This window comes from Crocodylus porosus, unplaced genomic scaffold (genome assembly GCF_001723895.1).
Source record: "Crocodylus porosus isolate Cpor-Errol unplaced genomic scaffold, CroPor_comp1, whole genome shotgun sequence".
Classification (NCBI taxonomy): Eukaryota; Metazoa; Chordata; order Crocodylia; family Crocodylidae; genus Crocodylus; species Crocodylus porosus.
In genome coordinates this window covers 2,058,547-2,130,635 of record NW_017728951.1, presented here as the reverse complement: position 1 = coordinate 2,130,635, position 72,089 = coordinate 2,058,547, and positions in this window count along the sequence as shown.

Genomic DNA, 72,089 nt, shown 5'->3' with positions numbered 1-72,089 from the left:
ATTGTTTCCATTTTTGTGCAGGAAAAAGCATTTTGTTTGTTTGTTAATTGGTTTGTTTACTGCTCCAGGGACTTAAATAATGATAAATGGCAAATTGCCTAAAACCCTACAATAAAAAAGCAGCAAATATACTTGCCTTTTATGTCATAAATTCTTATCAGATTGCTCCACTTCGCTAGAACCTGAGATATTATATATTTCTTCTTCTGACATCTTTTTCTGTACCTTTTTGCTCCTGTTATATTCTTTTCTTAGAAGATCTAAGAGTATTTCCTCATTATACTATGAATGCTTACAACATGTTGATCTTAAAATAAAGGGAAAAACAGAACTTTCTTGAGTGAGATATGTGTTCTGCTGGGACAAAAGCGGAGAGAAAAAAAGGAGTACCTACTAAATTAGAAATAAAAATGAAGTCCTTTGTTGAAATTTCATACTTGTTGAGCAGGCACCCCAGGTTTTGTTCCCTCCTCATTATAAATAACACCTAAATATGTTGAGAGAAAATGTAGGTGGTAAAAGATGAACTCTATGAACACTTGAGCATGTGCCATGGTACACTTTCAGCAGAAAACTACATCAGTTTAAACAAAGGATATTATGCATACTTAATACATTGTGTAGTAAAGCGCCTAATTCAGCTGAACAGCTCTAAATACACAAGAGCTTCTACAGAGGCTGAGACAAATTAATACAATGTTAGATGTTCAGAACTTAAGTCCTATTCCAAGTCAGACTTCTGCCATTTAATAGTACTCTACTTTCATCTTGGATCTTTGTGATGTCAAATAGCTAGACCAAACCTCGCCCCGTTTAACTAGGTGAGATCATATAAAGATCATTAACCCAATTTTGTAAAGAAGGTAGTTAGCTGTGTTAATCTGAAGTCAAGTACAAGGCAGGGCAGAGTTGCCTTACAGACTAATTCAGAGATGCATTAGCTTATGTAAACAAGTTTGCTTCAGCATATGCTATGAAAGAATTTACAGGGAATTTGTAAAAGGTAGTTGAGTAAAGTTCAGAGATGTCAAAGTTCAAATTTTCAGAAGTGTCCATTTACTTCTGGGAAATCACTGAACATCCACATGTAGTTACTTCAACTGAAGTGAACTGAAAGTTCAGAAGTCCGTATTTCTTGATAATCTAACAGTCCCTTCAAAGTGGAGGACTTCTTTTTTTCTTTTTTAGAAGCAGGATGTGTTTGGAAATATCCTTTCTTGGACCAACTATATTGTTGGGCAGGATGTTAGAAAAACTTTGGGACATAAAATACCCTTTCAAAGTTTTCTAACATTTTTTCTAACTCTACAGTTGTTCCTATAAAAGACGTTACCAAATAAGTCCCACTTATCCCATGCTATATGGGAACATCATAGGTACAACAATACTACAAACAACTGTGTTGTGCAGGAAGACCTCAAAAGCTTCCAAACAAGATTCTTTAAAACACAGAGAAAACAGTAGTAAAAGAAATGTTTTTCATATTATACATCACTTGAATACTTTGCAAAACCAGTAAAATAGACTCCCTAGCTCAAAAAATCAAATTCTTCGACTGACAGCCTTTTCCTGCTGTGTATTACTCTATCCCTCATTTGATCTGTTTGTCATGCTCTAGGTCTTAAAGTTCAACCAAGTTTCAGAGTGAGGACACAACATATCCACAAAGAAGCACTTCATCAACTGCCCTGTGTGGTACACAAGCCACAATTATTGTTCCCAAATCAAGTATTGTTTCCATCTTATCTCATGAGAGGTTTCTTTACTTTCATGAATCCCAGTCCAATTTATATAAGCCCATTTTAATTACCATCTCACAAAAAAATGTATTAGGAAAGCTGGTTAGCTTTTATTTGAATATCTATTGCTGCTACAGGTGCTTCCTTATGCTAGCAAAAATTCATCTAGGATATATCCATTTGATTTCAATTCATGATTCTTGCTCCAGTGGACTGTGGAAAACAAGTACCAAGGTCTTTTATAACACCCTAAAAACATTTCTTCCAGACTTCAGATTTGGCAGTTAGCTCATACCCATATACCTTAACAAAAATTCTCATGGTTAATATGCCTGTGCAAAGCAGTTAGTATTCGCTTCAGTTTCGGCCAATTAGGGGGACAGTGATTCAATTTGGTGATTCAGTTTGGTGATTCACTGTCCCGAATCAATTCAGTTAAATCTGATTCAGAGATTTGGTCGCCGCCGAATCAGCCGAATCTCCAAATCAAACAGGCTCTATCCCCCACCCACTTTCCCAGTCCCATCAATGGCTGCCACACCTGGCCCCAGCATCCTAGCTCTTTAAAAATAAATAAATAAATAAACTTCACAGTCACCAGCTCCTGCCAGGTGGTGGGTAATCCCTGCTGCCCCCCAACTACACCATGCTACATGGGGGAGCTCTGCCATGACCCCCAGTGGCTCTGACAGCTGCTGCAGCAGCCAGTGAGTGTGGGGCTTTTTTTTTTTAAGTGCCAGAACACTGGGGAAGACGGGTCATCCATTGACAGGGCTGGGAGAGCAGTCAGGCGTGCTCATGGGGGCTGTGGGAGCAGACAAGGGATGGGGCCTGGCAGGGGTCCCCCATGGTGCCCTCCTCCCTCTTCCAGCCCCCCATTCCTTGCCTCCTACTTACCAGCACAGAGTGCAGCGGCAAACGAGAACTGCCTGAATCTCCAAATCTCTGAAGCATGTGCAAATCTTTTCCAAATAGATTTGGAGGCTTCAGACTGATTCAGACCTTTTTATTGGTCTCCCAATTCAATTCAGATTCAGAGATTTGGCCGCCAAATCGGGCCAAATCTCCTCCAAATCGAATCAGCAACTGAAGCTTCACACAGCCATAATGGTTAAGCATCAAATTTCATTGGTACCTTTGAGACATGAATGCTATATAAAAATCTTCAATTTTAATAATATCACACATTTTAGAAAAGTTTCATAAAGCTTCTTCATATCTATTTATAATATAAATCTTGCAGTGCTACAAATCTGCCATTTAATTATTTTTTACTGGTCCCTGGGTTAAAACCTGCTATTTTCCTCAGAATGATTTGGATAAGAGTTCTGATTATATCATTCAACAATGATACTTGATTTGAAGCTGTCATTAAGGCAGAATGAAAAAAGTTCCATGTGCCAAAGTATGCATTGTAATATTTCTGTAACATCAATCCCACATGCTACTATAATAGCCGATTTCATAAGATGGTTCTTGGTGCAAACAAGATTTATTTTCTTTATCACCTGAAATACTAAAGATACATGATTTATAATGCACTTTATAGCACGTTACTACAGTCTTTATAGCATAGCAATTTGGCAAGAGGAAATGACTAAAATGAAGCTGTATATTTAAAATGTATAAGACAGTAGCATTATAAACATACAAGGGGAAAAGTGTACAGTTTCTCTCTTTTTAAAAATTATTTCTAAAATTTTGTGCTACAGAAGAAATCTAGAAATTGTCCATCTAGTCCAGTAATCCACCAGTGACTAATCCCAGATGTTTCAAAGAAACGTGTAAAAAAAATCCTTCAGCAAACAGATATAGACTAATCTGACATCAGGAAAATTTTCTTCTCAACCCCATTGTCCATAGTTTAGTTTGTACTGAGCAAAAGTTCTTTGCCTCCTGAGACTCTTGGGTGCTGTATATTTTTTCCTTTTAATCCTTATTATTGTAACTGTGAACATTTTTGTTCCGCATGTACATGCCAAGTAATTATTGAAACCTCCTAAACTGTTGTCTGCAATATGCTGTGCCAGTTTCATAGTCTGTCTGGGCTTTTGGTAAAAAGTGTGGCCACTTCTACACAAATTATTTCTCAGGATGTACAGTATCCATTTTACTATTCACTTTTAACTTTACAAACACTATCAATATTTCTTCAGAAACACCTTCCTTTTTTCTATAGTGAAACGATCTTTTCTATTAGCAAATAGAAATGAAAATGAGGTGTAGATTTAAGAAAACATCTCAGTTGGCAAAAACTGAGTTTTCTGTAAGGGGCCATCACCCATTGAAATGGGGTGCAATCCCAACTAATTGACAGTAGGGTATCTACACTAAATCCTGTAGTACCTTCCAACCTGCACAATTACAGTAAAATAAAAATATTGCATATGGAATAAGGTAGGACTTAATGTAATAAGACTAAAGGTACTAGAATCAGGCCCTGAGTGAAGGTGAATCTCCAGATAAAAAGACTAATGTAATAGTGGAATAATTAGTATTCTGGAAAGAGAAATAAAATCACAAAGGTATTAAAATAAGGAGAGGAAAGATTCACATTTTAATTAATCAAGAAATAGGACAGCCACACTCCCACTGACACTGCAGCTCAGTTCGTTTATCAACTAGATTTTTCTTGTCTATTTATATCATCAGCATACACAATCAACACTGTGTATGCAGGATGGATGGGCAAATATAGATAATTTATGTACAGAACAAGGAAGAACAGGAGGGAGTACTTTAATTTAAGAGAAAAAAATGTTGGAATAGTTTCTCAAACAATAATCCCCACCACCCCCATTTTTTTTAAATTTAGCATTTTTTCTATAAGCATATAAGGGGGGTGGGTTGCATTATTTTAGTTCTTTGATTTGGGAGGGTTAGAGAATGGGTTACTTACAAAGAAATAAGATAAATGGAAAGAAAAGTGAGAAGGGGGGACATCAAAGGGGGTGACAGATGTTTCGGCTTGGGTTTGCTGTCTTCTCCTCTCCTCTCATGTGAGCATGCTAACTAAACTGGATTGTTAGTTATAGCATAATAAGAACTAGTCAAATTGTGAATTTGATGTTAAAAGCATAAAACTTGGTATGGTTATATAATTATGCATACATATGGATTTTAAAAATGTAGGGACATTACAAAATGTTAATATGTTATGCTATTATTGCATCATAATGGCATCATATATGGAGGGGTGAAGGGTTTTTCCCCCCAGAAATGGAATTTCCAGAAACAATGCAATGATTCTGTGATCAAAATACTTGTAAATTGAAGTGAGCTAGCATCTGAGATACTTACCGAACAGTTAATTCACATTTGATTTTCCACCAGTTGAAAAACTTTCAAGAACTCTTCTTAATAAAAATGTTCCTTTATTCTCAGGATTGTTCATTGTTTTTCGAATAGAGAGGGAGACTTCCTTTGGTCATGAAATCAGTTTCAATATCTCTGCTGCCCTTCCACCACAGCCTCACCCACATCTCCAACTGATACCTCAGGACAGTTGCCTGCAATTTCCAGAGCTGTTGCAAGAGTCCCTAGTCCATAACTTGGTCTTTCAGCAAGTGGTGCCAAGCTTTGCCTTCAGAAGCCGCTTTACTTCTTTGCTGTAGTCACACAACATCAGGCTGTCTCACCTTTTCAACTCAGCTGTCTTCCTGGACCTCAGCCAGAGCCCTGGCCAACTGGCTGGGCCTGCGTTCTGTCCATTTTGCTTCATGCCTCTTGGCTGAAGTGAAAACTGCCCTCTCCGCAGATGCACTTGCCAAGCTAGAAGACCACCTCCACACATAACAAGCCAACCCCAATGGCAGCTCACCAGACAAACCCCCTATATCATTGCCTTTTTCTCAGGCTGTGGACAGAGATGGGAGTAGCCCTCCCCATGCCAAACAAGAAAAATGGTAGGATCGACCTTGACATCTTGTCTGGAAAGGCTCTATATGCATTGAGAGTCACAGGGTGCCATGCCCATATCCTCACCACCCACCCTGACACAGCTTGGAGGAGGCACCTAGGGACATCAATTCCAGGGGAAGCTCTCCCTGCCTGGTGCAGCACACCCTGTACAAGCTACCCACTGCCAAGAGAAACGGTAAATTCCAGTAACAACTGCTGCGAGGCCCTGGCAAGATGACAACTCTGAAAAGCCAGAGAAACCAGCTCACAGGAGCCAATTCTGACATGTCATCCACTTTTCTGCTTCCTAGCCTGGGCGCATATCACACCTGAGTTTGGACACTACCCCTTGCAACAAAATGTGGGCCAGGCTGTGTTACCCCATGAGGGTGGGGGGAAGAGGGGTAGAGAAATTTCAGCCATAAATATAGAAAGTTCTCTGGATGCTCATCCTTTGACTGCTTCTATTTCTACTCCTACCAGCCCGTGAAATCACTGACTGCTTCCTCTGTTCCAAAGCCTGAAGATTTTGGGTGGCATCTTCATAGCTCTGAGGCTCCCAGAATGATTTTCCTTTTCATTTGCTTCCCCCCAGCACACCATGAAAAAAAAAATCATGGCATTAACATAGCATTCCTCCAGGACCCAGAAGGTTGTATGAGGTTATTTAAAACAGTATTTAACTTAACTAGAAAATGAAATGTTTAGGGCCACAGCCATTAAATGGTTTCAGTTTTTAATGGTACTCAAAGTTTGAAGTTGCATAAAGGAATTTAATGTCAAAAAGACAATTCCCAAATAATGCATTGACCTGAAAACACATTGCAAAAAGTTGTCCAAAAGAGCACTGCAAGAAGAAACAATAATAATTAAAGAACGGTGCAGATACCATACTCCATGAACTCATGGCATCAGTACTGAAGTTCTAGGTTTTAAATTTAATAAATCACTGTAATCCACAACTGCAGGAAGGTAAAAAGATTGAAGCTAAGCAGTAGAGACAGAACTCCAGACCCCAAACAATGTCAGTAATAGCTTTCTGAAACCTTTCTGTATGTCCTGAGAACCTGCTTCAAATATAAATAGTGATAATAAACAAAAGATGATCAAACTGTACACATTTATATTAATGAAATCAACTAAACTGTCATACTACTTCCCCCTCCCCTCTTTGGCAGGTGACTGGGCAGATGGGATGATTTAAGGAATCTGTGCATATATAAGTTCTGAATTCTGGCTGATGTTATAAAATTACTGTATCACAACTGCTCCTGTGTCTGAGGAACGATTTGAAGTCAGGGCAGCCTCACATCTCCCAGACCTGGAATAAAGGATGGTTGTTAGGCCCTGATGGCCTCCATTCAAGGGAAGGATGAGAATGGAATGGGTGAAGCCTAAAAGAACCAGACTGAACACATTTATTTAAGGGGCTAAGATTTGGAGAGTGGAACATCCAAAAGCAGGAGAGTAAGTGAGGTGCAAATGCTGGGACTTAAAAGTCACAGAGCATGAGAGGCAGTGGGGAACTCAGAGGGACACAGGAACATTGGGCAAGAGAGAGTAATCTGCTTCTGTAGCATAAGAAACTAAACTAGCCAAGGTCTAAGAAAAAGTAACTTGAAGGGAAAAAAGCCAGTAAACCCCATAGAGCTCTAATCTAATCCCAAAGAACTCTTCATAATGTAAGAAAAATGAGACAGGGTGTTAGGGTAGGGGGGGAAGAAGGAGTAGGGTTGCACATATTTTTGTTTGCATCTATATCATTTATGATACCCAAAGGAAAGAGTAATTGTGTTTAGAAACTTTTTAAAGCCTATTAGCTTTCAGTGTCATATATACCACCAGAGGTAACTAAACTAAGGTTTCCCACAAACCTCAAGCTCTGCCAAAGGACATGCTTAGGCTACTAGCAAATCTGTCTGTCAGTCATCAATGGTGGTGGATATCTAGGGCAGCTGGGCTGTGAAGAGGAAGCAGACAGATATCCTGTATGCAGGAATTATGCCCAAGAGTCTGGAGCCCATCTAAACTCAAAAAACTTAAGAACATGCAAGTCCAATATGGTACGAATGAAAAATAGCAGCTTGTTGCGTGCTCAGTAGAGGCAGCTTTACCTATGCTACGTGAAACAGCAGAAAAGAATTTTCTCCTCTTGCCAAAACCCCTTAATAGGCACCCTGCCCATGTGGTAAAAGGTTATAATGCATCTGCCTCAAGTGAAAACATAGAGAGGGATGTCAAAATTAAAACTCCAATTCAAGAAGATGGGAAAAAATACTAATTTTGGAAAAACAAAATAATATCAATTTTCAGCATTTAATTTTACCTCTCCATATTTTAAAGGTATTTCAATGCTACTGAGTATCCTGAAATAATTGAACAAATGCCCAGAGGTTGGGAAAAGTAAGACAGTATTAAGATTTAGTTCGTTTAAATAAATGTATATTCAATGAGTGTTAAAACGTACACGGGCACGTGTGTAACGGGAGTCATTAAAATTCAGCATTATGGTTGTTCTTTCTATAAGGGTGTCCTAAGGTTCAAGTCACATGGTCTAAACTATCCCTTTGGAATAAAGGTATCTTGGGAAGGGCATCACTCCATTTGGGAGGATGTTGGAAATCCTCTGGAGCAAAATAAGACAGGTTTCTGCTTCCTTTATGCCATAAGAACCCATAGCTCGACATATGCAAAAGTATTTCAGGACAGAAAGGAATGGGTTCTTACAGCACTACAGGGCTAAGGGTACAAAATACAGTTCTGCATAGATAAAAGAGATTTAGCACAAAAGAATGTCAGACAGTGAAAGTCCTGCATGAAAACCCCAGATCCATAACAATTGATAGAAAAGGGATTGATAGCTGAAGTGCAACAATGAAATATTTTAAATAATGCTATCATTCAGTTCAGCTCAGTGAAGGGTTAAATATCTTGTAATATGCACCTGGGCTAATATGAAGCCCATAGTGAGCTACCTCTCCTGTTTTTCAGAAGTGTCTGAGAATGGACGAGGGATGATAAATAGTTGCAAGTTGCAGCTAATAAGCCAACATGCACGTGTGTTTAATTAGTCTGACAGACCAGAGAAAGAAGGGTTTTTACATGCAAGCAAGGTAGGTTACCATTTTGATTTTAATTCTGTAGAAACCTTTTGTTTTAAACATTTGTGAAAAGGTTTTGGTTCATGCTTAGTAAATTTTTTTCAATGCCTGATGCATATTGCCAATATCATTTTACAGCAATATACAGTAGGGCTGTGCAAAGTTTTGCCGGGCGTTTCATTCTGAAGCTGTTTCAACGCATTTTGAGCTCAAAACAGTGAAATGGAAATGAAACAAAAGCCTTCAGATGCAGCTTTGAAATGAAATGAGGGCACTCGAAATGTTTCAAAAGTTTCTAAATGTTCTGAGTTTCGAAGCCAGGCTTACTTGGCTTCAGCACCGGTGCCAGCCGGCAGCCTCCTGTCATCCCTTGTGCAGATCCAGGGGCCACACCCCCTGGGAGGAGCCTGGCACAGCCCCGCAGCCCTCCCAGGGTGTGGGCCCTTGGATCTGTGCGCCAGATGACAGGAGACTACTGCTGCCACCTGGGACCAGTGATGGGCATAACCCATGCGCAGCCCCAGGAACATTGCTGCTGCTACTGGCCCCAGGCAGCAGGCAGCCTCCTGTAATTCCACATGCAGATCTGGGGTCCCACACCCCCAGGAGGGCTATGGGGTTGATGGAGCCGCTTTGAATGCAGCTTGATGGTGGGAGGTGGGGGAGAGTCAAGGCTGTGGTCCACCAGCCCTACAGAGCTCAGCCCAGCGGTGGGAGGTGGGGGAGAGCAGGTGGTGGAGCTGCTCAGAGCACAGCCCTGCCTCTGTGCTCAGCCCTGGCCAGTGGCTTTCCCCCAACTCCCGCTGCTGGGCTGCACTCCAGCTGGCTCTGCCTGCCCCATGGAGCTGAGCCCAGTGGTGGGAGGTAGGGGAGAGCCACTGGCCAGGGCTGTGCTCCAAGCAGCTCCACCACTGGCTCTTCACCACCTTCCACTGCCACCTGCCACCTCCTGTTGCCAGACTCAGCTCCATGGGGCTGTGGAGCCTCCTGCCACTGGGCTGCGCTCACCAGGGCTGTGCTCCATGCAGCCCTACAGCCCCATGGAGCTGAGCCTGGTGGCAGGAGGTGGGGGAGAGCCACTGGCCAGAGCTGCACTTGGACCAAGGGCTGCACTCCAAGCAGCTCCACCATTGGCTCTCTGCCGCTGGGCCAAGCTCCCTGGGGCTGGTGGAGCTGCTTGGAGAGCAGATCTGGTGAGCACAGCCCAGCAGCTAGAGGCTCCACAGCCCCATGGAGCTGAGTCTGGCAGCAGGAGGCAGTGGAGAGCCAGTGGTGGAGCCGCTCAGAGCACAGCCCTTGATCCGAGCATAGCCCTGGCCAGTGACTCTCCCCCACCTCCTGATGCTGGCCTCAGCTCCATGGGGCTGCGGAGCTGCTTGGAGCACAGGTGTGGCAAGCACAGCCTGGTGGCTGGAGGCTCTGCAGCCCCACAGAGTTGAGGCTAGTGGCAGGAGGTGGTGGAAAGCAGCGGAGAGCCAGTGACAGAGCTGCTCAGAGCACAGCCCTGGCTCCAAACACAGCCCTGGCCAGTGACTCCCCCTGCCTCCTGCTGCTGGGCTCAGCTCCATGTGGCTGGCAGAGCCAGCCGGAGTGCAGCTCGGTGGCAGGAGGCAAGGGAGAGCCAGGGCTGCACTCCAAGTGTCTCTGCCAGAGCTCAGACTGGTAGCAGGAGGTGGGGGAGAGCCACTGGCCAGGGCTGCACTCAGAGCCAGGCCTGCGCTTGGAGCGGCTCCACCACTGGCTCTCCCCCGCCTCCTGACACCAGACTGAAGTCCATGGGGCTGGCGGAGCGCAGCCCTGGCCCTCCCCTGCTTCTTGCCACCAGGCTGCACTCTGAGCAGCTCTGCCAGCCCCACAGAGCTCAGCTCCACAGCTCTCCTGGGTGTGAGGACCCCCAGATCTGTGCAAGGGATGACAGGAGGCTGCCACTGCTGGCAAGTGACACAAGTTTTGCTTGTCAGCATCTTGAGGTGCAGTTTCCCAGAAAGCCCTGCACCTGTCTCCCTGAAACTTGTCAGACTTTGTGCCCTCAGAAAGGGCTACCATCCCTACAATTTTTGTCTGAATCAGGCAAGAAATGACCAAGTTATAGGCATTTTCATGATTCCCCATTTTAGCCTATGGGCGAAACGTCAAAACAGTGTCAAAACAGCAAAACAGTTTCAACAAAACTAAATGGAGCAGTGCTTTGAAATTAAATGAAATGATGAAATGAAACACTGTCCCTTTGAAACGGCGAAACAGAAGTCAAAACGAAATGATGCTGTTTCGCACAGCCCTAATATACAGCAATAAACTCTTGAATAATGTCAAAGATAGTTGAACAGATTATCATCTCACTTGTACTAATCTTACATCAGTCTAATTCCAATAAGCTTTCTGATTGTGTATGTGTGCAAGTATTTGCATATGCATACATGTGTGTACATGCCTAAAAGTTGCATGCAATTTAAATCAATACTGATACTTATCTGGGTCAAGAACTAGGGGATATTTTCCACATTATATGTATAGTATTGCCATTAATCTTAATTAAATGTTTATGAGCAGGCTATTAGGACTTGGCTCTGTGAAATAATAGTTTGTAACTTTCTTAGTGGATTAAAGAGAACAGGCACCATGATTATTATTTTTATTTGCTTAAATATATTTTCAGTATTTTATAGCTATAACTGCACTATGTAACTACAGGCAGTCCTCGACTTGCAACATTTCAAGTTACAATGTTTCTCACTTACAACATTTATAAATTGACACCCTGTTTCAACTTTACAATGCCAGTTTCAACTTACAACGCTTTATCTGATGCCATGCCATGCCAGCGAACAAATTCACTGTGTCACTCATCTCCCTGGAGAACATCTGTCCAAACTTCCTTGGACACTTTCTTTAAAAAGAAGACAAGACTCCAGAAAAACCTGCAGCCAAGATCCTGAGAAGACTCCAGCCAAGAGTCCTTCAAAAAGCTCAGCAAAGTCACCTCAAAGAAGTCCCTCCAAATCAGTAGGATTGCTATTTACAATATAAATATATTAATGTAGCTATATTACTCATCTATAATTGATCAAGTACAAAATTCTGGGGTATTTTTAGTTAAAATAGGGTATCAGGCCTCGGTTCAGGAACAAATCCCCCATTTATAACATTGTTTCTTATGAGAAAATTGGTTCTGAGTTACAACGTTTTGACTTAAGACGCAGTTTTCAGGAACCAATTGTGTTGTAAGTCCAAGGACTGCCAGTATACAAAAACTGCATTAGAACTGATTTTTAAATTACAGAAAACAAAACTTTGCTCAGCTGCACAAAAGAACGTGAGTAACTATATCCAAAGTAAATTGTGACAAAAATAATTTTGCTATCTGGAAACATTCATAGAAAAAGTGTAAATGTAAAAAGCATTCATATTTTTCACTTATATATGTTTTATCTGTAGCATTTAAAAAAGTGGGGCACTTTTTTTTCCAGAGACTAGAAAAAAGAGGCTGAGTAAAATTACATAGCTAGCCTAAGGTCACACACTGGATTGGTTGGACAGTTACAAATAAAACTGAGCTTCCCTGACCACTAGTTTGTGTTCAACCTAGTATGCCCCAGCATATATAATTGCTACATATCTTGTGGGTAAAAGACTCACCCTTAAGTCAGTTGCAAGCTTCTATTTAGTTAATTGGGGCTAGACATCTCTTCCCAGGCATAGGAATGTATCCCAAGACTCCATCAATAGTTACACCTGTGGTTAGAAACCATAGATGGGTCAGAGAAAAGGCAGGTGTTACATGAACGATAGGGTGAGGGCAGCTCCATAAGGAAGAAGAAAGGACAATAGAAGACTGATTCAAAAACATGGAATGGGGAAATGTACAAAGAGCTTGAAAGCCTCTTTACAATTTATTGTATTTCTTGCTTTCCTGCTTATCTACTCTCCATGCATTAAAAAAAATCTTGCCAATGTTGCATGTTTCTCTCGTTTTTCCTTTAAAACTGCTTTTCCTTCATTCTGAAAGTTTCTTTTAGGACACATTGTACTCGACTTTTTCCTGAACAACAGACCCACAAATGTGCCTTGTGCTTGTTTTTTTCAGAATTGGCATTATTTTTATTGCCTTATACTGCACCCTGTTGCATACTGCCAGTACTACATGCTATATTTCTAATGGCATCTACTAAAATGTGCTTTGTTAAAGCATATCATTCTTATACCCTAACTTGTCTCTCTCACCTACATTTTCCACCTGCTTATAGCACATATAATGCCACTGACATTTGTAAGACTGCTGAGTGTAAAGTATCACATAATGTGCACCTCTAATCTAAAGTGTGGCAGAAATCTGTCATGTGACTTGTATAGAGTGCCACCATTTAGACATATTATTTTAAAAATAAAAATAGTGAAGTCATGAAATACAAGATTACAATAAAAGTTTAACTCCTTTCTTTATGTTTATCCTTTAAAAATACAACCTAATATACTTGACTAATTTCACTTTGGATAGCTTACAAAGATTGTCAGGACAACAGCTAAAATTATTTTTTTCTGAATTAACTTTAGTACATCCTTTGTATTTCAGTTTTTATTTCCATCAGAATGACCATATGAAGCCAACATTTTTATGTGTGTAACTGCTAGTCCATCTTCCAAATGCTCATTACTTTACCAATTGTTTTTTGCAAAGAGAAGAATCCATTGGAAAGACTGATCTCTGCAAAATGAAGCACCTTATTATTTTCTTTCTCAATGTTCACTTTCACCTGTAATTTCTCTTATGTTTCTGATTTTTCTTTTCCCTTCTTCATGTGTCAGGGTTCCTAAATACTTATGAAAGTAAAATTATGTCTACTGAAGGCAGTCATTTCTGTATAAATTATTTCAGGTACTTAGAACAATCAACTCCAGTTATTTGTGATTTGAGAAAACTCAAATTTTTCCTTTAGGGATATGTGTTCTTTTAACTCTTAAGTATACTGATTATTTGTCTACTTAAAAAAAAATCAAATCTTGTCTAGCTGTAGTCCACAAATGTTTTACCAAGTGGATACAAACTGATGGGGGCCAAAATTAACTATTTAGAAAGTCAAACCCCAACATGAATCTGGTGCTTTAAAAAGCAAACTTCTTAAAGGGGGAAAAATAGTTTTTTTAACCAATGAAGAATAATTCATTAATAGAGAAACCTATTTGGAAAGGCATTCATATGTATGATAACCAAAAACTCGAATATCAAATATCATTAGACTATTTCAATTCCTTTGTGCCAGCTGTATACTCTCCACCTCAAAATCTCTGCTTGAATTGCATCTGAAATATCTATTAATATTATGACTGGGTTCTGAAGATGCACCAGTATCCAAAAATAATTCAGACTAGAACAGGCTCTGTAGTTGTAAGTAAAGTAGACTCTTACTTCATGCTCTGGCTTTCATTGTCCACAGTGATTCATAAGAACACTGGCTGAATAAAAAGCAACTTAATGCAAAACTCACTGAAGTTAACAGAACTCTCACCAAGTTTAATAGGCTTTAGATCAGGACCAAATACCTGCAGTCTTCCACTGAGCAAAAACCTCTATTCATTTCAATGGTGTTTCAGTCATCAGAGCTGTCTGCAGTAAATTGCATAGTATGGTATACTAAAAGGTTACTGCATACATTCTACTCCTACTGACATCTGTTCAACCTCCCTGAGTTCAAAGTGGTAGCTTCAAGAGGACTGGCCCCTGTGGGATTGCTAGGGAGAAACTGAGAGCAAAAACATGCTTGTTGCAACTGCTAATAAAATGGCTAGTGGACCTGTTGCATCCTGTGAGGGTTAATGTGGCCCAGGACAAGGCATCTGAGCAGAGACTAAGAGTCAAGCTTCTTGGGTAATATTCATAGTCCTTTCACCAACTTACACTAGGGGTCTGCTAAATTGCTTAACCTTTGTGTGCCCCAGTTTCCCATCATGTTATTTTAATGGAATAAATGGGCCCAGCTGGTGCCTACACACGTGCATTGGAGGCTGCTCCAATGTGCTGTAATTGCAACATATCAGAACAAACTCAATTAATCGAGTCTGCTGGAGTGTGGTAATTACCGCCCTCGAGCAAACTCTAGTGTCATATGTTAGTGTCCCTGCACTGCAAAGTGGCAGCAGGGGTGCTTTATCTAAAGCCCATTTGACAAGCTTTAGTTAAAGCACCCCCCCCACCACCACCATTTTTCAGTGCAGGGATCCTGACACTCCAAGCACTTTAATTAGAGTGGTTCTTGGAGCCTTTCTAATTAAAGCACTTCCCCACACCTCCTGGAGCAGGTGTATAAATGCCCAAAGAGTCTCAGGATTTAACACACCCTGTCACTGTCCAGCATTAAAAAGTAAAACCAGATTCAGGGGTTTTAAGTGCAGCGATCTTGGACTGTTTATAGTTCCATGGCAACTATCTCCATGACAAAACTGTTAACCTTTTATTAAAGATACAGAAGAAGAAAAAGCAAGGGGGAGGGGAGGTACAAAAAACAGTGACAACATTTGGAAATGTAACGTATTAAGTGAGGCTTTCATTATAGCATCTATTCTTCTGTTTCCTTTAGCTGCACAGAGGTTTTAGAAGGAAATCCTTTAAAAAAGTCTTTGACAGTCTTTACATGGTATTGAAGATGACAATAATCATCTTTTTGGGAGAAAAGAGAAAACGTTATGGGAGAAGAGCTAGAGCTGTTTTTGCTGTTATTATTGGCATCAAAACCTGCTTCCTTGAAGATGAAACAAGACACACACCAAAAGGGAGAAAAAATAAGAGAAAAGACAGCAAATGCAGCTTGTGTTTCTCATGCCAACTTACAACGTTGTTGCTGGAGAAAGGCAGATACAGAACATGGGCTTGTCAGTCACTCAAGACCTCTGAAATTCACGCTAGCAGTGGACTGTTTAAAGTATCATTTCAGCTGCATTTCTGGTCATGGGCTCAAAGCAGTGTTGCAATCCTGACAAACTGTTTTTTTTAAAGGAGAAAAAAAACAGAGGGGAAAGAAAAGGACCAGGACTAGAAAAGGAAAAAGGAATATGAGGGAATGAGTGACAGCAGGAACTCAAGTCTGTCATCCAAGGTGGTTATCAGGACTTTGCTGAAACTGGTACAGGGATTTAGATGACATCAGTACTTCTCTTTGTATCAGCCTGGTTAAGTCACTTCTCAGATTCAAGGTTGTGAAGGCCCACTGAAATCATGGAAGTCTAGTGGCTTAGGGGACGGTAAGTTGGCAGTCAGGATAGTAAAGCTTTCAGTCCATCTATTCTTCCTTCATCGGGTGTCAAAGCATGCCTCCTCCCCCCCACCCCTACACTCAAAAAGGGTGATAGGCAGAGTAGTTCATCCTGTCATAAGGAGGATTGAGGCCCCCATAGGGAGGGAGAGAGGAAGCTGAGCAGTCCATGGGGCTGCTGCCCAGCTGGGCAGTCCATGGGGCTTGGGGTCCAGGGCCATCAGGGAGTGGGACAGGGCCACGGGTGGCTCCTTCAGGGTAGGGAAGTGGGACTGGCTCCCTGCCACTATGTGCACACAGTGCAGCAGGGCAGAGTGGGGCCAGGTGGGGAAGCTCCTTGCTGCTGCAAGCTCCACACTGCCCTGGCAAAGCACCCCCTACCCACCTGGAAGCACTGGGGGCAGCAGCACAGAGTTGTGTCCCTTGCTGCTGCCAGGCAGGCAGGGGGCACTTTGCCAGGGTGGCACAGAGCTCCCAGCAGCAACGACTTTCCCCACCTGGCCCCATTCTGCCCTTCCATGCTGAGTCCCACCCACTGGGCTGCAGAGGCCCCAGGGGCAGGGCAACAGGGCAGGGAGCCCGAGCCCACAGTGGGCAGCCCAGCCCTACCCTGGTCATGGGCTCCACTCCAGCCATGCCACCCAAGGGGGAGGGGGAGCTGGGCTCTGTGCCTTGCTCCCTGCTCAGCACTCAGCAGCTGCTGCCTCCCACAGGCAGCAGCCAGGGCTCAGGCACTGCTGCAGGGGGCTGCAGATGGGTCCCTGGTCCCATAGCCCTGGCAGCTATGGGCCCCTTCCAGTATGGCTGGGGGGGGCAGGGAGCTGTAGGTGGGGGCAAGGGGCACCAGCAGGGCCAGGAGCTGGGGTAGGGAGTGAGGGGCCTGAAGCTGCATGCATCAAATGCCAAAACGTATAGGTATTTAGAATGTATTTTATTATAGTGTTTGAGGTACTGGTAGGTTTCCAAATTTCTATAGGATTGTAAATATATCAATAAAACTTTGTGTTTAACTGATACGTATATACATAATGGCATTTCATGTTAATTGTGGCCTTTGATTTTTTAAAATCAGATCATTTGAGATTTTTTATCAGAGAAAACCAGAATCTCTGGTTATTACCAGAATTATCAGGATGTATTGGAACATATCTTAAATATGGTATTATGGAAAGTCATGAACTGATTTTCAGATGTGCTGAAAATGGAAGTTGTGGGTGCTCGGTACTCCTGAAAATAATGCAGTCAGTAATCGACACAGGACCATATTTTCTTCTAAACTAAAACAACTCTCCACAGGGCCTGATCCATTTGTTTTTGAAGTCAAAGACAAACTCCCTTTAACTTCATTGAGGCTGCATCAAACTCAAAAGGTACATATTTCTGTTTTGAAAAGAGCATGCAAACTCCATCTGTTTTTCAGTTCTGTGGGGAAATGCAATCACTCTGTTTTTATTATTCAGTTTGTTCTCTCCATTGTAGCCTGCACACAATTGCACCACTTCACAAAATATAATATTTCATGGTGCACCGTTTATCAGTCATGTACATGCCTCAGTTCCTATGGTCTGGCCTCCATTAAGTATTTTCTAATTGTAAAGGAAACCTTATCACAGGGCAGCCACATCTTCTCTCTTTAATACTCAAACAAAACAAAATATTTCATCCCTTTAATATAATAAATCTTAAGGTATCACAATGCATCTCCCTTTAAATTATGCTACAGTTGGATTGTTGTACTTCTGGAGGGAAAAAAGAGTTGTAAGAAGCAGATATTTCATGATCATCTTCAAATCTGACTAAATAAATTAGAATTGAGCATGTATGTTGAAATGGTCTAGATGAAGCAAACAGAGGATAGGAAGCAGCCAAGCCTGGCAAAAATTCTTCCTTGTTCCAGCCACATAGACAGAGAGAGAAGAGCTATATTATTTATACAATTTACCTCTTGACTAATCCCATAAATAAAAGACAGATTTTAACAGCACTGTACAAAGTGTAAGGTGTGCATGTACAGAGAGAGAGAGAGAGAATGTGTTTTATAGATAGTATGAATGCCTAGTTCTTATACAGAACTTGTCATCAGTTGACATCAAAGCACATTACAAAAAAAGGTCACCTTCATTAGCCTTCTTTTATGTAGTGGCACACTCAAAAACTTTGGGCTCATCCCCAAAAGCCACTCTCAAACACACTGAAGACTGAGAGCAACCTTAAGTGCATAGCCCCACACAGCCTCAGCAATGAATTTCTGGGTTGGAAGAATGCCTGTAGTCATGGGGTGAATAGAGTGGACTCAGGCCTAAACCACCATTATGGTATAGACCACCCCATTGCTGAGGACAGACGGAATTAAAAAGAGTCAGGTTTGTAAAAATATGTAGACAGACTGCAACAATACAGAAAGAGGAAAGTCTCATCTGAAGAAACATGCTCCATAATCTGTCAATGTAAATTCAAATATTAATGGGAAAACTTGTTTAGTTTCAGAACTTACTTTCTAACTTATTTTAAAACAAAAAGTAAAACTGGTAGCAACTCAAGTGTTCAGTGACATTTTGCCTAAAAACTTTTTAAGTATCTAGGTGATTCCAAACACCTTTAAACTTTATTTTAAACATTCACTTTCAGAAGACTAAACAAAGAATATAGAAGTTATACAGACTAGGACATCACAATGTACCTGTTTTCCCTCTCAGTGTCACAGAATGGTGTCACAGGTGAATGACCAGCCCCTAAAAGGGGTTCCAGTTCACTACAAGTGTATGTGAGTAGTTGCCTCCTTTTCAGGGACTCTCCTGCCACACCTTGATGGGACAAAATAAATCAATATATATACCACAAAGGGGAGACCCTATCGCATACAACAAACAGCATCCACTTTGATGACTTGTTGTTGCTATTACAGGGCTCAACTTCTCCTTATACCCTGTCCTTCCCCAGCCTGTCTTGGCCTTGTAATTCTTAACTCCTGAAGGATGGAGAACGTCCCACTCAGCTTGTCTCACTAGTGGGTTCATTCCACCATCAATCTTCTCAACAAATATTATCAATTATTCAATCTTCTTCACAGTTACACAATTCTTTGCATCAGCACAGTTTTCCCTCCCAGGGTTCTACCCAATAGTGGGTTCAGGAAGGAATCCATCATTTCTTTGTTTGTCCACATAATGGAGTTCAGCAGTTTTCTTATTCTCCTCCCTCTCTTCCTTCCAGTTCCCCAGCTGTCCCTTTCACCAGAACTCACTGAGACTCTCACAAAGCTCTCAGGGTTGACAGTTCCACTCACTGTCAGCTGTCATTAGCATCATCTATCCAGAAAGTCAACAGCTACACCCGCTGTCAGACATCATTAGCACCATCTGTACAGCTCTACACCTCTCCGTAGATCACAGCAACTATCAGCAGTTGCTACTCTGTCCCCTCCCAGGGAACTAACCTTCCTTTTCTTTCTCTTTTATAGGTTCTTCCAGTTCTAGTGGGTATTCTGAGTCAATCAGCTTCCCTTTCTTCTGCCTCTGGAATCTCCACATGTGGCTGCCAGTTGATGATGTCATTTTTCCATACTGCACTCCATATTGTCATCCTGGGTAAGTATTTTGTATTTTTGTCCTAACGGGCTGGTAATGGCTTCCCTGTTACAGTCAGCCATGACAATGACTGGGTGCAGCTGGCTCTCACAGCCTGGGATGGTGTGGTTGACAGGCATGGTCCTAGCTGAGGCCAGAATGGCCTTCACCAGCTGGTCCTGGACAGCATTGTGGTCAAGCTGCCATGCTCTGGTGCAAGGCTTGAAAGTGCATAGTACATTGGAAAAGGTCTCCAATTCATAGGTGCACCTCTTGTTGGCACCTCCCTAGGCAGGTTCTCAGGCAGGGAGTCATGGTGATTTGGTTGTCACAGGGGACTGGGAGCAGTGAAATGCCCAGCTCCTGGCAAACTTCAGACAAGGTTCAGACACCACTGATGCACTTCCTGAGTCAATGTTGCAGGCTCAGTTTCAAAGCAAGGCAAAGTCCCGCCATCTCTGGCAAACTCACCCTCCAGCAAACCACTAAGTTAGCCAGGTCTCTGCCAGCGGACTGCCTGGTGATCCTCCTGTGGCCAGTCTCCTTCAGGGCACTGGTAGTGATACCACTCACCAGCTTGTCAGGGTAGATCAGGATGTGGACAGCATGGGTGACCACTGCAATATCGCAGAGGTCACCCAGGGAGTTTGGCACCTGCCTGCCAGTGGGGGCCAAGCAAGATCTCATTGCTGGCATGGAGTGGAAGGTGTAGCCACTTCAGCTTATCATCTGCCTTTCTGAGGAGGTCTTGGAGACCACTGAGCCTCTCAGGACAAGAGAGGTGCAAGGGATGAGGAATGTGTTCACTGAATCTATCTTCTGCCAGGGGGGCAGCAGGCATGTGTCTAACTTGTGGGCATCCTGCAGGATCCCACAGATGGTTTCCTCTAGGATCTGCTTTGCCCAGTGACCAGTGAGCCTTGCCAAGTAAAGGTAGCTCTCTTCATCCCTCATCTGCTTCATCTGCTTGCCCTGGATCTTAGCCAAAAGGTTAATTTAGAACATTGTCTAAACCATACTCCTCTGCTTAATATTTGTATAGTACTATGTAGGAACACAAGTGAAGATCATGTACTGGTAGAAGTAAAACAGGAACTTGGGGACTCCTTAAGCCTAACATATTAGACTACATGGTTTCATGCACTGCTTTCTTCTGCTACTACAATGCCTGGGCCAAACATGTTTTTCAAGCTTTCACACCAAAAATACATATTCCCAAATTTACCAATAAAAGGCAACATATGGGGGATGCAAAACTTAATATTTTCCCAACTCATCCCTAATGATGCATCATTTACAAGCTGCCATCTATTTCTAAGCTGAAAGTAATGCTCAGGTGATTTGCAGCTAATTTATTCCTGCATAAAGTCTTCTCCAAAAAGATCACTAATAAGCTCATGAAGAACAAATCAAACTATATCCAGGTTTATATGCATATTTTACACAGCTGACTGTAGTTAAAAGTACCTGCAGATATGCAGGAGAAGGTATGCAATCAGAGGATGCACTTCCATGAAATTATTTGTGTTTTGTTATGGGATGATTTAGCTCTAAGAGGATTTCAAGACTGACAAAATTATTTCCATTTTTATCTGCAAATATTTCTCTGTATGTAAATTCTATAACCTCTACTGAACTAAAAAGGAGCTCAGAAAATTATTTCCCATATGGCATCTTTGTGAAAGATAGTTCTCTAGAACTAGATGTTAGGGGAGGGGGTCAAAATAGCCTTAAGGAGTCAGAACATCAATTAAAAAAACCTGTTCCAAGTATGGTAGCACAGTAATTCTTAAATAAATTATTATGCATCAAGATTTTTTTATGCCTTACTGACATTTAAATCAAAACAGCATATTTTAGTACTCAAATCTATTCCTTCCAGACTAGTAAAATATGGTGAACTTGCATTTTATAGTACAACTTTCTTACCAAATATATTAGAAAACTTTGCTCCTTCTTACAGTGCAAATAATAAGACTTTTCAATATAAAATCCTGCCTGGCGATAGTTTTATGGTCTGAATAAAAGTGAAATAATGAAAATATATTCAAGTGGGTGAAATAAAGTATATTAATTTAAAATCTGATGTTTTAGGTTTGTAGGCCCCCTTCTCAAAGAATGTATATTAATCTATTAAAGTGTCAATTCTTAATTTAAGCACATGATGTCTCAAACTCATATATTACTGAAGAATTAGTGAACAGTGTTAACATGGTAATAACTATGCTGCATTCATCAATCAATCCTCCTTACCAATTACCAGGCAAGACAAGAAAACTAGGTCTCCTCTGCCAGGTTTGCTATTATACAATTATCAGTAGAGCATAACACAACCTTTGGCAAATTAAGTCACATCTTGTGTTTCCCTTGACTATTGTCAAGTTTTTGGGGGATGTAAGGCCCAGCATTCACTCTATTTCTTATAACTAGCTTTTCCAAATAAAGACCATTCTATTTAGCAACAGCTCACTGTATAGGACCCAAATACTGTGTAACAGCTCTGCAATTACACTGTAATTACTGACCACTAATTTCAAGTAGTAATTATTATGTAAATCACAAATTTTTGATAACTTTTAATTATTAAACTGAATAATCATCATATGAGATATCATTTTATGTAAATTATAAGCTAAATTACTATATCATGTCAAGTATAAATACCAAACTAGTCTGAGGAAAATATAGTTCTTATAGTTGCATCTTTGTTTAACTCCTAGTATGAGACAATGCATAATGTATGCATGCTCAGTCAGATAAAGTGATAACACTGATTTCTAAAAGATAATAAAAAACAGCAGAAACCTATGCACACCTAACATATAAAATGAACAAACAAGTTTGACTTGAGTTACACTTAGAACAGAAGTGTAATAGCAGGCTGCAGAAAGCAGAGCTTCAGGGAGGAGCAGGGTCTGACTAGATGAGGAGGAAGGACTCCAGGTTGCAGGGAAGCTGCAGGAAGCCCCTGCACCACCAGGAAGCCCAGGATAAGTATTTTGGGGGTTTGCATGGTAGTTTTGCCATGGTGTGGTGTTAATCCCAGGATGGGGAACCTTTTGTTTGAGAGCAGATGCTCATATCTTTTAATTTGTGTTTAAATAGCAGAGGACTAGGGTGAGGCTGTAGAGGAGGCTACCAAGAAGGGTACCAAGGACATCCCAGGTCCTAAACTCTTCAAAGGGACTAGTGCCACTGTTAGCAAAAGGACTATAGAGTTGGATAGTAAAGACTGTAAGCACAAGCCCAGAGCCCATGAGGGTGAGACTAGGGGCCCAGGGACTCAGAGCCTGTGAAGGTGACACTATGGCCTGAGGGGCCCAAAGCCTGCAAGGGTCAGGACAGGGACCCAGGAACCTATAGTCCTGAGACAGTGGACCTCAGTCAGAGGGGTCCAGCCAGAGTAAAGCAGGCCAAGGCCTCATGGCCTCAGCCCAGACAAAGGCCTAACAGCCCAAATCCCCTGCCTTGCAGGGACAGCCTCCCTGTCCAATCATAACATCAAGGCATGGCAGGAAGGGCAACAGACTGGGACCCTGAGAGTCCAGAGGAGACAAGCAAGATGGGGTCCAGACAGCCAGCAGGGGGTGACTTTGCCACCCCAGCACTAGACCCCCTACAAAGTTTGAATTTGGATTTCAAAACTTTACCATCACCTGTATGTTTGTGCACTGTCCCAGGATGGGGATAGAAATGCCTTAGAACTATTCTTTCCTCATCATCCCTCCTACTACTTATCCTCCATAACACATCTTGAAGAGAGAAACTTTAACACTGGCCTCACTCTTTCCAGGTATGAAGTTGGCAAAAGAGCTAAGAAATCTTTAAACACAAACTGCGGTTTTTGAATGGATCAAACTTCAGCTTTATCAAAACATTAAGGATGAATTTCAGTTTCTGTAACATTTGGATTCAGTTACTGAACCCCAGGCTGATGGAAGGTTATAATAATAAAGAATATAAACTAGAGCCCTCTTTTGTCTGAGTGGCTTAAAGGTAACAAGATTGATAATGAGAAATAAAAAGAAGTCAAAGAATGGAGAGAGGAATGTAGTTAGTGTGATTAAGATAAGAAGTAGTCGTGAACAAGCATATGTGCCTTAGGGATGTTATAGATGGAATTCATGTTCTAAGTGCATGCAGTATGCAAGTGATGCTATCAAAGCTCTACCTTTCTTGTGTTAGTAAAGGCTTAAAATTTTGTGGGGAGAGAGTTAATTTCCAAGAATTAAAAAGAAAAATCTGATGAAGTGGAGGACACTATAGTAAGGCCTTTGGATACAGCCCCAGAGCACAAATGAAAATGGAGAGCCTGCAAAAGGTCTCAGGTAAAGAGAGAAAGGAAAAATGTTTGTAGAACTATTACGAATGTGAAAACACTGGATTGAAATGTGTGAAAAGACAAAGGCGATTGCCTGTGTTAGTGAAGGCAGGCAGAGATTGATATCAATGATAAAGATGATAAATCAATATTGTAATTATGAATACACAAAGGCTTATAGAGAAGACAATAAATGTATTGGAATTTGTTCACAGCTAAAAAAAACCAAAATAAAATGCCATACTCCTTAAAATTATTTCCAACCTCACAAATGAGTCATTAATAAAGCTTTTTCCTTATGATACAGTTTCATTCAATACAAATGATTTTGCACCCAAAGATTATTTTGAACGTTATACTAAAATTAGACTTAAAGATCCCTACTTCTACTTAACATGAAAATGTAAATGATTTTTACTAAATAACATTCTCAAGAAAAACATTTTTATTTAGCATAACTTTTAAATATCATTTCACAAACCCTACATATGCTGAGGCTATGAAGCTGAACAAAATTATAAATGAATAGATTTTTGTTGGCTTACTAAACATGTACACAATTGAGTAGGAAATTGCAAAGTTTGCAAGTATAGGACTTGTAGACATGTTTTACATACCAATAAATTAGGGATGCTATCATGCAATGCTAATGTGGGAGTTTAATAAGACCTAGAATTAGAAATGCGTACAAATATGAACAATACACGTACCAGCCATGATCTTGTATTCCTTACACATGCCAAACTCTGGCTGAAGTCACAGGGAATTTTGGATATGCAAGGAATGCTCAGTCAATCCTATAAGAAGTTACAGTTTCTTTTTAAGACAAAAAGTTGAACAAGATGCTAATCTTTTTTCAGAAATGTTATATATTTCTTAACTTCCATTCAGAGGGCAAGATAGACTTCTGATAGTGCAGAACCCTCCTCCACTTATTTATGACTCTCCTAGCCCAATTCTACTGTGTGTGTGTGTGTGCGTGTGCGTGTGCGTGTGGAGACAGAAGTTTTGGAACCGGAATGACCCTGCAGAAGTTGACTTAGCTGCTGTTTCTTAATTGATCAGCCAAAAGCAGAATCACTAAAAAGCCCTGAAAAAATATATTCACCAGGTCCCAATCCCATCCCAAATCAGGAAGGCATCCTTATTCGGCATAGCATTTTGAATATATGCTGAAGTTATATCAAAGTCAACAGTGGCTCTAGTGAAACAAACAACAAAATATTCACTGAATTAAATAGAAACACATTTTTAGGCAGCTTTCTACACATTCAGGTAAAAGTATGATTGGATCTAACGCATGATCCACACAATCATGCCTCATGACATGTTACACATGATTGTGAGATCATGCCTTGGATCTAATCACTCCTTATTGCTGGTGTAGAGGGATCCCAGCACCAGCAAAGAAGCCAGTTCCTGCAGCTAGAAGGCCTCTTTGCGGAGTGGGCTTCCAGCCACAGAGGCCAAGTGCAGCTGGGACTGAGTGCCCTGTACCTGACAGGACTCTTGGTTCAAGCTGTGCGTGTCCCACAGCTGGGAACAAGAGGCACATCAGGTGTGGGACTCTCAGTCCCGGCTGCATGTGTGGGCCTAGGGGTTTCACACACTCCCAAGCCCTGGGGTTTACAGCTGCCACAATCCCCAGGCCCGGGGGTTTCATGTACCCCAAGCCTTCAAGATCATGGCTGCTGTGATCTCCTGAGCCCAGGGGTTTCACGCTGAGCTGATGCACCCCTGCAGCTGGAAGCCCTGTCATCTGGCAGGGCTCTCAACCACAGAGGAGACCCTGCTGCATGAGCAAATTAAAGTTGAGTAGCAACCAGCTGTAAAGTTAGTAAAAACAAAAATATGTCTAGCTTGATAGCTGGGTGGAGCTTTTTATTGCTTGAAAAGTACTTTGTACATGTACCTGATCTAAAGGTTATTATGCAATTAACCAGTTAATTGCACAATACCTATAACACATAGAGGTGGCCTTGTTAAATAAAATGCAAGCATGTAAAATTCAATGTTATCCTAAAGAAGGAGGGGCTTAAAGGCCTTCCTGAAATTGAGGAACATCAGGGAAGTGGAGTGGGGGATGGCTTTGATGGTAATAATTTAGTAGAAAGATTGTTCATAAATGGTTAACCAAAAGCTTTATGTCATGTTATTGAGGAGTGGCATAGTATTAAAAGCAGCATTATAATTATTTAAAAGTTAGAAAGAGTTACCAGTCTGGATGTCTAGGAAAGTAGATAGATAACAACCATTCCAAGATCAATGTTACCTTATAGTTTTGACATAGTTAATAATATAAATATGTTTGGAAATTTCATATGTATGAGATTAATAGAAAAATGTAAGAAATATATTCACTGAATATATACACTGAATTTATTCTGGGATACAAAAGATTTAGAAGCTTTACATTATGTTTAGACTACCATATTAATGCAAGTCTACGTTGCCTTATATAAAAATATTTATATTATACAAAACTATTGTTGCACAGCAGCTTCAATGAAACATAGCTGCAGTTTATGCTTAGTGTTTTCGTACTGCAAAGAAGCGCAGAATGTTATATAATGCATACAGATGTATTACCCTTCATTGAAGATCAAGAGCTTTTGAATTACCAATTCACTAGATAATAGCTTGATACAGGAAAGACATGGCCGGGTAGTTTGGGATTGGAACAAAACATTTTCAGATATGCTAGTGCAAAACAGAAGCTACAAGGCTAGTTACGTAGTAAAATATCTCAAATATCCGGCTTTCAAATAAAGAAGACATGAGCTCACCAAGTTTTGATATAGGGTTAGAAAGATTCATTGTTCTATTGGTCTAAGTTGGTTTTGCATCAGACTGTGAATGGTTTAACCATATTACTTTTAACAACTGGCATCCTCTGTGTTCTATATCCTCTGAACATTTTTAAAGTAATGAGTAAATTAGTATTCACATTGCTATGGCTTTTCTATTAAGATACATTTCCTATCTTATGACTAAAAGTGAGCTTAATATACTGTTCACTTGAGACATAATTTTAATGGATAGAAAGTACAATTACCCCATTTTCTTTCCTGTTAAAAAAGAAACACAAAAAACCCCATAATGCTTCAAGGTAAAAGGGCATATTTATGCTGGATAGTCAAAGCATTTACGTGAGCTTGCTTAGTGAATGCTAGCAAAGTCAGAATGTATGGTATCCTTCACAACCAGTGCCACTTTACATTTGATTGCATTACAGTGAGCAATTTAACTACTGATGTTCTTATAGTGCTTTTGTCTGGATTTGGAATGAAACATTTTCAGACACTTTATATTCCATAACAAAAGAGCAGCTTCCATCTCCCCACAGGTACAGGGATCAATTTGTAAAATGCTGGAAATACCACGTCCCCACCCCAACTCCTTCCCCCTCCAACACTTATTAAAATATTGGAAAGAAAATTAGTCATTAATGCTTCTAGCTGGCATGCCACTCCCCAGGCAAAGAAGAAAAGAATAACTATCTAAGAGACATCTATAATAATGTGCCAACACCAACCAGCCACCATAACTGAGGGAATCATGGCAAAGGCCTATGCACAGTTTAGTGGTCTAAGCATTTACCAGCCTTTATTTATAGTATATACTGTAACAAACTAGACAAAAGAGGATTTCCAAACAGACCAAACCAGCTAACTCCTAGTTGCCAGATCTAAAACTGTAACTGGATCCTTTTTCAAGGTTATCAAAATCCGTCCTTAAAACTTTCAAGTATTTTGTTATGTAACTGTAGTGGGTCATCTGCAAGAGGCTAAACAGCTCTGCATATTTGTTTCTTTAGATTACCCTGATCTTTCTTAGCTATAAAAAGTGAAAGCTTTGTCCTGTCCCAACATTTGTCATGCCCACATGCAGAGTAGAGTCCATATGCTCCACTGAAATGCCTCATCCACTTTGAAGCCTCCCTACCCCAATCAAGGGCTACCTTCCTATCTTAAATAAGATGTTGAATACAAACAGCCTCAGAATAATGTCCTCACATACTGCCCCATATATAATATCCCACTTTCTCTATTGCAGCATCTTTGGACACACAGTATTTGCAGAGGGCAGATCATCTTGGTGATGTATAAAGTTTGTAAGAATTAAGACTTGCTGTAGGAATTAAGCTGCTCACCGTGTCTCTTATTTCAGGAGGTAATGTTTCTCTACTGAGCTGGAGCTCATTGGCAGTCCTGCACAACTAACAGGAGAAATGGCATCCTTTGAAATAATAGCTACTACAAACACATGGAGCACCTCCATGGTCCCATGTAGCTGTTTATTGTAGCTAACTACACTTACTGCCCACAAACTCTCATCTGTGCTGGCAGTAAGGAACCTAACCCTAGGAAATATCCAAGTTCTACTGTAGCCACGCATCTCCAACTAAAAAATTATTAAATACTTCAGACCTGAGGAACCCTCTGCTCAGCCGATCAACATTCCAGAAAGGTACATTAATCACTGAAAAATTCATACTTAACAGCCAGATTTCAGTAATGAAAGCAGTTTAAATTAAATTATGCAGATATAGGAAGCTAAATGGAATTTCATAAAAGCACTTTCCAGATGCCATTCACATTTTCCAAGATGTGGATAGCATGAATTGATCCTGTTCCTGGGAAGCTGGAGACACTCTACTGTGCTTTGTGCATTGTAACACCTCACAGGAGTGACTGACTAGCTTGTGTAATGCAGAAATTAAAAAAAAAAAAAAAATCTGCTGAATTTCTGTAATATCAATAGCAATGAATAAATGACACACATTCAGCCTTGGCAATCCTTGTTGGAATTAACATGATTCCAAAAACGACTTAACACAGGCTTTTTTGCTTTGTTTATTTAATATTATTTATTTATTAATAAATTAAGTATAATTTCAGGGTGCACTGGAAAACGTGTAAATCAGTAATACAGTAATTTCATAGCTCCTGAATACTTCTGCCGAACTTGATTATCAAAAAGTCCATTTGTGAGAGACTGGCAGAAGGCACGATGCTGAAGGATGGCCAACGTGCTTTCATTGCAAGCAGGTCATGTCTAACCAACCTCGTCTTCTTCTGTGATCAAGTAATGAACTGCTTCAATGTGGGAGATGTGGTTGATGTTATATACTTGGATTATAAAAAGGCCTTCGATATGATCTCCCATGATGCTCTGATAAAAAAAAAAGCTGAGGTAATGTTGGCCGTAGAGTCCATGGTCAGGTGGGTTGGAAACTGGCTAAGGGGTCAAGACCAGAGAGTGTTAGTGGACGGGTCTATATCACCTTGGTGGGAGGTGACCAGTGGTGCCCTGCAAGGTTTGATTCTTGACCCTGTGCTGTTCAACATCTTTATCAATGATTTAGATGAGGATGTAGAAAAGCACTCTGGGCAAGTTTTCAGACAATACTAAGTTATGGGAAAAAGTGGTGATGCTAGGGGATAGGATGCAGGTCCAAGCAGACTTGGACAAGCTGGAAAGGTGGGTGGAGTTGAACCAGATGCAGTTCAGTAAGGATAAATGCAGAGTGCTTAATCTGGGGAAAAGTAGCCAGTGACATGGATATAGGTTAGGGGGAGACATCCTGGCCAGCATGATTGAAAGGGACCTTGGAGTTATGGTTAATCACAGGATGAACATAAGCCAGTGCCAGTGAGACGCTGTAGTCAACAGAGCTAATAGCATGCTGAGATGCATTAGCCAATGCATCACAAGCAGGGCTAAGGAAGTGATATTTCCTCTCTACTCAGCACTGGTGAGACCCAAGCTGGAGTACTGTGTCCAGTTTTGGGTGCTGCACTGCAAAAAAGATGTGGACAGACACATTTTTGGGATCATTTGATCTCAGCAGTATTCCGGCCCAGAGCAGGGGGGTTGAAATCAATCTTTTGAGGTCCCTTCCAGCCCTTAATTTCTATGATCTCTATCTACTTATAAGTCTTGATCCAAAAACCCCTTGACCCATGGTCTGACTTACAATAATATCCAAGTCCTCACAAATAATCTTATCACAACTAAATAGAATTAAGGAAAAGCTTTCCTGGATCAGAAAAGAAGGTTCATTTGGGGGTAACAGTTAAACAGAATTAAAAATTTGAAAGAGGAACAAGGATTGCTTAAGGTGATTTTTTTTTATTGGACCAGCTACATATTTGGGATCAGAGACCTGTGATCAAAGACCTGAGGAAGAATGTATTGCATTTCAAAGCTTTTCTAACTTCATCCCAACTACAGCGTTGGTGCAATAAAAAAAAAAAAAGATATCACCCAAAGAAATTATGCCTCTCACATAATTTCTGGATCATCATGGCTACAACATCACACTTACCTCTCTCAAGTTTTGATAGTGTAAGTCCGAAGTTAGGCAGAAGGCAGAGTTGCACTTTATAGGCTGACTCGTTTAGAGACCATAAGCTTTAGTGAGCCAGAATTAAAGACTATTAGCGTATGAAGTGGAATATGGGGCAAAGAATACTAGTAACTTCCAGTCTGCAAAAGAAAAGTATGCTTCCAAGTAAGTTATTGCCTGTACAAAGTTGCCTGATAGCTGATAGACATGCAAAGAACTAACTCCATACTAGAGGCAATATATTTGGAGAACTCCGCTTACAGTCAGTAATGTTCGTTTCTTCTTCACGTACTCATATATCCTCTGGCTCTTGCAATGACATACATTTGATAGTCTATCCAACAGAGGGCATGCCTACACATTATATTACAACTGATAAGTAGTAGGTTCCTCTCTTTCCCTCTGTGCGTAATAATGAGCCCTAAGAGAAGGGTATTCCTTATACAGCCTGAGGGGAAATTTTAATAACAACAGAAAATGATGTTTGGGTATTCCAGATACAAGGAAATGAAGCCGCTGTGACTGTAAATAACTCCCACACATGCTACACGCCACCTTGATTTCCATTTAAAGACTCAGCTTAAGTTACCATTTTTCACATTATACTATTTCAGATTCTGCAGATTTCCCAGAATAAGAGATACCTGTACGGTTTAAGACACTGTGATCTCACAACTTCTGATAAAGTTTCTCTTTTTTTAAAATAAAACCCAGGGTATATAATCAAAATTAAAGTCAAAATCAAATAAATACCATAAGCAAGTGAAGTTCCTAGCTTGCTTGGAGCACTATGCAGCATATCATATTCTCAGGTTATTCTTCCCTTGAGTTTGACATTCTTGGTAATGTATACAAGGGCATGTAAGCCTCATGCTAAGTATTCTCCGCAAGATTAGTTGGTATTAAGATTTTCCTATAGCTAGGGTTACTACACGGGACAATATGAAACCCATGGAAGCGCTTGTACACGTGATGGGGCTTTAATCCCTTAAGGCTGCATTCTATGAACCTAAATTGAAACGATGAGTTTTTAATTGAAATGGAGAGTTTTATTTTTCTGTCACTATATACATGTCATTGTCCTGGCAGCTGCAGGTGCCTACTGAAGACAGAAGCAGTAAGGGGCCCGATATATTTTTTTTTTCCCCTGAAGCAGAGCCTACGTGCCTCTCCCACAGCTGGGGGGCAAGCTGCCAGTGGGCTGAGCAGCCCCTGAGCTGTGAGGGGGCGCCAGTTTTACCCTGTGTGGTGGTGGTGCCCTCCTGGGATGGCTAGCTGGCTCAACACTGCCCCAGCTCAGGGGGGGCCTGATCCAACTCTCCCATGAGCTCACCTAGGTTCCTCGTGCTTTGCACACCACCCCTGGAGGCTGGGGGCTGGAGCCAAGGGGCTGGGGGCTGGAGCTGGGAGCTGGAGGGCAGGGGCCAGGGGCCGGAGCCAGGGGCCAGGGGCTAGAGCTGGGGGCTGGCGCAGGCTCTGCCGGCTCCAGGAAGTGCTCCACTCCCCTGTATCTGGGCTGGGTAGTGGAGCACTTACCCAGAGCTGGCAGAGCCCACACCAGGCTCCTGCCCCAGCCTCTCCTGGTGCGCGGCCTTGAAAAGGCTGTGCACAGCCATGCTTTTAGTTGTGCGTGGCCGTGCATGCATGCATCTTAGAGGGAACCCTGGGGGCAAGCCAGCCCATTCCTGGGTTGTGGCAGGCAACCTGCCACCCAGAGCTGCCTGCTGAAGGCACAAGCAGCAGGGGGCCTGATCCTGCTTTCAGTGGAGCCTCCCCAGCTCCTGCACAACTGGGAGGTGAGCTGCTGGCAGGCCAGGCAGTCCCTGAGCTGTTGGTGGGCCCTGTCCTTCCCTCTGCCATGGCAATGCTCCCTGAGGCTGGCCACATGGGCTTCTAGTGAGCCGGGTGCTGGCCCAGCTTGGAGGTACCTGATCCAACTCTTCTCTGAGCCCAGCGGGCTTCCATCACCTTGTGCACCATTCCCACCACCTTTTCCAGCCACCAGCACATCCAGCTGCCCTCTTGCCACCTCCCCATACTGCTCCAGGGGCAAGCTAACCCATTCCCACTGTAACAGGGTAAGAAGTGACCCTGTTCCTGAAAGGATAGAAAGTTACTGACCCAGAAAGAGCTGGGGGGATGGGAGCTGAGTCAGAGGCAAGGGTAATTACTTACTAGATACTGCTGGGGAAACTCACACCCCAGATGGAGATTGGCACTTTAGTGGTGATTGGCAGCAATAAAAAGAATGCAGCAGGCCCGTTCATTGCTCCCCAGGGCCACTACACAAGCCAAGAGGATCAACAAGGGAGGGAGACAAGAAACAAGCTCTGCTGATCCAAAGGAGCATCCCACCTCCAGGAACAGACTGACTAGGTAATGGTATAACTGTGGTGGGACCAGATACAGAGAGGTGAGAGACATGGGGTAATTACCTTTGTAGTCTTTGAACCCAGGAACAGCCCCAGAGAGGAGGACGCTGACTCCTGGAAGACAAGAAGGGGAACCAAAGTTAAACATAATGAGCCCTAAGTTGACTAGCCATGGGGATGGGGAGGAGAAGGACCAGTTCATGTTAAAGCTGGCATTTGGCTGGATTTCATGGAGAGCACAGAATAAAATAATTCACTTTTAACTTTCCTAGTTGGGTGATTAATGACATCATATCTCATTGGGGAAATAACTATCCTATCTTTCCATCACAGATGGAAGGTGTGGCAGACGAGCCCTAAAGGGAGATCATTTGCTAATCAACCCCGAACCAGCGCCCCCCCACCAGCTGGCCTCACGTGGCCTGGCAGCTGGAGACACCTGCTGAAGGCAGAAGCAACAAGGGGCCCAACCCTTTTTTTCGATGGAGCCTGCCTGCCCCTCCTGCAGCTGGGGACAAGCTGGAAGATTAATGGCTGCATTCAGATGTGGTTTAGTTTGTGATGATGCAAATGCATCTAAATCCCAAAAACTTGCAGATGTGTAAAATTTGATGCCATTAAGCCACACGAAAGGAAATTTTCATCATGTGTACATGGTAACATTGTCATGTGTACCTCAGGCCACTGCCAACCCCCTATCCCCTCCATTGCTGCAGACAGAGGCAGCAGTGGGGCACCACTGGTATTACTATTCAGGCAGCTAAGGAGTCAATAGCCCGTTAATGACCCATTGTTTTCTTCACAGGTATTAACAATCCTCTTTTTAATGGTCATTCCACTAATCAAGCTACCTTATCAGGGCAATTTTGCTGTTTTCTAGGACTTCCTATTTCACAGATCCTGCTGCTCCACCTCCCTGCCCCAAGCCCCATGCCTGAGATGCTCATTTTAATTTTCACTAGCTGGCCAGAACCAACCTCCAAAATCCAGGACTGTCCCAGCCAAATCTGGGATATAAGGTCACCCTACCGATAGGGCCTCCTCTGTCATAAGTGAGTTCCATTTATAAGAAAGATACTCCAGCCCTTGAATTTGATTGGAATTTACCTAACATTTCTCAATACAGTAAAACAACTTAGGATGCATTTCCATATACATTTTAAGTTCTTGCCCTCATGACAATGTAGTAGAGATGTTCTAGAAACATATGTATTGTTTCCACCATGCTCTCACAAAATATGGCAAATAGTTCCGGGGGAAAAAATGGATCCTGGTGATGTTGGGTCCATTCCTTTGTATCTCTCCTCCATCCACCTCTGTAGTGAGGACATTTGCTTGAAATGAATGATGCCTTGTCATATGTCATAGTGCCACTGGGAACTATTCAGCGCTCAAGTCTGTCATGTACTGATGTTAATATCACATTTCTTCAGATTGGTCTTCAAGATTTCATTCAAAAAACCTTGAGAGCATATAGGGCCTGTTTTGGGAGCTGGTTGTCAAGCATCCTTACGTCACATCTTATCCAATAGAGCTGGAGTCATGTAAATATGCCTTTAATGCTGGTGGTGTTTGCTTGAGCTATAACACTCACTGGCATTCATTCTTCTGTCTTTCCAATTGATATTGTAACATTCCAAAGCTTTCAGGTGTTTCCAATATGTCATCCAAGTTTCACCTCCATTGTAGGGATGGCAATGCCTGGTAGACAAGGGCTAGGGACAAAAGTTACACATAAACTGGTTTAAGTTTTCAGAAACCAATTTAAACATGTAACAGAACACAAATTCAGTGCACATAAATGACTTTTAAAATGGCCAAAAACAGTTTAAGATAAGCCTGGTTGAATGTAGTATCAGAGTTAAGTGATTTAGGTCAAACCAGTTTACAGAACTTCTGTTTCAGGCCACTTCCTGGTTCAAGTTAAACCAGAGTCCCCCAGCATCCTAGGATGCTTTGCAGTCCTGGGCTGGGCTGTTTGGCCCCACCCCTCTCCTCCCTATTCAGAGCACTATCACTGCTCCATCTGGCAGAGAAGGGGGTGGGGGTATAGGTAGGAAACCCTGCTCCAAAGTGCCCCCCCCTCCCCCCCGCTGCTTCAGTGGCAGAAGCAGGGGGCATGGCCAGATGCCCATAGCCTGAGGGGAAAGGGGGATTTCCCACAGAGGACCCCAGCCAGCATCTGCTTGGCTTTCCCCCCCACACTTGCCACTTAAGCAGTGAGAGTAGAGGCATGTCCAGACCCTGATCCCAGGCCTGTGGTGAAGTGGGGGAGGGAAGGCGAGGGAATCACAGTGAAGCAGAGCTGGCAGGGGCCTCTAGCATCTAGTTCAGCCCTCACCTGAGGCCTAGCCAGACCCTCCAGTACAAGCACTTCATCAAAGACATGATTTCAGAGATGTCCAAAGACAGCACTGACAGACTTCATCCAAAGTTGATTATCATTGCCTATATTTACTTTTTGGGAAAGTTGGGTATCTAGGTAGAGAAAATGCTCAACATTCTCCAAGGATTCGAATTGTAACATATGGAAGAGCTAGTTGGTTTGGGTGGGCTTGTAAAGTATGAAGTTGGTTTGCATGAAGTTGACAATGAGTCCGTGCATTTCATACATTTTACAAAAAGCTGTCAAGAGTGACCCAGATCTCTTCAATACAGTAGGCATGCATGACAATTGCCAACATATTGAAGATGAGTAATGGAGGTGTTGGGTTAACTTAGATTTGGAATGTAATCAGTTATGTTAAAGAGATTCCCTTCTAGGTGATACTGGATGCTGACTCCAGGTGGAAGTCTAATCAGCAATGAGATGCAGAATAGTTGTGATACAGATGGAAAAGAGTCTTAGTGCAATCACACATCCTTACTTGATTACAGTTCTAATAGCAAAAGGGTCTATTTCTAAGCTATTGCTTAGGATGGTTGATGCCATGCTGTCATGGGGTAGTCTCATGATGGTAATAAAATTTGGCAGGAATGCAAATTTCATCAGGGTCTACTATACAGCTTCTATGTTGATTGAATTAAAGGCCTGTATGCAAGTGCAGGTTAAAAATGTTTTATACTTGTCTTATACTTTATACTTATGAAAAAGGTTTTAAGTTGCTGTACGTTTGAGAGAAATGGAAAGTTTTGATAGTCCAATAGTTAGGGTAGTAACCAAGGACATACTTCCATATAAAGAAATGAATTAAAGAATCCTAATAAATACATTTAACTGTGAGATGTATATAAATATATGTGTATATATATATACATACACACACATATACACACACACACACACACACAAATATAGTTACATTTTAGCTATATTTCTGGTAAAATTATATATATGACTTTACCAGAAATGTAGCTAAAATGTATCTAACGGGGGAAAAAATGACAAGAAGCAAGGAGTTGGATAACTGAAGTAAAGAGAATAACTTGGTCTGATGTCATGCAGTTTTTAAGACAAAATAAAAATAACAGGGAGGCGGAGCAGCAGGATCGTACCTAATAATTAACAAATTTCAACACAGATGGATAATAGCATTTTGAGCATTCCTACACACCTACACAAACCATTCCAGAGAAAGGAAGTAGATCAACTAAAGCTGACCATCTGGAGACAGAAATGTATTGTCCTGATAAAATTTATTTTAGATGAGCATTTGTCTGACAAAAAATAACCACTGGTACAGAAGGAATCAGAGTAGAATAACAGAATTTTAATTTCTTTTCTGGCATCAGCAAGCTCTGCAGTACCTTGCTGTACACAGTTCTAACAACCATTTAGATCAATGAGAATTAGATGACTACATATCCTGGCGGATCTGGTCCCTAATCTTTCTTTGTCTCAGGTCTCCACCTCAAAAATAGGCACAATAGAGCTGCCCTACCTCACAGCTGTGTTTTGAAAATCATTACATAAAATTTTTGGAGTCATTTGGCTACTGAAGTGATGGGAGTGGGGGAGTTCAGCTAAGTATCTTGTCTGGCAGAGAATCACAGAATATATATGACATGGCTGGTTAGGTGCTTGAACTGAAAGTGAGTGTTGTGCAGCTGATAAATTTGAGCATATATGGGTATCGTAATGGTTGGCGTTAGGTATAGGAGTTCTTTGGAACAAGAATGGCAATTTCTAGAAAGTTTATGGATAGGAAATCCAGTGGGATTCCCTCTAACTCTATTAACTACATTTTTTGTTCTTTTTTTTTTGTAGAATATTTTATAATTATATTATTTTTTATACTAATAAACCTCTTATTCTCCAAGATTTCTATAATCCAAGCCACCACAAGATAGCAAGAGCCTCCTTAGAAACTACAATATATGGAAAAGGGAGGTTACTCTGTTTTGTTTAGGGTAATTACAGTGTAATTTAATTTCAGGCATCATACACAGTTTGTATATGGTATGAGGATTTTTAGCATGGGTCAGTGCCAGTTGTGATAGAATGTCATTGACCTGCATCTTTTTTGATGGTTAGTTATGATAGATGCGGTAAGTATCCTGTTTTTAAATACAAATAAATGTATGTTTTCACATTAAATAGTATATAATTCCAATATAGGTTCTTTATAAATTTTGACTAAGACTTCTTTCATTTGGCAAAGACTGATGCATTCTTGTATGATACAGAAGATCATGAAAAGTGCTGCTGTTTGTCTTACTACTGTACAATTTATTAAGTGAAAAGAGTTTGAAGTTATGGTAGTAAGCACGAGTGAGTACCCCTTAGAAGATGAAGGAAAACAAGTTTAGAGCTAAAGCAAACAGAAAATATTGATCTCTCTTTAGATACTGTAACTGAAAATCATTTGTAAAATGAATCTTCCCTTATTCCCTACAGATCAGTGTCCTTTGTCTTTTACCAACTAATGTTGTGTAGAGATGAGTGTAACCTTGAACACACTGGAACATTCATTTGAGCACAGCAAAAGGCTAGTGCTATTCACCATTGAAAAGATTCAAAGCCTGCCCATAAAAGAATGAAAGGGCGATATACTCTGTGCCATCTGTAGCCTGTCTAATCTTTCTGACTGGTACTGACTATGTCACGGTTCTGAGAGCTGGGGATGTTTAAATGGACTACAGCCACCAACTCATTTCACACAGGTTATCACTAGGGATCTGGGTTTTCTGTTTCCAATGGGAAAATGTGGGGGTGGGGAGTGATTTTCCCTTTACCCAAGAAAAATGTTGGTTTTTCTCTTTCAGTGGAGAAACACATGGCTTTTGCACTTTTGCAAAGAGCTCGCTGCAGGCTGGCAGAGGTCCAGGCTGCAAGGGGCTGGAGGGAGTGGGAGGAGGGCAGTCAGGCAGGGGGCACCATGTGCATGTAGATGCACATGGCCATCAGACAGCTTGGAGAGCAGATGGCACAGGTGGGGCGCAGGAGAAAGGATTCAGGCCCCCATAGGGAGGGAGAGAGGGAGTTCAGAAGGGCTGGGGCTTGGGGCCCAGGAGGAGAGTGGGATGGGGCCATGGGTGGCTTGTCTGGGAGAGGAGGTGGGGCTGGCTCCCCACCACTGCACACACTCTCAGGGCGGGAGGTGGCAGGGGGACTGCTGCCCCCAGGGTCCATACGAGGGTATGCATCCAAGACCATTTTTTTCAATACACTGTAATTTATAAAACTGGAGAAAGAACAGTGCTCAGCAGAAGAGGAAATATCTTGACTATCAGAGAGCATCTTCTGCAGAATACACAAGGAAGGCAAAAAATCATGTTCCAGAACTCGGATCTGATCAGAAAGTAGATGGGTAGAAATGCTAACTTTTTTTTTAATCTGCTCACAGCAATTTATTTTAGTTACTGGGATACTGCTCAATAGCTTCCCAGGTCCCAGCTTTTCAAATTTCAGCACAGTCATGCTTTTGCTCATATAGTACCATGCTCCACTACTTTGTCTTTTTAGGTTACACTGTAAAATTGCCGTCCTTGTTCTTAAATCCCTTGGTGCCCTTTTACTAGACTCCCTCACAGACTTCCAGTATATCTTCCTTTTGGCTCTGCCAGTCTCTCTAGCTCAGTCTGATAACCATTCAGGGGCCTTCTCCTTAAGCTCCTCTTTCTTAGCACAAGCATCATGGATCTTGCTCCATAATCATATATATTTGCAAACCTCATCCACTATTTTCTTTGATTCTATTTATTTCTCTCTCTTTGATACTACCTTGAATGTTACCTCCACAAGTATTTAACCCCTAGCTCTAAATACTGGAACTAGGTGAAATATAGATGAAAAATGTTCCCCAAATGTTTTAACCTTCACATTTTTCCTCACAAAATTGTCAGGATTTCAAACTTCAAAAAATGTCCACCAGTTTTATAACTTTTATTGTTGTCTGCAAAACACTTCAGGGGGCTTCTTTGTGAGAATGATTTTTTTACAAAATGAAGCTGTGTTTTAATATAAAGATCTACAATAAAATTATTTCTAGCTGCAAACATGTGTTTTGTTTACTAAAAAAAGTGTCCAATATGCTAATTTGATAAAGAGAAAGGACACTGGTCAGTAGCATTTGGTCAAATAGGAATACATGCATAAAAAGAATAACACTCCCCCACAATATTTTGTAATAAAATGGTCAAGTCCTATCATAAGGTATGTATCCTGGGAAAAAATGCAGCTGAAGTGAAGGTAGTTGAGGTTGGCAACACGGGACAGCGTAAGACCTTAAATCCTTTTTATAAATGAACTGGCCAATGGTCATAACATGGTGCCACAGGTCGTGACCTGGCCTACTGAAAACGCTTATCCTGATACTGGATCTCTCATAGGGTTTGAAGTAGCACACTTAAATGCAAACCATATCATAAAACTACTATGTGATGACCAGGGAGCCTGGTTTTCTCTGATTAAAAATCACAAATTCTTTGATAAAAATCCAAAATCTGCAATTAAAATGAAAAAAAATACCCCCACCACTATAGAACAGAATAGAATATATAGTGGCATTTTTTTTCATTTTAATTGCAGGTTTTTGGATTTTTATCAGAGAATTTGTGGTTTTTAATATATATAGGTATCAATTGAAAACAATGTTTTATTGATATATTTACAGTTTTTAAGCAATTTTGGAAGCCTATGAGTGCCTCAATCACTATAATAAAATAGATTCTAAATATCTATACATTTTGATATTTGATCTTTGGGTTTCTTATCATGGAAAAGCAGAGCTCCCCCTGCCATCTTATCTCACAGAACACAGATCCAGGCCCCTCAGTTCCCCACCCCACCCAGCCCTGCCAGTGCCCTTCACTTCCCCACTCACAACCCCCTAACCCTACCAGTGCGGGGGACCCAGCTGCCAGACCTACAAAGCCAGAGACCTGGGTCCACAGCCCCAGCTGCCACAGCTGCCTGTGGGAGGTGGTAGCTGCTGCAGCTTAGTGTAGCACAGAGCCTGACTCCCCACCATGGGTGGCACAGCCAGAGTGGAGCCCATGGTAGGGCGGGTGTGGGCGTCCTGATGTGGGCTCAGGCAGGGGGGGCCTGCTACCTGCCACTGTGGACTCCCACTGTGTACTCTCCAGGGGTGGGTGCAAGGAGACCTGTGCCCCCCAGGTCTGTGCACGGAGTCGGTGTGGGAGGTGAGCTGCCCACTGTGGGCTTGGGCTCCCCACCCTGCCACCCTCCCCCAGTGGGTGGGACCTGGCATGGCAGGACAGAGCAGATGAGGTAGGGAGGGTCCTTGCCGCTGTGAGCCCCCCACTGCCCTGGTGACATGCCCCCTGCATGCCCAGCAGCAGTGAGGGATACAGTCCTGTGCCACTGTCCCCGTTGCTGCTGGGGACACAGGGGAGACCTCGCCAGAGTGACATGGGGCTTGCAGCAGCAAGGAGCTTCCCTGCCAGGCTCCACTCTGATTCTGCTGCATCAGGTCCCACCCACTGGCCTGTGGAGGCCCCAGGGGAGGACAGCAAGGTGGGGAGCCCGAGACTGCAGTGGGTAGCTTGTACCCGCCTCACACACAGACCTTGGGGGCAGTGGGTCCCCTGTCACCTCCCACCCCAGGACTGTGTGCAAAGGTGGGGAGCCAGCCCCATCTCCTCCCCCAGACAAGCCACCCATGGCCCCATCTGACTCCCCTCCCATGGCTGCGCATTCTGGCCCTGGGCCCCAAACCCCAGCCCTGCTGAACTCCCTCCCTCCCTATGGGGACCTCAATCCTCCCTCCTGCTCCCCACCAGACTTATCTGTGGCAGCTGCTCTCCAGGCTACCTGGTAGCCATGTACCTATATATGCACATAACAGTGAGGAAATGTATGTACAGTGATTTACTTTGTAACTAGAGCGGTAATCTAACAGATTCACAAGTGCATATTTCAGGACTCCAGCACGCTTACAGGCTGCTCAGATTTTGTCTCCCCCAAACATGGTTCTCTTTCTGCTTCTCCTCAGAACTCACCTAGTTACTATACAGGGTATGTGCACATGCTACACTTATTAACCTAACCAGGGTTAGGTTATCTAAGTTCCTAACTGTACACATATTTGGGGAGGCTAGATCAGGAAAAAGTATGACCAGCCTGGTCTAACTTAGTTTACCTAAGACATAGGTGGGCAAAATGTAGCCTGGGGGCCAGATGCAGCCTGCCGGGCCATTCTATCCAGCCCACGGGGCCCCACCCAAAATTAAGAAAATTAATATTTATCTGCCCCTGGCTGCCTGTCATGTGACCCTCAATCGCTTGATAAAACTCAGTAAGCGGCCCTCCACCCAAAATAATTGCCCACCCCTGACCTAAGAGGTATACTAAGTTAGAGTAGGCATGACTTACCCAATCTACCAAACAACTGTGCGTGTTAATGTGGCTCCAGGGTTAGAAAAAGGCCGGACACTTGCCCCAACCCTAAGGCTGCACTTTTCCTACCTCCCATCCCTACCCTAACCAGGTACTTTAGCCCTCAGACCCCCCTCTCCCTCCAGACAGACAACTCCCTCCTGCAGACCCACCAACATCCCCTTGACCTTGCCTGCCCATCCCCCACCATGACTTACTTTGATTGTGTTCCCAGACTGGCTACCAGCACCAGAAAATGTGTGAGCACATGGGGACCTGATCCATCATACCAGTTAAAGTAAGCCACGCGATCAGAGAGTGGGTCCCACAAACATGTGCACATGCCCTTAAGCAATCAGTTTTTGTATAAGATTCACACAAGCACTGACATAAGAAATAATAGCAAAACATGGCCCATGCTGTGCACCACTTACAAAGTGAATTCAACTTAATTCTTGTTCTGGTTTTGTATGCATCAGATACATTGCTGTACTAGAAAACAACCATCTCCACACTCGCAGTCCTATTCCCTGGATTGCTGCAACCTGACAGAAATTTGTACGAGACCCTTACTTCTCAAGGGTGTGTTCTACTGCTTTGCATTTGGGATGCATCCTGCCTCTGACAGTGCATCGGTCCTACAGTGATCTCTCCCCTCCAATGCCTGCAGGATTTCTTATACACTCTCTAAAGGAGCTGCAAGAGAGTCTTTCCTCTTTCACTCATTAGGAAGCATGAAGCAGATGAGTCTATCAGCAGGTAGCAGCCATTACTGTCAACAGGAGTTACATGGGTGTATCAAGTGGCAAATAAACCCCTAAGAGTTTTGCATCTCTTCTCTCATAATTTTCTTTTGCTTCAACTGAGACAGATACTATTTTATTTTAACAAGTGAAACTGCCATCAATTTCACATGCTGGAGGGAGCAAGCACCTCACACAACTGAGCTGAGCCTGGCTATCTCTAGGCACATAATGTTTAATTATTAACAACATCAGGAAATTGTACTATTAAACACCATGGCTAAAAAGAGGCATTGCTTTAATTTTAATCAACCCACTTTATAGATTATCATCCATATTTTGAACACTGTATTACAGTACACAACCCATTTTCAAATATCACTTACAATTTGCAAGCCTGTAAAAAAACTATCCACATTTAATGTTTAACTTAATATAGTTGATTAAGATTGGCTCAAACAATGAAGTGCATGGATAAATTGACTTACTGCAGTATCAGGACCTGATGTAAAGCCACTGAATTCAATAAAAGTTTCTACATTGTCTCTGATGAAGTGATGATCATTTCATGGAAGCACTGCGAAGCACGTAAGTGACAGACTCCTCACAAATAGAAAGGGCTAGATCTAGTGCCTTTTTTCTTACAAAACTTGAGTTTCTGCTTTAAGGAACAAGTGGGTCAAGAGGCATTGCAAACAACCCCTTTGGCCCTAAAGAAGATTCAACCTCCATTAGGGCAAGATTGAACATGCGGGAGAAGGCCAGAAAGACTAGTAGCTGTTTTCTCTACTATTAAGAACCCTGGCTTGGATTTCCTGTTCTATCCCACTGCCTGGAGAAAGACCTACCCCAGCACTTCTCTTTTCTTTGTTAAAACAGCTCTGTGATATAGTGTAACAAGTGGGTGTCCCGGGGTGAGTCTAAACATAGGCCCACCCATTTGTCTTAGGGCCAACCGCCCACCTCCTCATCTGCCATGCCTTAACATTACTAATTACCCCATGTTAATCAGGCAGGAGGCTATCCGTTTATCTGCCCTGATGACAAGGGCCTATGTATACAACTCTGACCTTGCCTTATCGTATCCCATGCCTTGCAGATGTTTCCTCCAGCTAGCTAACACTGGGACCCAAGCTCTGGAGTCTCATTCGGGACTCTCACTCACCACTTGAGCTCACGGTCCCAGCGCTCACTCTGGGTTCTCTTTTTTACACATATACTCTTGGGCCTCCAAGCCCACACACCTTGGGCCTCCAAAGCCTGTCCCCAAGCCATCCATGGACTACCCCCTTATCCCTGGCCCCAGGAGCTTCCTTAATAGCTCCCCAAGGCTCAGGGCCCCACCCCCTGGAGCTTCAAGCTGGCTCTTATATGCAGCCTCAGACCTCCACCAAGAGTCTGGGTGCTACCACAGGTCCCTCCACTGCCCTGGGCTCTGCCTCAGTACTCTCAGGGAGCCTGGGCTCCCCATGCTCAATCTCACCCACCAGGGATGTGGGGCTGGGTTTAGGAAGTGCCTCATACTCATCCTTCACTGGGGTGGTAACTGGCCTGAAATTTCTAGGAGACTGTCCCACCACAGCCAGTCTCACCAGGCCATCTGTCCTTGGCAGGGTGCAGTTTCCAGTCATGCCCAGGACCATGGAGCCTCCTCCTTCTCCACAGCCCAGCTCTTACTGCCAAGATGTTGCTCTGAGCATCAGCCCAGCTGCTGGCAGCAAACTGCTGCCTCCTTGCAGTTCAGGGGTCAGCTCTTATAGAGCACAGCAGGGCCCTACTCGCAATCAGGCCACTCCGCCTAACAGGCATTGCAGGCCACTGCAAGCTGCCTAGCTGCCACTCAGGCTTCTGCCAATAAGAGAGCATCCTGTGCTCTGTTACAGATAGAAAGGAGAAAATTCAGAGTCTGACTGCTTACTCAGGTCACATTCACTCCCAACCAATAGCAGTAATACCATATGTGCCATCTCTATACTTTCTCCAACCTCATCTGCTCATACACAGCAGCTAAAACTTCCTCATAGATAGGGAGAATTTTTTTGCCTACTCTCCTGTTTCTGGGAGATTAAAAGGGTGATTGTGCCTCATATGTCCCATTCTCCATATCACTTTCCAGTTCTAAGGGATTCAGTTCTAAGGTCTTCCACCATGCTGAAACCTTCCAAACAAATTAAGACATTAACAGTCAGGTTATCTGTTCCTACTTCCCTGATGTGACCTCAGTGAGTAAGCTGTTTAGACATCAGTTGTGGAAACAATGGAGAGACTCTAAATCTTACCACCCATTTAAATTGATGGCAGTCATATCATACTGACAGTAGTGGACATTACTGGGTAGAGTAAAAAATGATGTTGGCACACAGCTAGACTGTGTGGGAATTGATAAGCCTTTTGGGAACCTGTCCTGTATTAGCATTAGTCCAGAATGAAGTCAGAGGTAGAACTTGATGAAAACAAAAAGTTTGAATGTACCAGCTTACATTAATGAGAGGCAAGATTTGTGAGGTCAAAGAATAACTTATTGGACAATCCTTACAGTTGGGAGAGATATTAGACAAGCTTTCAAGCACAAAATGCACTTCCTCAGGTTTTGTACCCAAAAGCTTGTCTAACATCTCCAACCATAACAATTGTCCAATAAAATATTTCTCGCCTCAAAATTTTTCTTCATGCATATTCTGTGGACCATTGTGACTGCCAACACTACTACAACTTACATTAATGGAAGGTTTGGTTCGACCAGTAGGAAGCAGTGCTTTGTGCTGTAACCAGTTTAAGTAGTTGGACATCTCAAGTGGCAGGCAAGCCATGAGCAGCTTAAGAAAGCTAGCTACTACAATAAATCTTTCAAACTTTATTTTTAATATATGGCCTTACCCTCCCCACAAGCAAGGTATACTGCACCAGCATGTAAAAGAAAAGAGTTATTTTGATGCTTAAATTAATGCCCTAAATTGTTACAGCAGATAAGTATCCTTGTAGTCCAATCTTAATTTTAAAATGTGAGACAAATGCAAACAAGTCTGGCATGTCTCAGACCTGCTTCTCTCACTGTCATACCATCATATAGACAAATCATGTTGTATTAGCATTATCTGCTACCATGATGGATCGTATACAACATGACATGTGCCCCACAATATATCTTTGAAGAGTCTGGAGTTAATGCACTTGGCAACTTATGAAAAGAAACCTTCTTCCTCCCACTGTTTAGTATGGTAGAGAATAGGATGTTAATTCACTACACCTAGACAGCTCTGGTGGCTGCTTTTGTCTTTTCTATGTTGTGTGATGTCAAACTGGCTTTAATCCTCTCCTACGTACATTGTCCCAAAATGCTAAACAGCAGCTGTCACAGATTTTGCGTTACTTAGTTAACAAAAATCTACTGCATTGTGCTTGTTTTATAAACAAATGGTTGTTCCCCATTCACGTGCAATATTTAACAAAACCACCAAAAGACAATCAGATTCACCCCCACCTCCGAGACGCAATTTGGATTGTCTCTGCCCTGTGGAAAGTCACTTCCCCTTTTTTCGTCATCCACGTATCAGCAGAACCTTTCCCACCTCCTTCAGCCAGATAGGCAGGGACTTTTACTTCACCTTGCATCACTTGTAACTACACCCCTTTTTTCTCCAAACCCATTCTGCTCAGTTCAATAGCCTTTCCCTGAGTGACCATTCTGTATTGTATTTCCTTGACACTACTTTCCTTATAGGTTTTCCCCATTGCTTCACAACTCACTTTTTCTTGACTGATTGCAATCTGCTTTGTGATACCCCATCCAATTCTAACTCTCACTAAACCCTGTTTGTTCTGAAACTACAATGGTCTGCATGTCCAATTCATTAGCAGAAGCAGTTGGTTGAATGGACAGTTTGCAGCAAAGCAGGTACTGGCACAGAAGGCCAATCAGTGAGGTAATTTTCAATCAGTACTTTGAAGTATCTATATTGTCTCTAATTTAAACTTCTTTGAAAAGCTTCTCTTTTATTGTTTTAGTTAATAGCTTAAATGAGACTTTTTCTTTCTTTCAAACCATTTCATTTATATCTACAATTGCTTTTTAGTAATAGCATGTTAGTGCCATAAGATTATTTTTCATATTCTTTTGTTGCTGTACCTAACAAATAGCCATTTTATCTCCAAAAGTGTGTTTGTGTATAAATATACTGAGATGCTTTTGCTGAAAGATGAACACACTGATTGGAAGTGTATCTGGAAAACAATCTAAATAATATGGGACAAATCCTCAGTGGGTGTAAGGCAGTACAACTCAATTTAAGTTTGTGTTGTATGTGATAGACGATATAGCTTTCAAGGTCAACAGAGACCACGATTTATACCAGTTGAGAATGTAGAATTATAATTTATCATACAGAATCATGCTATTTAGCTAGGTGCCAGGAAAATATTGCCAATAAAAATGAGAGTAATAGTCCATTTGGTTTCAACTGTAAATGTTTCCAAACTGTTCCTCATTGTCCTCTGGATGGGAGTTAGAAAGTTAACTTTATTCTCACAATACCAGAAAGGCAGCCTAAGTGTCCTGCACAGCTGGATTTGCTGCAGTGCTAGGGATTGAAAATGTGGGGGCATCTTTACATGTGCTCTGGGGTGGAGGGGAAGGACTTTAATCAGCACCGCTCTGAGAGCCACTCTAATTAAAGCACCCACAGCATCACAGGTATTCAGCATCCTGCACATGGAGAATGGTGGTAGGGGCACTTTAACTAAAGCTCATTCAACCAGCTTTAGTTAAAGCACTCTGGCTGCCATTTTGGAGCGCAGGAACACTGAATACATGTGATGTGGAGGCTGCTGGATCATGCTAAATAGCACACATTGAAGCAGACATCCAGCACATGTATAGGTGCCCACACTGTGTTGCAGTCCATATAGTGAATGACTTGGTAATGTATACATTATAAAGAATGTATCCATTTTAAGGCACGATTTCTCATTTAATTAAACATATCCCTTTTTAAAAATATATTTTTCCTCAGTGCCTATTTATTTCCAACTCCTTTGTGAGTCCTTATTAACTGAGTTCTCCATTCTGTTATGTTTCCAACTGTCTATCATATTTTTCACTTTTTAAAATATATCCAGAATCCATAGCTATAGTGCAATTGTCTCAACAATGCTGCATTTATTTGGAATCACGTGGACATGGATTTGCTTCAGACTGCAAGTACTGCAGTTCTTTAACTGCCCCATGCTACACTTCCATTTTTACACTTACTGAGGAAAATGAGTGAAGTAAATAACTAAATACCTGTACTCTAGCTGCTGCCCACTAGGGCTGTGTGAAGCTTTGGTCCCTGATTCCATTTCCCGAGATTCAACCTAATTAGGATTTGGAGATTCGGTTACCAAATCGAATCAAAGGACCCTTTAATCTCTCCAAATCTAATCAGAACCCTCCAAGTCGATTCAGAGAAATTCAGAAAGATTTGGCAATTTGGACATAGACACAGCTTTACTTTTTTTTTCTACATACCTACAGGTAGCAGGCAGTTCACGAATGCTGCAATGGTGGGCTGCGTGGAGTGTCACACAGAAGCATAAGGGGCTTCCCAGCACATGAATGCCATGTGTCCCCAGTGGCTGAGGGGGCATGGTGGTGCTGGTGGCGGTAGAAATGCAGCAGCAGTGAGAGGTGAGCTCCTGCAGATGCTGCTGGCAGTGTCAGCGGTGAGAAAGCGGGGGGCAAGTGGTACCTTTTCATAGGGAGTGCACCACCATGCTCAGGGTGGGCATGTGCACCTGCATGCACCCCTACATGTTGCCAATGCCCCAGCATGTTTGGCAGCAGACCCAGAAGTGGACCAGAAGCAGACCCAGAAGTGTTCTGCCTAGTAGCATTCCCAACTCTCATACTTTATAATGCCAGTTGGGAATTTCGGGTCCCAATCTTTTTTCAACATTTCCTCAATATGCATAACTAAACCACACTATTAAGTTAGAAGGGGTAATCTGATAATTCTTTGTGGGTACAAAATCTTCCAATGCAGGTTCTCCATTGTTTAGTCTGGCACATTGCAGAAATATTATTAACAAATTGTTATGACTTATTTTTATTGTGGTAGCTCCTGGGAGGATTCTGTTGTGCTAACTGCAGTACAAACAAAGAACAACAAAATAGCACCTGTCTCAAAGAGCTTAAATGTGATGTGCTTGGTCCTGAATACTTTAGCATTGGGAGAGCTGATTAAATCAGTTTTGCCACCTGGTACCTATTTCAACTGACTCTGCTGTTCCCAACCAAATGGGTGTTTTTTTAAAAAAATTCAAATGATTTGTATATGCAAAAATATTAATCTGAAAAAGTTAAAGGCAAAACATCAGTTCCTCCACTTTGGATCCTTTCCTCCAGAGAAGCAACTAGGAGACTCACCTTTACCCTGGTACCTCTCTTGGGAAGTAGGTATTTTATAGAAGAAATTATGTTCATATTGAGAAAGTTGTGATCCTTTCAACACAGAGAGGAATCCATTTGTTTATTCTCAGGGGGAAAATGGAATTAGTTTAGGCTTAAATTATCTGGTGGACTAATTCTTAATGCAAAGGTGTGGAGATCAGAATTTTCTGTCTCTGAAAGGCAAATACAATTTTCCCTTTGTATACTGTTAAGCCCATGTGTTAGATTCAATATTTTCATTTAGGAAACTGCAGTTTACACTGTGCTTAGTTTATTAAGTCTGATATGAAAATCACAATAATCGCTACAAATGCTCAGCATCTCAAAGTGGTCATAAGAAACTGAATTCAAGCAAGCTTTTAACATCTAAAGAATAATGTCAGAGATCTGAAGGGATGTCACTCTTTATCTAGCAAAGCAATTATGCAACAAAGGCCTTAATGCTAGTATCCAGTAACAGCTACATATTGTTCTCTGAACTGTAACAGTTCAGACAACAGCACATAAAAAAACATGGTGACTCTCAAGCATAAATGGAGGAATTGTTTACACTTTAACAAAAAGTTTGGTATCAAAAGGTGTCACATAATAGTGAAATACTAGCAGAAGAGGCCAAAAAATACATATATGCATAATCACCAAGAACTGCAGAAGTCATAAGGACAGAGTAGCAAGGCTACAACTGCTCGTACCTAAATTAAATTAATCTGGGTGCTCAGTTCTCCCACACTTGGAAGGGTGCACACTAGGGTGGCCTTGGTCCAATTTGATACCTGCCTGCCCTGTCGTCATACCCATTGTTCCCCATCTGTTCTAAAATGAGGAACAGACTGCAAAAAATCCTGATTTTCATTTCATTGGTAGAAATACCTGTAAATCATTGCAATCATTGTAAATCTCCTTGCAATTTTGTGGGCTGTGCCTAGAGCAGGGCTATGCACAGCCAGGAGGAGTGTGGTTCCAAGCTAGCCAGGAAGGGAGGGGAGTGGCTTTTGGTGGCTCTCCCCCTTGCTGCCAGTTGGCTAGCAGGCCCAGTGGCCCCACACCTTGCTGCTGATTGTCTGAGGGGGGCAGTCCCCCACTCCCCACAAGGAGATGTCCTGTATTCTGGGGATGGGTCAGCGGCCATCCGTGCACACGCTTCTCCTTCTCCTTTCTCCCCATTATTTTTCTCTCTGAGAACATTGACATGGTCACATCTTCTACTAAACGGATGGGCAGTGCTGAGAGCTAGGTCTTATTATGCTGGAAGCTCTTAATCATTGTCATTAACAAATTCTTTGACCTATAGTCAAGTGCTTAAAACAATGACTGTGATAACCAGATAGGTCTTCCTTTGGGATGACACTATTTACCCTCAAATCAATAGATTTTGACCATTGATGCCTAAATTGTGGAACTGATCAGACAGGGCGTTGAAAAATTATGGTGCTAGATACATAAAAGGGCCATGGGATTGAACACAAGGACTCAAAAAGCCCAGCCAATAAAGAACAGAAACCTCTTCTTGTAAGAAGCCAGAGATTTTGTTAGTACAGTAGTTCAGCAAAATACCCAAAAAAAGGGCAGCGGGGGGGGCGGGTGTTGAAAATCAACCTGTTAAGTCAGGAAAAAAGTTTACACACACATATATTAGTGTCATGAAAATGGTAGATTATCATTTAGTGATATGTTAACCTAATTAGATACTGGGGCCTGAACAGACATAGCCACTCATAGACTTATCTAAATCTCTTGGACCCAGACCATGGGGGAGCGGATTTATCAAAAGACTACAACAATGACTAGCTTACTGTCTTTCAGTATTCTTTTATACAGCCATAACCTTGGGTGTAAAAGTGTGTAAAAATGAATTTTAGACTGCAGAGATGGTTCTTTTCCCCTTGTAGAAATCTCAAGAAGCTATAATAAATATTTCAACTTGTTTAAAACATGAACAAGAATATTGTAGGAAAACAGAGAAAGAAAGAGGGAAAGAAAGATACATTTATGTAGTGCAAAAAGAGCATTTGTGATTTGTTTTTCTACTTGTTATTTACCAGGTATATCCAAATCCCTTAGTAATTAGGAATGCACAGCTGCAGACTGTTGTTGACAAATGTTGTGAAGAATTAGTGCCACTGTGATGTACAGGTCTATACAGCATGGTTCCCCTGCAGCTATTTCCAGTGAAAATAAATTCATATGATGAGATAGCAGAAATGAAGCATCTGTTAACAACAGGTAACAGTAAGAATAACATTTACAGTCTCTCTTTGACAGGTTTCTGTGCAGTTCGGAATTGCCCTAATTAAACAGGACTGCCATGTTCTGTTTTCAGGAGTTATGACTTCAGAGCTCCTGTTGCAGGACCACCCTGCCTTTATGGTTTGGAGCTGAAGTGATGGCTATAATGGCTAAATAAAAAAGAAACAACCCTTGTGGACCTCTCATCTATGAACTGTATGACTTTTACTCTTCTTAGCAATAAAGTTTGAAACAGAAATAATTATCCAAGCCTGACATAGCGGTGATATAAGCTGGCTAATAAGAGTTTGTCAGGTGGTGGGTAAGGAGAAAGAGTGACAATGTTAAATCAGCATGTATCGTTCAATTTGACAGAGTCATCTCAGCCAGATCAGAGTCTAAGCATGGAGCAAGACATAAATCTAGGTCACTCTTGTCAGATAAGATGTTTAGCTCTACTGATTCTTAATTTTATCTTCCCCTGTGGAAGACTTTGAAAGGGTACACATCAGCTAAAGTGCATTTAGTTTGGGATATATGAGAACCTGAAAACCTGGATGAATGAGCTAGTAGTCAAAAATAAAGCCACTTTAACTACTGGATAAATGAGAGTATGTCCCTACTGATATTTAGGCTGACCTTGAGATCATTCTCAACCAGCCAAAGCCATACAAGCCGCCCTTGCCTCCATACACATCACATTTTGCCTATGAAAAGCTGTCCACATGTATATCTTGTTTCTTGGTCACAGCACTAAGCTTTATCCCAGGTTCCCTATTGCCATGTGAAGCTCTTCCAGGAATCACTATGTACACTGCTTGCCTATTCTTTTGGAATTCTCCCTGCTTCTGGGTAGTAGAGAGAAGAATGGGATTGTAAAAGGGCCAGTAAGTAGGACCAGAGAATTAGGGAATTGCCATTGGCAGACCTCCTGTGGTTGAGGCCTCCAAACACACTTCAGAGGGGTGAGCTTGGACTCAAGCAGTGGCAGAGTCAGTGAATCTTGTACCCAACATTTTGGCCGAGCTTCCAGAATTGGATTGGACTGCTGTAGTGGGTTGATCATAGGAGTTTATACACTAGATGGTTACTGGGTATAAGCTTGAGAACTATTAACACATTTACTCACAAATCACTCACCCTTTTTTTCCAAAAATCAGCCCCGAAGACTTGGGTGCATGTCTTAATGTAAGCATGTAATGACTGACATGTAATGGCTCTCTCTGCCATGGGCTATGCTTCTCTCCCAGCCCAGAAGAGAGGGACAGAGTTTACCCATCAGGGTCACCATTAGACTTAACCCTATTACAGCTGCTGAGCTGTAGAACTGTAGTGCAGCATAGTAAAAATTGAGTGACAGTGAGGCTCTGCCCCTCCTCCCTAGGTGCACCATTCAGCCATGCTGAGCTCATGCTGTGGTAGTTAAATCTCTAGAAAAAAAATCTTTTATCTTTATTTTTCCTTCCTAAAACAAGGTACATGTGTTATTTGGAAGCATGGTATGAGAGTAAATACAGTATTTCCCATGGCCCATCTGGGAACTAATGCAGCAGTAAGCATGTCAGCCTTTTAAAGCTGTTGATTCTTAGCTAAAAGAGGAAATAATATCACTAGAGCTAAAAAGATTCTATGACAGTGAGAGCAGATGCCTTCTGTGTGAATATGGTTGCTTGAAATTTTCATTTCAAAGCCTATACACTAGTGCATAAAAGGAGATCCTAAAGGAAATATTAATACTTTAATAGACCAGTAAATATTTGTTCATTAAGAGCATAAATAAGTACATTCAAAAGAATTTCTAAGAATTCTTTTCAATCCATTAATATGTTTCTGACTTTAAATGGCTTTGGTATTTCTCAATGAAAGGCTCTTTTTCAACAGAAGGCCCTGTCTGGTTATATTTATTTTGATTTTACAAGGACAAACAGATTCCCTGGCTCCGGATTCCTTATTCCAGGCTCCCAGGGCCTGACAAAACCATAAAAATATAATCCAAATAATCATGACAAATGTCACAAAAGATGTCTGTTAGCAGAAAACATAAATCATTCCTGAGATCTTCAGATTACCTTCCAGTTATACCTCAGCTCACCCCACACACCTGCCTGAGACACAACAGGTAACCTACTTCTGACCAATCAAGGTAATGAGTGAATTCTGAAGCCAGTTGTCATTTGGAGAGGACATCCTTCTTACCTGTTGTTCTTGGCCCTAGCAGTGGCCATTTTGCACAGAGGAATACAGGCATACAAATCCCAAGCTAGTTTGACACAGTTCAGTTTCAAAACATCTTATATTCCCCCACAGAAGACAACAGGAAACAAATGCAGATCACGAAACATTTGTCCTATGACTGTGGCCTCCCAGAAAGATGCATTGCCTTCCTCAATCTGTTCCAAATGGAGGCTCTTTTCATATTCATTGCACATTGATTTGACCATGGTGCTCTCTTCTTTGCATTTCTCTACCATCTATCTAGCCATACTCCATTAAATTTAAGCTTATCACCACTTTCAGAGCTCTACATCACTCTGTCCTTTCTACTTTGCCAAGAACACCCTATCTTTCATTCTGCTACTTTACCTAACTTTGCCTGTTTCATAGTGTCAGGGTCCACAGAAGCATTAGGCATAGTGGTTAGAGCCAGGGGAGTTACTAGGATCTGTAGTCAGGGGGCAACCTGAATTCAAACCAGAGTTTACACACAGAGCCAGAGGTGATACCTTACCAGCAGGGGATGTCAGGAAGCAAGCCAAAGGTGAAACTGGAGTTCACATACTGAGCCAAGGTGTTACCAGAAGAGGTTGTAAGGAAACAAGCCAAAGTCAAATTGGGGATCCAAAATTCCGGGATTGGGTACCATAGGTGGCAGAAGAGGGGGCTACCAGGGCTCAGCACCCTCAAATGCAGGGCAACAGATATAGCCTAAGGGAAGCCCAGCCACAGGCTGCTGCAGCAGAGGGGAGGGGCACACACAGTCAGATACCCTGCGCAGCCAGGATCGCAGCCCTAGTGTGTGGCTGCCCAGCACGGCAGGTAAGTTGCAATCTACTTTCTTTGTGACTGGGCATGGGAAGTAGGGGAACAGCTCAACCCCCCCTTTCACCTCTGCCCCACCCCATTCCCTCCTGAACTGTTGGGATTGTCCCACAACCCAGCCCAGCCAGGTTCCCCATTCATGGTGCATGAGGCCCCAGCTGGGCCAGATTGTGGGACAGTCGGAGCCTGGTGACTTGTCCAGGGGCATGAGAAGGGGGCTTCCTCCACTGTACACACTGTGGGGGAGCCAAGGGGAGGCATGTACCCCCCCCAATCTGTGTGCAAGGCAAGGGCAGCCTGAGAGTGGTGTGAGTCTCATGCCATGTCTGTCCCACCACTGGCAGCCTGCCTTAGCCCCACACGCAGATCTGGGGCACATCATCCCCATGCCCTCCTAGGCTGTGTGCAGCGGTGAGAGCCACCCCCTCCCCACACCAGGTGCCTCCCAGACAAGCTGCTTATGGCTCAGTCCCATGCTCCACTCTGGCTGTGCAGGACCTGCCCCTCCCCAGCCCCAACCCCACTCCCTCCCTTGCTGCCTTGAGGGGCAGCAGAGCAAGGCCCCAGCAGTGAGGTGGGAACGGGACACAGGCAACAGCAGGGGCTGGGGAGAGTGGGGCCCCGGCCAGGCCAGGTGGTGGGACAAGTGGAGGCTGGGGGGCACATACCCACCCCATCCAGACCTGTGCATGGGGTGGATGGTGACTGCTGCTGTGTACTGTGCTTTGCTCCCTGCTGCAGCTGCCCCATGCAGTGACTGATGCCATGTACATCCTGTTGCAGGGCTGCACCACACCCACTGCCCGCCCGGCAGCAGGACACACATGGCATCGTGCAGTTCTCAAGGCAGCAGGGCTCAAAGCACAGTGCACAGAGGCAGCACATGGACTGGGGGGAGGGCATATGCCCCCACTAGCCTCCTCTTGTCCCACCACCCAGCCTACCCAGGGCCCCACTCATGCCTGTCTCTGTTCCTGACTATGCCCTGCTCCCTCCTTCACCATGGGGGCCTCAATCTGCCCTCCCCATGGCTCTGTCCCCTTCCCCCCACCCCTTCCCCCACAGATCTATCTGCTGGGGAGGGAGGTGCATGTACACTCAGCCCTCCAAATAATTTTTCCTCCCTCCACCTATGCTGGGTAAATAGATAAGAACACAAAAGCAGGCACCAGGGAAGTCATGGACAAGAGCTACTCACAGACCAAAGCCAGTTTGCTGTGCAGTAGGGGCCAGGTGCTGCAAGAGCTCCTTAAAAGCAGCTCTAGAACCAATCAACATGCTGAGGCTCAGCTGGCCCTGCTCAAGGGGTTGAGTGTTGCTGACCAGGCCCTCAGAGGTCAAGAGAGGCCCAGGTCACTTCCATTTTTTGAGGCTCCCAGTATATTAAAAAAAAAAAAATTAATTCATAGTGCACTACAGGCAGTGTGGCCTGGTAATGGGACACAAGTTTAAAGTTGTATGATGAACGTCTTCTTCTTTCAATCCTGTCCGTGCATCTCTGTGTCTGTATGTATAACCTCATTTGGAGATAACATCAAAAGTCTAAATTTGAGGCCCTCCATGAATGAGAGGCCCGGGCCAAATGGCCCTCTTGGCCCCCCCGTGATAGGCCCTGTTGCTAACCTAGTTGCCAGGTTGCAGTACAGAGGCCTTACAGATAGCTTCTGTCATGATCAACTCACTGGTGTCTTTTATGTACCCTCTTGCCCAGAATCAAGCCTCTCTGAAGTCCTCCACAAAGTGTAAGTCCATATTTATACCTAAACTACCATTTGCAGAAAAAAGGCCAATGGGAACTGATGGCATGTCATATACTGTAGAACTGAATTGGAATTCTTATGAAAATAGGATGTGTATGGTTTTTCCCATTAATTAATTTTCATAAAGACATGCAATAATAATAAATCACGAGTGGAAATAATGAAGGTATTACTTGAGAAAACAGAAAAACATGAAATGTTTCAAAAGCGTTTTCTCCATAAAGTTCACATCATTCCTAGGCATATAATACAAACAAAAAGCATGTGTGGGTGGGGGAATGACACTTATGTATAAGAATTCATAAGTGACTTCTCATTTATAAACAAAAAGTTCCTGTAAAAGTTTACACACACACGCACATGCACATATATGTGTGTGTGTGTATAAACTTTTACAGGAACTTTTTGTTTATAAATGAGAAGTCACTTATGAGTATATATTCATATGTATGTGTATATACATATATTCATATGTGTTTGTGTGTGTGTATATATACGTATGTATGTATATATATGTATATATACACACATACACAAAACGGTTCCATGTTGCAACATAAAGCATCAGTCTCATATGCAGATGGCCAAATTATGAAGGCTAGCAAAGAATTAGCATTACCTAAGTGATAAATCATAACTTTGGAATAGTGGAATTTCCCAAACATTCTCCAGATCCGAGTTCCCTTTTCCTTTTAAAGTTTTTAGACAGTTAAAAATTGTTTGATGCCATCATAAAAAACTCTCTGTATACAGTAAGGTCGTAAGACATGAACCTGTGACACAGCGAAGCTACACACATTGCAGACCTAATGTGAATGAGAAAGGTGGATGAAATCTTATAAAGGAATCAATTTAATCTAATGAGTGTCCTGGGCATGTCCCAGTATTACCCATGCTTCCTGTGCCAGCAGCAGGGAAGTGCTGCAAAATAGCCTCCACAGCTAACATAAGCAACAGACTGAACCTTCGTGCACTGACATGATCCTCTTGATACTCTGACTTAATGACCATAATCCACTTGTAATGTGGCACATAGCAGCTGTACACCACCAAAAGCTAATTTTCAGGGAATATCCCTAATCCTCTTGTCCATTTATCAGTGAAATCATAATTGCTCTCCAGTACTGTGTAACTCTACTTCAATTGGGAAATAATTGATACATTGTAAGGGTTTTTTGTGCCCCAAAGCTATCATCATAATTCCAGCTAGCCTTATACCCACAGGAAAAAGAAACACAGAACACTGCATATCATCTCAAGTCAAAGCCTTTCCATTTACAATAACCCATAGGAAGGAAAGGAAATGAGTTACAGTCAGTGAGATAAGTTTACTTTCCCTTAATTTCCACAGATGTCAGGTCTTTTCCCTAAGAGTGTTTCTCCCTCAACTCCATTAACCCCACAAATTTCAAAGTAGTAAATGAACATTTTGTTTCACAATTTTTCTTTTATGGCACACTAGCTTGGTCACTGATACACTACACTTATCAAGCTCTGCACAACCTTCTAAGATAACCAGAGAACTAGTGAGAATAATGACAACACAGGAGACTGAAACCAGAATAACTAATGGGTAAGAGGAGGTAAAATCAAACTTGCATAAATATTGTTTGGATATATCTACCCCAGTTGTTTACTGAGGAGTACAGTAATTAGCTATGCAGTAAATGTCTCGGTGTCTATCAGGCAACAGGAAACTAATAAACTCTGCAGCAGGGTAGTACTTATTTCTAGTAAAGGTATTCCAGTAAAGGTAATTCTAGCAGGGTAGTACTTATTTGTATTGGTAGTACCAATACAAATACTATTCTACTGCAGAGTTTTTTTCATGCGCAGCAATACACATGTAGACACTGACCTGGCTGGCTGGGGCAAGAGGGTGCTTCAGTGGCATGATCCTGCCAGCTAGCCCCATACTGGAGTACCCTCATGCTCCATCCCGGCCCTCCACAGCATGTTGAGCCAGGTTGGAGGAGGCCCAGGCTATGGGGGCAGAGGGGATTTTACTGTCTCTCTCTCTCACACACACACCCCTGCTGCCCCCTCCATCTCTTCCCTCAGCCCAAGTGGTTCCTGGGACCAGGAGCACCCCCAGGCTGGGGTGGCATGTCCCAGCACCACTGAACAGGGCAGGGCTGCAGTGTGGCAGTTGCCTCTGCAGCTGTGGCTCCTGCCAGCAGGTCCCATCCCATCTGGAAGCTGGGCAAATAGGGTGTGAAATTTGTGGTGGTGTGGGGTTTGGGTGTGAAAGGGTGTGGGCAGCTTGTGGGTGGGTGTAGGGTTTGTGCGGGTGTGGTTTGTTTTGGGGGTTGGGGCTTGTGCAGAGGTTGGGGTGGAGTTTGTGGGTGGATTGTAGGGAGGGTTTGTGGGTGGGGGTCTTATGTGTGGGTGGAGGGGACTGCTGGGAGGGGTGGGTCCCCTGCCTGCCCCATCCAGCTCTCCCCCCCTGCCCCACCCCACGGTGGCAGCAACCATCAGGACACTTGTAACCCACTTTTGGCAGAGACCCCAAGTAGCACAGTGCTGCCTCAGACCCGGTGGCTGCACATAGCACTGGCTCAGTCACTGGCACACAGCCTTGGGCAGGACCAGGCTGCTCTTGCTCTCACTTGGTCTCCCAGCACTGCATGCAGAAGCCATGTGCTATTGGACTAGGGCACGTTCTGCCTCCATGTGCCCCATGTACTATTGGGCTGGGCCAGCTCCATGACGGAGGCAGGAACCAGCCTGGCCCATGGCCCATAGCTTCTGCCTGTAGTGCCAGGAGCCGGGAGTGATAGCAGGCGTGTGTTTGAGTGTATGTGCCAGCATCCAGCCCAGTGCCATGTGCAGCCTCTGGGTCCGAGGCAGTGCCGCACTGCCAGAGGTCTCTGCCAGGAATGGCCACAAGAACCCTGATGGCCACTGCTGCTGTGGGGGGGCTGTGCACTGTGGGGGGGGAGGGGACCCACACCTCCTGAGCAGTCCCCCCCATCTCCAGTGCCCCCACAACCATACACATAGTTCCCCCCATCCCAGCGTCCCTGCTTACCTGGGACAGAGCCAGGGTCCAAGCCACTGCTGCAACCTTGCCCCATTCCTATTTGCCCCAGCACACTGAGGCAGTGTGCTGGAGCAGCAGGAGCAAGGGCAGCCATAGAGATGCTCTAACCGGGTGCCAGAGCATCTCCTTGGAGAACCCAGCCTCTGGTTGTCTCTGGGCATGCTCCAGGAGCGCACCCTATGTCGCTTTTTTCCAGCATGTTTGTTTGGTTTTTTTGATACTGGGATTTCCCAGTATCAAATTTCAAGTCCATACTGGAAATATGCAGCCTGGGGAACATTTTTTTGGTTCCTAGCATGCCTCTTGCAACATCTCAAGCTGCTATGAGACACTTCAACAGGCACATGCTCGCTTGTCTGAATATGGCTTTTGAGATCAAATTTTAAAAATATCACCAAAGCCAGGTGAAGCTTTCTTTGTACATCAGAAAGGAAATGTAAAAATGCAATAAACTGTATCCCTCTCTTTATGGTCTCAATATTTATGTTGAAAGAGCCAACTGCCATGTGATAATACCTCATATTCAGATCCAAATTATTAGACTCTACCTCTGTATATCCTCCATTGATATGGTAGCTGTAAGGCAAAGTGCTAAACTGCTGGACATCTGGATGCCTCCTACAGAGGCTACAAAACCTGATGACCCAGGAGGACTCCTGTAGTCTTATATTTTTCTCACATGTGGAGCTGAGCCCTGCATTTTCAATCAAATTGAGTTTTTCATGGAAGCAAGGCTTCCTCTAGAATACTGCATTTTATTACTGTTACATTTTAAATGTAATAGGATTGGGGTGTTGTTATAGCCATGATGATCAGGGAAACATAGGAGGGAAGGATTTTTTTATTTTTTGGTGATATCTTTTATTGAGCCAACTGTATAAGTGGGAGAAATGTTACCAGAAACATAAAAGCCAGGCTGTGCACCCACAGAACTGCTAAATTTGGAAATAATCTTTTAGGTAAATTATTACAACATTTATTCCAACTGGGAATAAGAAAGAACAGTACAAGAGAAAAAATGCTAAAGATGTGTAGCACTGTTGAATCACAAGCAACAGCCATTATTAAATAATAAGACTCTCAAGACAAACATGCTTGCTACTTTTGATGGTGTTAAAGAATCAGTAGATAAATGTGAAAGAATATCACATTTGGATTTCAGTAAAGTACTGGATATGATGTCTCAGTAGACATCAATCAATAACTTAATTCAAATTGGCCTAAGTGGAAATCCTTGTCATGAAAAACTAGCAAAAAGACACTAAACAAACAGTAATGATAAATGGTTATTTACTAAATAGAAGAGAAAACAAGTGGCATTCTAAAAACTGCTTCTAAATAAATACTAGTAATCATCATCCATTCAGGCTACAATCAAGTGATGGCACAGTGAAAGAACAAAAAAAAACCACACTAAAGTACTGAACACAAAAATTAGCAACTTCTTCCTTGCAGTACAAAACAGTAACAATATCCTAAACTCAAATTATAGAATAAAAACTCATATCAAACACATCAGTATCAACAGAAAATTCAGACACACTTCAAGAGATATAATCTCTCAAGAGGAACAGATTTCTTCCTACCAAACAGCCCCTTCAAAAAACAGTCACATTCTGATGTTGCAAGGCTGGGTGGGAGCAGGTCATTGGGAGAAAGACAAGAAAATGATGCAGAAATATCAGATTTTGATGTGCAACCTTTTCCCAGAAAGAACATGAGCTGGAGGTTGAAGAACACAGCAAGAGAGCAACACAACAGGTCTCTCTGAACTTTCATGGATAACTGATGTCTTATTAGAAAGATAAGTAATAAGTTACAATTACCATTTTAAAAATTACCATTTAACAAGCAAAAGATGGGACTAATTAAATTTTTTTAATGCCTTATTATACTTCAACCTTTTCCTCCAGAATCCCTGGATAAAAGTGGCCAATTGCAAATTGGACTACACATTCCCAAATAATAGAACTAAGAGTAATTAATTTTCTACATAATTGGAAATCTCTCTTTAGAGTGTAACTGAATACCTATTTCCTAGGAGAAGCCTTAATTTCTCTCACTTATTCTGAAGTTTTGACATGATCAGATGTACAGTGTGTCTGACTGGAGAGTCAAACCCTAAAAAAACCTCTCACACTGAAAAATAGCTCAGCACCTTCAACTGATGCAATAATAGTGTGAGACAATACAAAGCCAAAGAAGTAAAATAATGCATTTTATATTGGCAGGCAGAAAATATGGATGAAAAATATTCTTTCCAAGGTACATCACTTATTCAATTCCTGAAGTTACCTGTCTCCACCCAAACTTGTTGCTCACTCACTGTTATTGTTAGAAACTCTTTTTTTATTATAAACAGAAAGAATTAAGACTTTGAGTAGGAAGTCTATAAAACAATTAGCTCCCTTAAAAGGGTGACACAGGCATTTAAGGCATGAAGACTATTTTGTGTTTTCCATCTTGGGTGTGTGCTGCATGCTGCATGACATATGTCAGTCTTCACAAGTAAACAGATGTTGTTATGCAAGCATCTGACAAAGTAGGCTGTTGCCTACAAAAGCTGATGCTTTTCTGAATTACTTTTCTAAGGTGCCACCCTGCCCTGCCTTCAGATTATAGCAAGGAATACAATGTGAAAAACTAGAAATAGTCTCTCAGGGAAAGAGCAACACTCTCTGGTAGTAACTCCAGGCTGGCTTTTCTTGCCTAAACAAAAGAAAAGAATCTAGTTTAATGGTTCAGTGATAAAACTCTGTACTGAATGAGCTGAATGTGTATTTTATTAAAAAGCAACAGTCCAAAAGCCTCATTTTTTTTTCTTTTTTTGTCCCCCATATTCAAGCTCCAGTGCCAGAAGATTCTTCTCCCCTAGCTTTATACCTACCACCCTAAAAGCTGGCCTTGCTTGAAGACATCAAAATCCTCTCCCATGAAAATGAAGATGACAGTCTATTAGTAAAATTTTCAGGTATGACAAAATTCATTCATTTAAAATCTCTGCTTATTTAAGTTCCATCTCTGATATCGACAAAGAATTCATGCTGCGCCTCCCCCTGCAGCATTAAGAGGGGATGGGGGTAAAAAGGAAAATGGAAAGGGTAGGAAAAGAGGAGAGGGGAGGGAGACTTCATCATGCTATTGGTGTTTAGCTTCTGTAGGCACATCTACAATGTGAAATTAGTGCGTCTGAATAAACTCTGGCGCAGTCTGATGGTCAGCCTGCCAGCCTGGAGCTGCTCCATCCCAGCTGAATGTGCTGTGGAGGGGCCGGCTGGGGCACAACGGTGCTATAGCACAGAGCTAGCTGGCAAGGCCCCAGCCAGCCCCAGTCACTGACTATACATGCATTGCAGTGCACTAAACTCTGCCGTAGAATAGTACTTGTGTAGGACAGTACTATCCTATGGCAGAGTTAATTAGTTTACTGCAACCTAAACGTAGCACATGTGTAAAGCATGATGCTTTACTGTGGAGTTAATTAGTCAACTGCACAGTAAACCACATGTGTACGTGCCCCCTATGAGACCTGCATTGACTGTAAATTAAACCTGTCCTTCCCTTGCAACTTAAACACACACCAAAGCCAGGAGGCTAAAAATGAGGGATCTACAACCTGCTTCCTGGCAGCCTCCCTTCCCAGCACAGGAGAGGAAAAAGTCCTATGCATTCTTCTGTTTTTAAATTGAATTCATTATGATGAGGCAACCTTCCATTATTAGTCGATTGGGCACTAATCTGGAACCGAAACCCAACGGGGGGGGCCTAAATTGAAGCAGTAGGTTTTTAAAAACATTGCTTCAATTTAGGACTGATTAATGCCCCGTGTCATGCACACACCCCACAGACTTACCTGCCCCTCTGGCAAGGAGGGGAGGGCAAGCTGCCGGTGGTGGTCCCTGCAGGGGGTGGAGAGTCCAGTGCTTTGCTCCGCAGCTGTAGGGCAGCAAACTAACCAAGTCATTTAAGGTGCATTATGCCACTGAATTTCCTACAGTGGCTGGAATGAATGCACGATACGCTGCCAAGGTGTACAAACACCAACTGCATTAGAGTGGTGCAAAAGCATTTAGCCAGCTTTGAAATGTCATGAACACACGCCTCTTGTTTTGTCTACACATGGCCTATGTTGTGCTCTGGGATCTGCCGCTGACATTATTCAGCTCACTCCTCTTTTCTTTACCTTCTCACTGTGTGTTTCATTACTTTATAACACAGACTCTCCAAAGAAGGGACTATTTCTTTCTGTGTTATTTATAGTGCCTCAAACAATAGGGTTCTACATTTGCTTATGGCCTTTAAGGAAATAATAATAGCTGATACAATAATACAAGTAATTACAAATTGCCTTCAACTCATTGTATTCCAAGCTGGGGGAGGGTTGCCTCATTTCTTTCTTTTCTATCTTTGAGAAACATCTGGCATTTTTTCCATCTTCCTCTGTAGAACAGAGGTACAGAAATCATTGCCCAGCCAGGACTTTGTCTCTGTCTGTCTCTTCCCTCATAGCTTAAACTGCCATCACTCACATTCTCATTCTCTTTTTTTCCAGTAAGCTTTTTATTTGTGGGGAAGCCATGAATCACGGCAGTCAATCACTGCAGACTGATCTATACCTGCGGCAAACTTTGCCAGAGATAATGTGGAGGGAAAGATTTGTATCAAGTTTAAGAACTATTGTATCTAAAGAGAAGCTGACACATTTAAAACTTCTCATTAAAACTGCTCAAATTGAAAAAATGTTCCCCTTTCACAAACTTTGAACAAGGAAAAATTAATGGGCTGGCTGCATCACAGGGAATTTCAGCACCCTGGATGGGAATCACTACCCGGTGGAACCGCTGTAAGCTTCTGGTAACAGAACTTCCACCTGAACAGGAATGACAGAGGTTTCACAGATTTCCTTCTGGCAGCCTGCATAACAAAGAAGTTGTGTACAGACATTTGGGACATTACAGGCAGGTTAGATCAAGTTGCAAATGGCCACCCAATCTAAGGTAAGTCAGAATGGGGGGGGCTAGCAAGGAGGAGTTGGAGGCATAGGCAGAGTCCATGGGATGGATTGGGGGAGGATTAGGGGGCCAGATGGGGTCTGTGGGGGAAAGGTGGGTTTCCAAGAGGGTTTAGTGGGATCAAGATGGCTCTCAGGGTCCATGGGGGGCGGGGGAAGAGACCTTGGACTAGGGGCTATTTTTAGCCCTCCAACACTCACCACCCCCTTCATACCAATCCCCCATCTCTACTTACTCACTCAGCTCCTGACACTGGTGAATGCAGATAAAACTGGTCCTATGAGCAGCTTGCAGGATGTGGAGGTTGGCAGTTTGTGGGGAGTTGCCCATCTGCGGGTGGGAAGGAGAGGCCAGGGAGTAAATATAGCCCAGTGCCAAGGAGCAGGTTAGAAAAGCATAGAGCCAGGGTTGGGGCCAGCAGCTGGACTTCTCCAGCCTTGAGTCTGCACTGGGAACTGTACAGTTCAGGACAGTTGGTCGAAAAATGGCCAACCAAATCTAAGTTGAGTGTAACTTGGAGGTAGGGTTAACTTAGATTGAGTCAGCTATTTTAGACTGATCTAACTGTTCTGAACTTCTGTATAGTTTGCATTTAGATCCACCTAACTGGTGTAAGGTCCACACCTGGGTGAACCAAGTTAGATCAGATGGCCATTTTTAATGTTACAACCTTCTTGAATGTCTGTATGCAGCCACAAAGTGTATGGGACCAGCTGTAGTGGGGGCTGTAGCTATAGGGGCTTGGAATATGCTGGTGCTGTATGATCCAAAGGGAGCCTCCATATCATAGAATCATAGCAAGTTAGGGTTGGAAGGGACCTCAGGAGATCATCTAATCCAACCTCCCGCTTGAAGCAGGACCATTCCCAACTAGATCATTCCAGGCAGAGCTTTGTCAAGCTGGGCTAGTGATGGAGGTTCCACCAGCTCTCTAGGTAACCTATTCCAGTCCTTCACCACCCTCCTAGTGGAAGAGTTTTTCCTAATATCCAACCTAAAGCTCCCTTGCTGCAACTTGAAACCATTGTTCTTTGTTCTGTCATCTGCCACCGCTGAGAACAGTCCAGCTCCATCCTCTTTGGAACCTCCCTTCAGGTAATTAAAGGCTGCTATCAAATCCCTTCTGAGTCTTCTCTTCTGCAGACTAAATAAATCTAGTTCCCTCAGTGTTGCCAAATCTTAAATATGCTCTCCTCTGCTTACCTAAGGAAGGGAAAATCTTCCATTGGGGTCAAATCCTCTTTGAAGTCACGAGAAATCCAAGAGGAGATGCCAGTCAGACTGGCAGAACTGCATAGGGCAGTGGTTCTCAACCTTTTCTAGACTCCAGACACCCCTCCATAAACTCAAGGCATCCTCCTCCCCCCCACTGAAAATACCAGCTCCTAGTTTTCACCCATTTTTTGACTAGAGAAAAATAACACAGCAACTCTCCTGTTGCAAAGAACTCGGAAGTACCACAGCAGCTCAGAATGTTTTTAGCACGATAGATTCCTATCTGACATCTCTGGGTTTATCTTGTGAATAATGTTTGCACACCTAACTGTGCTAACACTGTGTGGCACTCCAAGGCACCCTTGAAAGGATCTCAAAGCACCTGAGGGTGCTGTGTTACTGTGGCTGAGCTTCACTGGCAAAGGGGTTTACACTTCACTGGTGTGTACAGTGGATGAAGCTCCTCAGCTGAGGTACCATCTGTCTAGACTTTGCTTCCTATAAATATGTTAGAGCTCAAGTCTAGCAGGGCAGAGATCCAGAAGTTTGTATTTCACATAGCCTTTTTTTAAAGACTTTTAAAATATTATTGGGAATCTGCGAATCAATACAGTAAATGGCACATTTAACAATCATACCTATTATGTCTTTCAACCACTGGATCTGCTAAACACGAACTATTCTAACCATTCCTTTTCACAAAACAAAAGCAGAGAGAGGGGACGTGACACAGAAAGGAGAAATGATACAGATGAGTCTAGCCTAGAAAAATATTATTTTGGTATTGTTTTCAATATTTCAGCTAGTTTTTAACAGTTTTGTTGTATTCATTTTTATAATCTCAATATGTATTTTTAAGGTCATCGTTTCCAGAGAAACAATCATCACGAAGTAAATTAGCAGTCATAGAAATTGTAAGTCAAAACAGATGCGATGGGCTTGCATACTTGATTCCAAAATTGCAATGATAAAATTATTGATATCTAAAATATTTTCAAGGGAACAGACAAGTTCACCTAGGACTCAGACTGGTTTAGAAAGGAAGGTCCTAGAACAGTGAATTTCAACCTGTGGTCTTTGGATCCCTGGGGACCTGCAGACTATGTCTAAGGCATCTGAGAAAAGTGGCTATGATCATTCCAAACTATGCAAATACCCACATTTACAATTCTCCTCCATTCAAAATTTGCAAAGTGGTCTCCCATCTCCATTCAAAATGTTTTAGGGGTCCACAAATGAAAAAAAGTTAAAAACCACTGCCCTAGGGGAAAAAATATCCACTGGGGAACATGAGGTACTTTCTCTTTAGAATATGTTTCCCATGGAAATCTGTCCAAGTCTAACAGGACACAGGGCCAGATATAACTCTCCAAAAAAATTTTTAAAAGTGAGCAACTATTTGATGGATTTGAAAGGATCAGACTGTGGCAAATCAATACTTTGTTGTGCAAATGCAGTCTTGCAGTGCCAGTGGCAGCACAAATGTATGTAATAGAATAGAAAAGACTTTAAAAAAATATAAGCCCACTAGTTTTAAAAAATCATCAGAATATTCTTGATAAAAAATTTACAAGTGCAAAAGGATGAGCATGTTGTTGCCCTACTAAGGTTACTACCCTCAGAATCACAGCTTGCCTTTCTGATGTAGTGTTTGTTCACCTCTAGCCTCCTGGCTGTACACTTGGATGTTTTTGTGAGAGAAACAGAAATAGAAAAAGACTTGCATATTTGATCAGACATGCTAGCTCCACTTATTGCCGCCAACTTGATATCATCTTCTCATTTATGTATTTCACTAACATACACAGAGGTGTTGCATAATGTCCATGTAAAATATATTGTAAATGCTTTCTGTAAATGCCAGCAACAAAAAGAACAGTGAGGAAAGACCTAACAAAGGGCTCACCACCTGTAGGAAGGACCACAACATAGCTGCACTACTGGAAGCAGACCAAAGAATCCATTGCTCCCTGCCTCCCCTATGATTTCCTCCACGAAACAATTTCTTGTTGGCCTGAACCTGCTGTAAGTAGATGGCATAGGCAGTATGAAAAGAGCCAAGACTCTGTCCTTTCTAAATTCCCACTCAGTTATTCCCCATGCATCCAAGTAGGAAAGGGAGTAACCTGCCTTGCACGGATCCTGGATGGGAGAATAAGGCAAGAACCTTCTATTCTCCTACTCCTTTGCACAGATGCATATCATGAGCCATGATCCTGCCCTCTGTGATATCCATGTCACTTTTTCAATAAATTTCAAGCCACTCAGCACATCAGGAACATCTTAATTCTGCAGCTTGGTGATTCATCGGCTTAAGTAAAGTGTGGCTAACAGAGACTTATCTTGCTCTCATTCTGCAGATGGAATTAATACTGATTCTCAGTGAGAGTTATGCACAGCGGATTGAGGGCAAGACATGCTTCTATTATTTTGGTTTTGTTTGTGAACAAAATTTTTCTATTTGATCGAGAATCATCTCTCTAGTGAAGAAAACATCTAAGCAGGTACATAAATGCTACTTTACTTTTTCAAATAGATATGCTTTCTAAAAATTGAGTTTGATGTAGTTTGCTTTTACTTCATTCTAAAGAGTTTAATTAATAAGAATATTTACCAAGTTTACCTGTTTTGTGTCTGCTTTTGGCCTCTGACAATATTTGACAGCTGGATGGATCTGGATTTTCTATTGATGAGCCGTTACGAATTCTGATTAGTGTAAGGGTTATTTTGGAGGGTGGGAAGGGGAATAACAAAGCATTTCCTGTAGACTTTATCTGAATAATGTTCTTTTTCCCCCTTTACTGTAGATTCCTGGGGTTGTTTTGTACTGGCATAATAAATCTATTGCTAATAGTTATGCCATAATTAATATTGGTAGCATGGGGAATAGAGGGAAGAAAAAATATGAGCAGCATTTAATACAGAAGACTTCAGTTTGGGAAATTTTAGTTTCAACAAACAAATGAATTGATTTTCTTAAGGTCTGCAGAAGATCTCCAGAGGGGATCTTGTAAATAAACAAAATCTATACATAAGACATACTTCTTTAAGTTTTAAAATATATATTCTAAGAGTATACATTCTAAGAAGTTTCTCATGCTGTCGTTTTTTCCTTAATTTTGATTTTTTTTTCTTCCATTCATTCTCTTTTTGGAAAAGGTTCCATGATCCGTGGTTATCTTGGGATTACAAAATTTAGGGTTACTTGAAATTCTGTAAACAAAGAGGGAAAAAACTTAAAAGTTTCATCACTTAATTGTTTTAAAAAAATGAGAGCACCTTGTTTCATGTTTTGTGACTCTGAAATTAAATTCTAAACATTAAACAAACTTCAGAATTCAGTCCTTTCTGGAACAGGTGTAGAACTTATATAAGCATTTGCATACGTAAGCAGAGACTGAAAGAGCAAGAAATGGAGAAAAGGGAGCTGTGTCCTATATTACTGCCAGTATGTGCTTGAGACTTATAGTCTTATAGTACCTCTCAGTATGAAAGAGACAGACTGTGGTCTCTCTCCTGAGCTGCTTGGCCCTGAGCCAAACACTTAAGTACATATTTAACTAGAAGCATGTAGTTGCAATCGGAAAATTCAGGTGTGTCAAGCTAAGCACTTGTGCAGCCAACTAGAATATCACTCTGCATAAAACTCATAAGTTCAGGCTGATTTTATGGAATTGAATTCCCATTTCATTGAATACCACAGTGGATATGGAGTCAGTTATTGTGTATAGGGGTAGTATCAGATCCCTCTCAAACTTGAGACAACAAAAAGACATCATCATGAACAGTTCCTATTCAAATGGGAGCACCTGGGAACAAAATTAGTCATGGGGAACCAGTACAACTGACAAGACTGGAAGGTTGGAGCAGTGGACTTTTCCCAACAAGAAAGCTGGCTTTTTTTAATTCACCCTACAGAAGGAGAAAAAAGCTTTTGATTATCAGCATAGCCAGGAGATAAAGTCTGCTGAGGACAAAAATAAAGCACTCCCTGATTGGAATGCCTGACCACAAGGAGTAGAGTCTTAGGGCAGGATCCTAGAAACCTATAAGGACACCGATCCAAATGCCGAAGAATGCTCAAGCAGCGTAAGGAAATGGAGACAGGAATGCATATACAGTAGAGCTGTGCGAAATTTTGCCAGCTGTTTTGATTCAATACTGTTCCAACTCATTTCGAGCTTGAAACACTGAAATCAAATTGAAACAAGCGGCTTCAAACGAGCCTCGAAACAAAACGAGGCTGGTTGAAACATTTCAAAAGTTTTGAAACATTTTGAGTTTCAAAGCAGCCAGCAGCGAGGTGGTGGGAGACAGAGGAGAACCAGAACTGAGCTTCCAGCAGAAGCTGGGAGCGTAGCCCTGTCTCCCCATCTCCCGCCGCTGAGCTGTGGGAAGCCAATCACGGCACAGGGAAAGGAACTGTGCCCGGGCTCAGTTCCCCTCCCAAGTGCTGCAATTGGGCTGGGGAAAGGAACTGAGCCCGGTTGTTCAGTTCCCTCCCCGTCCTACGATCCCCAGCCCAGACCCACTGTTTTGACATAGTGAAACAGTGAGGCTGTTTCAACTTGAAATGAAATTCAAAACAAACCACTATTCTGTCCAAACCTTGAAACTGAAGTCAAAATGGGACAGTGCCATTTCACACACCCCTAACATACAGTACAAGAGTTAATTATTTTGTCTAGATCTCTCTCATGCTGTACAGGAAATAGTGAATGTGTTAGAAATTCCTATTCCAACTCTATCTTTGTTCTTCAGGTATTATGTGTCCCCAGGTGTAGTTTCAGACAGGATGCCGGGGTGCAGTCATACCCCTTCACTTTCTGACCACATGACAGGAGCAGCAGCCAGAGACTTTATGTTCTTAACAAGGTAAGACTTCCCCCACTCCCATTCTCCCCTTCCCTGCCTCCCTCTACTAGTGTCCCCACTGTCCCAAGGGGAAAGGGAGCTTGTATTCTGCTCCAGCTGGACTGCATGGGAGCTGGGCTCAGTCTGGGACAGTGGGAGTAGCAAAGGGCAGACAGGTTCCCCCTCCCAGCATCTGCTCCCAATCTGGCAGACAGCACTCAGGGGGAAAAGGCAGGAAAGGGGGAACCCAGCTGCTGCTGCTGTCCCAGGCTTAGCCTAACCCTCATGCAGGCCAACTAGAGTGGCTCTGGAGTGGCCTTCAACCCAGGACAGTGGGAACACAGACAACAGCAGGTGGGGAAGTGGGGAAATTGGTGGGAAGGAGACATGCCTCTGAGAAGAGAGAAAGGAGGGGAAGGAATTCTTACCTTCTTCAGGATTTAAAAAAGTCCCCAGCTATACCCTGTGCCACCCAATGCAGGGTTGGGGGGAGGAAAGGTGGGAAGAGGCGGGGAGCACAGGTGTAGTCACTCCAGTCACTGCTCCTGGAACCTGCATTCTCAAATCCGAGATCTGCTGCTGTTTGTCCTTGAAGGTACAAAATTTAAACCAGAATGTCCATGGAACTAGAGATATCCAAAAGATCTACATAAGCTACTGGGGAGTTTGAAATAGATTATACTAGTTTCAGTTGGGGCATGAATTTCCAGCTATCAGAAGAAGAGGTCCAAATGGAGAAGCTATACACCCAGAACATGCCGAGAGACCCAAAGTAAGAGGCAATGCCTGGACTCTGCTGAGACCCAGCTGGTCAAAAGTACACAGATCCACAGTTGGGATCCAAGTGCAGCAGCTTGGCGAGCATCCAAGCAGGAAGGTTTGCTAGAGGCTGTATCAATGCACTTGTGTGCCTTCTCAGATTAAGATCACAGCATCTTGCAGGACTGAGCCCTAGTGCTTAAATTTGCTTGCATACAGACATAGGCTCCTCTTATACCTGCCTTGAAATACAACAGCCTTGTGTACAGTGACAGCAATACTGATATTATATTAACAGAAGAGAAACTAATGCTATAGGTCAGGGGTGGCCAGCTTGAGGCAAACATGCCAAAAGTGACAATGGCAGCCTCTCTGCATTTGGTATGCAGCAAATCAGGGGATGGAACAGGGAGAAGAGCAACAGATAGGGCAGGGAGCAGAAAGCAGAGCTGCAGCTTAGGCAGAGAAAGGGGATCAGGGAGGGTGTAGGAATTACCTTGTCGCAAACCTGCAATAAAAGTTGGCTCCCACTGCTATTGTTCACCAAAATCAAACTTTCTAGTTGTAGCCTGAAATGAAGTTTCTCATCACTGCAATAAATTTTCTCTGGTCATTTCCAAACCCAGAATTGTAGCTTTCTTCCAAGCACAGCCTCATTACAATCTATTTTTACCAGAATGTAGTTAATATTTTAATACAGCAAAAAAAGAGAAAAATTCCCACTCAGTTTATTTGAGACCTTTTGTGGAAAAATCATCAAAATTAATGATCCAATGCATCCATACAGCGGAACGTATTTATAAGTTGCAGCTACAGTTAGATGTGACATTAAGCAGAAATTCTTAAACTAAACAGATATAGAATTTGTATATACTTCCAATCTAGCATCTGACGTATTCTGACAAAATTACATCTTAACTAGAATGGGTCATAAATTTTTCAATGAAGCAGCGGAACAATTTTCCATTAGAAAATGGTATATTGCTGAAATCAACATGTTCTCCTCCAACTTCAAATTCAAAATGATTCAAATCAAACAATTTTTTCATATTTTGAAATACCTTTTTTTAAACTCTCAATTAATTTTAAGTGTGTATATATAATGTATACATACATGTACTTATTTACATTATTGCTATTGTATAATGTACTTCCAATTTAATAGTACAGCATATAATTCCAATACTTAAAGGGTGCATCTAATTAGCTGGTCAGTAAACATCTTGCCATCTACACATGCATCCTATTAGGTGGAGTAAGCTAATTTACTCTACAGCAGGACAATAATGGTAAATACTATCCTCAGCAGGATCATAACTGTAAGTACAAGCACTGTCTCACTGTGGAGTAAAAAAAAACTCTGCAGCATCATACTTGTAGACACTATGCAGCTGGCTGGGGCACAAGGGTGTTTCAGTGTGAGGGATAGCCCCACACTGAAGCACTCTTGTGCCCTAGCCAGTCCTTCCACAGCATGGTGAGCCAAGTCAGAGCAGCCCTGGGCTGGCAGGCTGACCCTCCTGGGCCCCCTGCCAGCCGGGATTGCTCCAACCTGGCTCAATGTGCAGTAATAGCACATGTAGATGCTCCCAAAATGAAAGACTTTGTTCTATGGTTGCTTTAAGTTTTATCTCATC